The following is a 72,089-nucleotide window of genomic DNA, read 5'->3' as shown; positions in this document are numbered from 1 at the left end:
GCATTTTATGGGAATGTTTTTCAAGTGAATTCAATAGTCTTCTAATGTATTTTTCATCCAAACAACTTGTGCACAGCATGCACTTGCAGCAATGTATTCGACTTCCGCCGTAGATAGTGCAACTGAATTTTGTTTCTTGGAAGTCCAAGAAACAAGTGCATGTCCTAAAAATTGGCATGTTCCGAATGTACTTTTTTTATCTATCCTACATCCGTCAAAATCGGCATCTACATAAGCTATTAAATCGAATTTATTAGATTTTGGATACCACAATCCTAAATTTGGAGTTCCTTTAAGATATCTAAATATTTTTTTAACACTCTTAAGATGAGATAATTTGGGATTAGATTGAAATCTAGCGCAAAGTCCTACACTAAATATGATATCCGATCTAGTCGCGGTGAGGTAGAGTAGACTACCTATCATTCCCCTATATGTTTTTTGATCGAAATTTTTACTATTTTCATCCATATCTAACTTAGTCGAAGTACTTATAGGGGTGTTTATCGCTTTTGAATTATTCATGTTAAATCATTTTAACAATTCTAATGTATATTTATATTGGTTAAGAAATATACCATCACTAAGTTGTTTGATTTGTAATCCTAAAAAGAAGGTTAATTCACCCATTAAACTCATTTCAAATTCATGACTCATACATTTGGCAAATGATTCACATAGTGATTCATCCGAAGAACCAAAAATAATATTGTCAACATAAATTTGCACAATAAGAAAATTATTTTTAAAATGTTTGATAAACAATGTAGTATCAACCTTGCCTTTGGTAAAATTATTTAAAATAAGAAAGGAACTAAGCCTTTCATACCAAGCTCTAGGAGCTTGTTTCAAGCCATAGAGAGCCTTAGTCAATTTGAATACATGATTAGGAAGAAGAGAGTTTTCAAATCCAGGAGGTTATTTGACATATACTTCTTCGGAAATAAAATCATTCAAGAAGGCACTTTTGACCTCCATTTGAAATAGTTTAAAAGTATTACTACTAGCATAGGCAAGGAGCATCCTAATGGCTTCTAATCTTGCCACATGAGCGAAGGTTTCTTTGTAGTCGATACCTTCTTCTTGGTTGAAACTTTTGGCCACTAATCTAGCTTTATTTCTAACCATGTTACCGCATTCGTCTTGCTTGTTTCCAAAGACCCATTTAGTACCAATGACTAAATGGTTACTAGGTCTAGGAATAAGCTTCCATACCTCATTCCTCTCAAATTGGTTCAATTCCTCTTGCATTACAATGACCCAAAAATCATCTTTTAAAGCCACGTCAATGCATTTTGGTTCGATTTGAGAAAGAAAGGCGGCGTTAGCACAAAAATTCTTAAAAGAAGAACGAGTTTGAACCCCTTTTGATGTATCTCCTATAATTAGCTCCTTTGGATGAGCATCCATATACTTCCATTCCTTAGGGTAAGGAAATTTCGGAAGAAGATGCATCCAAGTTGCTATTTTGAGGAGGGGGTTCATTTAAATTCAAATTATCAGAACCAAGATCATCATCAAAATTATTTTTCTTTAAATTAGAAATTTCATTAAAAACTACATGAATAGACTCTTCTATAACTAAGGTTCTCTTGTTAAAAATACGAAAAGCCTTAGAAACAGAAGAGTAACCAAGAAAGATGCCTTCATCGGATTTAGTATCAAATTTTCCTAAGGCATCCTTTTCATTCAAAATAAAGCATTTGCAACCGAAAACTTTAAAATAAGAAATATTTGATTTTTTGTTATTCCGTAATGCATATGGAGTTTTTGATGAAGACGGTCTTATTAGAACCCTATCCATAATGTAGCAAGCTGTATTCACGGCTTCGGCCCAAAAATACTTGGATAGACTATGTTCATTTAACATAGTTCTTGCCATTTCTTGTAGGTTTCTATTTTTTCTTTCAACTACTCCATTTTGTTAAGGATTTCTTGGAGTGGAGAAGTTGTGATTGTATCCATTAACTTCACAAAGATTTTGGAAATCACGGTTTTGAAATTCGCCATCGTGATCACTCCGAATTGATGAAATCATGAAGCCTTTTTTGCTTTGAGTGAGTTTACAAAATTTTGAGAAACACTTGAAACAATCACTTTTGTGAACTAAGAAATAGGTCCAAGTGTACCTAGTATAGTCATCCACAATTACAAAAGCATATTTGCTTTCTCCTAGACTTATTGTATCAATTGGTCCAAATAAGTCCAAATTGATCAATTGTAATGGTCTAGTGGTGCTAATTTGATTTTTTGGTTTGAAACTAGTTTTTATTTGTTTACCTAGTTGACATGCATCGTATACTTTGTCCTTAATAAACTTCATATTTGGAATCCCTCGTACCAATTCTCTAGATGAGATCTTAGATATTAGTTTCATGCTTTCATGGCCTAATCTTCTATACCAAAGCCAAGCATCATCATTTAGAGCAGAGAAGCACATTTCATTACTTAGTTCATCAAGGTTGATGGTGTAGACATTATTTTGTTTTAATGCAATCATAGTCATGTTATTGTTTGGTTTTTCAATAATACACATATTTAATTCAAATCTAACAATATAACATTTATCGTATAATTGACTAATACTCGAGAGATTATGTTTCAATCCATCAACTAGTAATACATCATCAATAGAAAAACTTAATTTGTTACCTATGGTTCCCTTGCCAATGATTTTGCCTTTGTTGTTGTCTCCGAAGGTGACGTACCCTTCTTCTTTGCTAGTGAGCATAAAGAAATGAGATGGATCTCCAGTCATATGTCTTGAGCATCCACTATCGAGATACCATCACTTGCTCCTAGCTTGTGGGTTTGTCTACAAAAGAGGATGATTTTTAGGTACCCATTTGATTTTGGGTGCCTTAAAAATTGATCCACTAATTTTGTTATTCATTATTGAATTTTTTATAGTTCCTTTAGGAACTCATATTAATTTATGTGGACTAATTTTCCTAAACAGACATTTGTAGGCAATATGTCCGGATTTGCAACAAAAGTTGCATTTCATATAAGATGAAACATGCAATGTAGGTCCTTTTATGAAAGTGGTAGGATTTTGATGTGATCCTTTTACAAATCCAATTCCATTTCTATTTGTGACGTGACCCTTGTTTGCAAGGATCATGTCTAATTCTTTGCTACCGACCTTAAACTTGTTTAAGGTCTCTTTAAGTAGCAAAATTTCATTTTTTATTGCTTCTAAATGCTCACACTTAGAGCATGGAGGAGTTTGAAGATTATCAAACTTATTTTGTAGTAAGACATGCTCTGTCTTTAAGATATTTAACTTCTTACTAATAATTCTACATTCATCAAATAATTCATGAAAAGCGATAGAGAGTTCTTTAAAAGATAAATCTTCATTAATTAAATCGCATACCTCTTCTCCTAAAGTCATTAGCGCGAAGTTTGCCTCCTCTTTGTTGCTAGCTTCTTCACTTTCGGAATCACTTGAATCGTCCCAAGTTGCTTTTAGAGCTTTCTTCTTCTTCGATTGCTCCTTCTTGGCTTGGGGGCATTCATTTTTTAAATGCCCCGGCTTCTTGCATTCATAGCATATCACTTGGTCCTTTTTATGTTCAAGTCTGTTTTTGGTGTTATTTTTAAATTTGTTCTTTCTTAAAAAAAATTTAAATTTTTGAGTCAAAAGTGCAATCTCATTTTCACTGTCCTCATCACTTGATGTTCCATTCAAGTGATCTTCTTGTGATGTGAGTGTCAAATCCTTCCTGTTCTTTGGAAGGGGGTTCTCGAGTTCATCATGATCTTGACACATCATTTCGTAGGTCATTAGAGACCCAATAAGTTCTTCAAGAGGGAATGTTTTAAGGTCCTTGGCCTCTTGAATGGCCGTAACTTTTGGATCCCAACTTTTAGGAAGAGGTCTTAAGATTTTATTTACTAGTTCAAAGTTAGAAAAATCTTTACCAAGAGCTTTGAGTCCATTGATGACATCCGTGAAACGGGTGTACATGTCTTCGATTGACTCACTTGGTTTCATTCGGAAAAGTTCATAAGAGTGCACAAGGATGTTGATTTTGGACTCTTTCACTCGGCTAGTGCCTTCATGAGTGACCTCAAGAGTTCTCCAAATATCAAAAGCCGAATCACAAATTGAAACACGATTAAACTCATTTTTGTCTAGTGCACAAAACAAGGCATTCATAGCCTTTGCATTTAAAGCAAAAACCTTCTTCTCCGATTCATTCCATTCGCTCATCGGAAGAGAAGATTTTTGAAATCCGTTTTCGATAATAGTCCAAAGCTCGAAATCCATGGAAATGAGGAAGATCCTCATACGGGTCTTCCAATACATGTAATCCGACCCATTAAACATAGGTGGACGTGTGATAGAATGACCCTCATGCATGCCGGAGTCAGCCATCTCTCTTGGGTATTAAACCAAATATGAGAGTGAGCCTTGCTCTAATACCAATTGTCAGGATCGGAGCGGCACTAGGGGGGGGGGGGGGGGGGTGAATTAGTGCAGCGGATTAAAACTTGTAAGTTCGAAAATGATTCCGTAAAATGCAGAGAGATTTCGCTTTGATTGTAACTTGAGTAAAGTAAAAATGGAAACGATTGCAGAAAAGTAAGTACTCACAGATTAAATGAACACGCCAATTTAAAGTGGTTCGGTCAAATGATCTACATCCACTTGTGAAGCCTTCTTCAACGAGGCTCCCAACTTCCACTAGCAAATCACTTTGAAGGGGAAGGACTAATACCCCTCTTATAACCTTTACAAGTGGTTCACACTCTTACAATTTTTTCAACAAGAAGGAAGGAGGTGAACACTCAAGCAATTTGAAAACTAGACTTGCTAAGAATTTGCTAAGGCTCTTATCTCAAACTATTTCTTTGCAAAAGTTGTATTCTTTGTTGAGAATTGAGGGGTATTTATAGGCTCCAAGAGGATTCAAATTTGGGCTCCAAATTTTGAATCCTCTTGTGTTTCCGAGACTGGCGGTGCCACCGCCTGTCAATGTCTGTCAGACGTTGTACTGGCGGTGCCATCGCCTGTCAGTGGCTATGCCACCGCCTGATCTCGGGTGCTGGGCGGTGCCACCGCCTGGTCTGGTGGTGCCACCGCCTGACACTTCGGGCTCTGGGCGGTGCCACCGCCCAATCCGGCGGTTCCACCACCCATCCTTACTGATCTTTGGTTGGGCTTCAAGTCCATCCCGAACCAGGTCACTTTTGGGCCCAATTGGCCCTTAACAAGGATATAGGATTATCCTTTAATCTTAACCCTAATTACATGTGAACTACGTACCTAAAAACATAATCCTAAGCAAGTTTTTAACCAGCAAACATTGAGTCTTATTCCAGCGAGCTTTCCGACGATTTTCCGGCGGACTTCCGATACGCCCTTGGGTTTCTTCCGGTGGACTCCCAACAGGCTCCCGATCTTGTGACGAATTCAACGAGTAGCAGAGCCTTCTCGATGATCTCTGCGAACCTCTGATGATCTCTTCAGCAGACTTCCGAAAGTTCCGACAAGTCTCCGATCTTTCTTGGTTGGTTCCGACAACATCTCCGACGAATCTTCAAACTCTCAGACATCCATCGAACTTGACTCCGATATCCTTGCTTTATGTTTTTGGGCTATCGTAGTTAATCCTGCACACTTAACTTCAATAATATGGATTAGATCAATTAACCCATCAATTGATTTCATCATCAAAATCTGAGATTCTACATAATGAAGGCAAATAAGGAGCAAGAACAAGTAATACAAAGGAGAATCAATTTGGTGTAGAGATTACCTTAGTAGTTCTCCTTTCTAGTGATCTTTAAAAGAATGTCAGAGATTGATCCTTGATCTAGTGGGAAGTGGGGATTTTTGGGTTGCTAGAGGGAGAGCAATGGGTTTGGAGCTATTTGGAGGAGTGCAAAATGAGTTGGGGTTGGTTCTACCGTTGACCCTAACTTGGGGTTTATAAGGGACAGGTTGCGGGCAGTGGCATCGCTAGCTGGGCGGTGCTACCGCCTACCACCTGTGATAACTGGTGGTGGCACCACCAGCTGGGCGGTGCTACCGTCTGCCACCTGTGATAACTAGCGGTGCCACTGCCTACAGATAGTGAGCACTGCTCACATAGTTGTGTGGGAGAAGGGGGGTGACAAAAACCTTATCATGTAGTAAGCACTGCTTGCATGTAACCACACAACCTTATCATGAAAGATTTTTATTGTTATGAACCACACAACCTTATCATGTAAAAATCGCATCATAAGAAAAAAAAAAAAATCGTATTGAAAACTCTACGTTCATGATTTATCATATAAAATGCACACCATACTCAAACGTTATATTGAACTCATATTGTAAAATGCCTAACCTAAGTTTATGATTCATCATTTGTATGCAAACATCGTAAAAACTCGTATGGAAAAATGCATATAGCTCATTACGCACACTATAAGATCATAATTCAGAAACTTAGAACTTGTTAGATAGAATTCGATCGGAAAAAAATATTTGGGAGAGAATGTATCCTAGAAATTTAGAACTCCGGAAGAAGTTAGAAAGGAAACTCGTGCATAAGAATTTTCAGGTTTGAGAGATCAACATCAAGTGTTTATCACACAAGATTTCAAATAATTATTGCATCATGATCTTATAAGTATCATTTCATAACTAACAGTTTTAATTCTTATGATCCCTTTTTATTATTTTGGCTAGAGAGCTTTATGGGTTAATTTAGATCTTTGGTCATAAGTCTTGAGCATCCAAAAATTAAAGTATCATCTCTTGCTCCTAGCTTATGATCGTACATTTTTCTACAAAAAGAGATGATTTTTAGGTACACATTTGACCTTGGGTGCTTCAAAAATCGATCTACATAGTTTATCATGTTGCATTGAGTCATTTGAGGTTCAAACCCAAATTAATTTATGTGGACTATATTTCTTGAATAGACAATGATAAGCTACATGTCCAAATTTACAACAAAAGTTGTATTTATTTTGGGATGAAACATACAAAGTAGGACCTTTAACAAAATTGGTTGGATTTTGGTGAGAGCTACTCACAAATCCAATTCCGCCTTTTCTATGAACATGACCCTTGTTGGCAAGGATCATGTTCAAGGACTTGCTACCAACATCAAATTTTCTTAAGGTTTCGTTTAGTAGCAAGTTTTCTTTTTGAAGTATTTTTAGTTCATCACATTTCATACATAGAGCTAAACTATCATTGTGCTCAACTTTTAATCTATCAAAATCACTAACAAGAGAAGCATGCTCCTTTTTTAACAATTTATATTTTCTACTAATTAATTTACATTCATCAAATAGTTCATTAAAAGTATTTAATAGTTCATCAAAGGATAAATTTGCGTCAAATAAACTCGTTACCTCATCTCCAATGGCCATTAGTGTATAGTGAGTAACTTGCTTAGTGATGGTAGGATCCTCTTCTTCGGATGCACTTGAGTCGTCCCATATAGCTTTGAGAGCCTTCTTCTTTGGTTGCCTCCTATTTGCTTGGGGACATTCACTCTTGAAGTATCCTAGCTTCTTGTATTCATAACATATCACTTGTTCTTTCTTATGTTCAAATTTATTTTTAGTATTATTTTTAAATTTATTTTTTTTATGAATCTTTTGAACTTCTTTGTTAAGAGTGCCAAGTCATCATCAAAGTCCTCATCACTTGAGTTTTCTTTAAGTGGTCTTCTTATGTTCTCAGTGCTATGTCCTTGTTCTTTGGAAGGGTTTCCTCAAGCTCTTCATGAGCTTTACATGTCATTTCATAGGTCATTAGTAACCCAATTAGTTCTTCAAGAGGAAAATTATTTATATCTTTGGCTTCTTAAATGACTGTTACTTTAGGATCCCAACTCTTTGGAAGGGATCTTAAAACTTTATTAACGAGTTCAAAATCTGAGAAACCTTTACCAAGTCCTTTTAGACCATTAACGACATCAGTAAATCGGGTGTACATGTCTCCAATGGTCTCACTCGGTTTCATCCGAAATAACTAATAAGTTTGCATTAAAAGATTAATTTTTGACTCCTTCACTCTACTAGTGCCTTTATGAGTCATTTCAAGTGTGTGCTAAATATCAAAAGTCATTTCATAAATTGACACTCGATTAAACTCGTTTTTATCTAATGCACAAAACAAAACATTCATAGCCTTGTCATTTAAAGTGAAAGTCTTTTTCTCTGACTCATTCCAATTGTTCATTGGAAGAGAAGACTATTAAAAACTATTTTTGACAATGTTCTAAAGCTCAAAATCCATTGAAATTAGGAAGATCCTCAATCTAGTCTTCCAATATACGTAACCCGTCCCATTGAATATGAGCGGACGTGTAATTGAATGACCCTCTTAGTTGCCAACAAATGCCATCTCTCTTGGGTTTTAAACCAAACGAGAGTGAACCTTGCTCTGATACCAATTGTTAGGATTAAGAGCGACACTAAGAGGGGAGGTGAATTAGTGCAGCGAAAACTTTTATAATTTCAAAAGATTTGTTTCGATTAAAACTAATTCGACGAAAATGGTTTCTATTCAATCCGTTTCGGAGAGAATTTGAATTTGAAAGCTTTCGTAAAATTAAAGCCGATCTCGGAAGGTGTTTACTTGAAAGCGTATGTAGGCATAGTAAAAACACAGTAAGGAGGAGAGATAGTTTGCTATAGAAGTAAATTGCTCAAAGTAAATACAAATCGAGTTTTAGAGTGGTTCGATCAATATGACCTACATCCACTTTCTAACAGTGCAAACGATCAGGAACACCCTCATGGCCACCACCTCCATCCTCCTGTGCTCCGGCCTCGCCGCCGTCATCAGTAGCACGTACAGCGTCAAGAAGCCGCTGAACGACTCGGTGTTCGGTGCGCATGGGGAGTTCATGGTGTCTCTCAAGTACGTCACCCTCCTCATCTTCCTCTTTGCCTTCCTCTGCTACTCCCTCTCCTTTCGGTTCGTCAACCAGGCGAACTTCCTCGTCAACGTCGCCTGCGGCCTCGACGACGAGTGCCTGGTGACCCCCGACTACGTGTGCGATCTGCTGGAGAAGGGCTTCACTCTCAACACGGTGGGGAACCGGCTGTTCTACGCCGCGCTGCCCATTCTGCTGTGGATATTTGGGCCTGTCCTCGTCGTCTTCTCATCGCTCACCATGGTTTGATCTTGTACAACCTTGATGTCGTGTACGAGGAAGAGAAAGGTGGTGTGGGTGTGATGATGGAGAAGATAGGAGGGAAGGACTGCGTGTAAGCGACGTGGTGGGAAGGGTGGCGAATTGGGATGGTCGTTGAATGGTGCCTTTTTTATTCTTGCTGATACTTCTTTGGTGCAGAGGGATCCATTTATCTTTAATCTGTATCCTTCATCTAAAGCGTGCTCTGAAAACTTGCTTCCCTCTGGTCACTGCTACATTCAATGCTTGCTTAGTTCATACCTTGGAAGAAAGAACAGGGAACATCGCACCCCTTTAGGGAAGAAGGCTGATCAAAGCCCAAAAGAGCCCAAGTATATATAGCATGTCAAAGGAGATAACTCTTGAGCTATGAGTTTGGTCACTAAGTAGCTTATTCCTCTCGTTAGTTACTATTTTGGCTTTGCAAATTGCTGTCATCTTCATCACCCTCTCTATACTTCAGCTTTTACTATGTATCATTTACTATAAGTTGATTGTGGTCAGAAAGCTTTGGTTCTCCCTTGCTGTCTTCAACAATGACACAAGTGCCTATAGCATATAAGTCCAAATCAACCCCACTTGAACTTTCATTGTAGCTGAGAGTCTCTTTTGCTGATCTAAACTCATATCAGATTTGAACTTGGCCTCTGTGTAGCCAAATTGTGAGAGGCCTCTGATCTAAACTCAACAATGACACAAGTGTTGTCTCCCACAAGTCACATTTAGGTTGGCTCATGAGTTACCTTGTCATAGGTTACGCTGATACACACCTTTTGTCATGTAACTTTGGTGTTGACTACTACAACAGCTTAGAAAGCCGATATAAAAAGTTAAATTTGTATCACGTGTAATCAATTATAATACTCATAAGATATCCTTTCTCAAATATAAATCTACAACTTTCGATCCACTTTGGTATCACTTTGGTATCGACTACTACAACTTCCGATCCATTTTCGAAGTGAACATGTCAGAAGATTGGACACCGGACCGGAGGATCGGTCGATGTGTCGGCAGAAGGCTCGTGCCATGAATTCGGGCATCGGACCGAAGGATCGGACGTTGTGCCAAGGAGATCGAAAGTTTTGGGTGTCAACATACCGATTGGGCAATACGCCGAAGGAGAGGACCATGCTCCGAAAGATCAAACGAGTGTCGAATGAACCAATGACATGCCGAACAAATGATTTATTCTTTGTAATTATTTGTCTAAGATGGAAGTAGTTTAGGGGGCTAATTGAGTTAGTTTTTGGTGTAATTATGCTAATTCAATTAGGGGCCCATTGGGTCTTAATTGGGACTGATTTGAGTTCATTGGGAATCTCATTCAGTGACCCAAAAGTTGGGTTAGGCGGTGGCACCGCCAGAACAGGCGGTGGAACTACCTGTGTGAGTTGGAAAACTCAAAAAACTCGGTCTTTGAGGCTGTCAAGCGGTGGTACCGCTAGACTTAACAGTGGTACTGCCAGACTTAGCGGTGGTACCACCCAATGATAGTGTGTCAAGTGGTGGTCCCACCAGACTGGGTGGTGGTACTGCCCAATGTCAGGCTACAAGCGGTGGTACCGCCCAGTGTAAGCGGTGTTACCGCCTGTACCCCGAAATCTCGAAGATTTGAATTTTGGGCTCCAAGTTTAAATTTATTTGGGGCCTATAAATATCCCACTCTTTCCTGCTTAGTACAACAAGAAAGTGAGTTAAAAAGGAGGAAAGAATCCTTAAGTAAAAATTGTAATCTCTCTTGAAGAGTAGAGTCCCTTCTTCCTAGTAAAGAAAGTTTTTCTAAAGGGAGAAGAGAGGTCTAGGTCCGAAAGAGAGGTGTAAAGATTCTCTCCAGAGCTTATCAAAAGGAGAATAGAGTTGTAAGAAGGTGGTTGGTCTTCGCCTATTGAAGAAATACCGTTAGTGAATGTCGGTGGCCGCAACGGAAGAGGAATCGGGAGTGGATGTAGGTCATGACGACCGAACCATTATAAAACTTAGTTTGCATTTTTGTTCTTGCTATTTACCTTAATTGCAAACTGTCTTACTTGCTTTACTTCCATTATACTCTTTCGTATGTTTTTAAGTTAAACTCACATTTCTGAAATCAGTTTTTATTGTATGAAGTTTTTCAAAATCGATGTTTTTATCCGCTGCACTAATTCATCGCCCCCCCTCTTAGTGTCGCCTCGATCCTAATAGTCAACATGCTGATTGGGCAATATGCTGAAGGAGAGGATGATGCGCCGAAGGATCGAACGAAGCACCGGAAGAACCAATGATATGTCGAACAACATATGATTTGTGCTTTGTAATAATTTATCTAGATTGAATTAGTTTAGAGTTCTAATTAAGTTGATTTGAATGTAATTAGGTTAACTCAATTAGGAGCACATTAGGCCTTAGATGAGGCTATTTTGGGCCAAGAGAAAGGCCCATTTAGTTACCCAAATATTGGGTTCGGTGGTGGCACCATCGATCCAAGCGGTAGAAAACCACCATCGGCTCAGTCTCCAAGATACAATCTTCGAGATTGTGTCAAGCAGTGGTACCGCCAGATTGATGGGTGGTACCATCCAATGTCAAGAGATGGTACCGCCCAGCACAAACGGTGGTACCGCTAGTACCCCAAAATATCGGGGATTTAAATTTTGGCTCTAACTTTTGAAGTCATTTGGGGTCTATAAATACCCCAATCTTTCCTGCTTAAAAAAGCAAGAAAGTAGAACAAAACCGTGTGATTCTAAAGTTGTAAACCCTTGTAAAGTGTAGAGTCCCATCACCTAAAATTTAGAGACTATTCTAAAGGAGAGTGAGGGAAATTTTATAAAAATGGAGTATAAAGGTTATCTCCTAAGCCTATTAAAAGGAGAAAAGAGTTGTAAAATGGTAGTTAGTCTTCACCCATTGAATGAAGACCGTTCGTGGATGTCGGTGGCCTCAACGGAGGAGGAATTGGGAGTGGACGTAGGTCACAACGACCGAACCACTATAAATCCGGTGTGCTCTTTTCTTTTGCTATTTACCTTTATTACTTATTGATTTTATTAGTTATTATATTCTATAAACATTTTCAAGTTAAGCATATTATCGAATAAGGTTTTTCTAAATCGTTATTTTTATAAAAGCACTAATTCATCCCCTCACCCCCTTCTTAGTACTGATTTCGGTTCTAACAGAGTATTCATACAGGACATCCTTAGTGTCTTAAATCTAAGGACCAAATACACCATTGGGATGATGGAATTGCTATTTGACAATGAGGTATCATCAACTATTTAGCATTCCCTGAGCGGATCAATCAGTGAACTCATTCTCCAATGAGTATTTGTAATGTATCCGTAGTATCCTCACACAAGCAGCTATGAGACTAACTGCCTCCATCATATGGATGGGTATATAGCACAATAGTCTATCTAGTTATCTCGATATCCCTCTCGAGTAACCTACGACTAATATTATTTAGAGTATATGTTTAAAGGTGAATTAGTCTCATTATTGTGATCTCATCATGATCCAATTCCTATTGCACAGATCTATGGACATCACAATATATGCAATTATATAAGATAAAATAATAAAATATTAAATAAATAAGAAGCAAAAAGAGTGTGTACCATATAACACGTGTCATCACTTACGTGATTGACTTGTAAGGCACCTATGACTAGTACTATCTCTTCCCGAGGTTGGTCCAATAATGTAACATCAATCTATCTTTCCATTGGTCCTTGAGATCAAAGTGAAGGTTCCTGATGCTTCAAATGAACCATCTAAGGTGTCATCGGTGAATGAGTTCTTCAATATGTTCTTTTAAGTCATGATAGTCTTCCATTTGTAATCTTAGTGAAAGTGATTATATTTAGATCTATCTCTTTTATTCAATAGAGTCTTCATTGGTTGAGGGTCTTTTAAGTCTCTTCTCTCTTATTTATAAAAAGACTTCGATCCTAGTCATATTCAGTGAGGTTGACTTGGGCCTCGAGCAAGACAATTCATGTCTGTCACTTCTTCATCATTGCGATGACATTAGGATCAGGGAGGATTGTAGTTGATCCGATCTTGACCTTTTACATATCTCTTCATGCTTATCTAAGATCATTGCCTCTACTGCTCAATATTGATTGGCTCATAGAAGTACTTTAGGTACCTTCATTGATGTCCTCTTTACCCGTCCCAATCATAAAGGTCTATATAATTAGTGATATGTGTACATCTTTTACTCTTCAAATCTAGTTGGTAAATCGAGTAACGAAGTCTGAGAGCATCTCCTTCTCCCCCTGCCTAAGTCCAAAAATTATTACTGTTAATGACTTTGGGCATATATTCCCAAGGTAGTGAAGCTCAAATTTCCTAGTGAGCTGAATAAAGGAATTGATAGAGAGTGGCTTCAAATGGGTATATCATTCTCATGTCGAGCCTCTTAACGTAGTTAGGAAGACATAACAGATAAGGGCATCCAAGATACCATATAATGACATCTGGGCACATAATGCAATAACATGCTCCAATGGGTCGATATTACCATTGAAGGCCTCTATTGATGGAAGATAAATGTTGGCTAAGATTGGTTCCTCCTAGATATCATTGGTGAACATCGACTGACGTAGGGTGGGGTTAGTCGACCCTTCTTCTTTGGATTGTTAGAATTTTCATCATATCTCTTTCAAACGTTAGTACATTTGTTGTAACTAGATTCTTAGATAATCATTTGTCGAATTTATTAACTAAGTTTGAGATTCGGGCGGAACAAGATGGTAATATGGTAGTCCATTGAATTCCGTAGTTAGGGAACAAGGTGCTTGCTCGATCGGCAACTTGACGAGCCTCAGGCACTCTTGATATATTGGCATTACATTAGGTGGGGAAACTCCGACAGGCATTGGTATTGATGTCAATGGAGCTGCTAGCTACAATTGATGAGGTGGCGTCACTTGTTGGGTTAGTTGAGGTAAGAGTGGAACGATAGCTTGTATCATACCCATCAGTTGAGGTTTAAGAATGGCTCAGCGGGGACGAGCAGACTCAGGATCACCCTTGGTTCGTTGAATGAACGTAAGGATTGCATTGGTGTCTACATCGAGGTAGATGCACCCACACATAAAAAGGTTGGCTACTGGCCCCCTTGAATGAAAGTACTATGAGTTAAGGGTAGGGCCCCCTTGCTCGGGTATTTGTTAAGAGGGTTGGTAGGTGAATGTTCTTACGATATCGGACCCTCCTTTTAGTACCAAAATATTAGAAAAAATATTATTAATGTCTGAGTCAACCTGACGTAATTCGAACCCAAATGCATAAGAGTATCCGAGGTGTCTCCGAGATAATAACGTCAAACTCCCAAGATACCACTTACATGAAGACGGAGAGATAAGAAGAGGTTTCCTAACATTAATGGTTCAAGTAAGTTTTTATTTTTTATGTTTTATACCTAGTTGTAAAGGATACGAAAGAAGCTTGTGATTGTTTTTCTTATTGTAATTGATAAGAAAAAAAATTATGATTGTCTTTTTTTGTCATAAATGATGAGAAAAAAAATTTATTTTCTTTTTTTCTCGATGATGCAAAAGTTCTACTCAGATAATTTTGGTCACCAACCCCGTCTCTCCTGTTCTACTCTTGGGTTCGGATTGTGAACCAATATTCCCATGGTTTGAGGCAGATAGGCGACAATGAAATAATTTGTTCTTCAGAAGCAAAAATGTTGGGTCCAGCCTACATATATGTGGGCTTCAACAATTTGGGCCATAAGCCCAAATCGAGAGAAAGGGCAAAATTAGAGGGGGCAGCGTATGTGTGCATAGTGGAGTGACGACAGCGTGCGTGTGCGCAGTGCAGCGTGTGGCAGCGTGCAGAGAAAAGAGGAGAGAGAAATAGAGAGAGAAAGATTAGGTTTCTGAGTTTTTTGCTTGACGATTGGTGGCCAAACATTGTCAGTTTTGGCCCAAATTTTATGTGAAGAATCATTGCAGCAAACTCTACAATCCTAATGGTGTTGATCTACAATTTACCCTCTCTAAGGTATTTTCCTGCTAGATCCACTCTGTGAGACCTAGAATTCTCTTTTGAGGAGATACATCCTATATGAGGATATGCTAGAGCCAAGATCTATGTTCTTGATGCTATTGTGATCATCTGATTATTCTAGAGAAGACCTATTGTAAACCTGTTATCATTACTATTGATATTGGAAGTTTGAGGTGGACTACGGTCCCGTGATTTTTCCCACATTGGGTTTTCCACGTTAAAAGATTTGGTCTCACTATGTGATTGATTTTTTGCTCTATTGTTTATGCTGTGCTGGTTGATATTTTCATTTGGATATCAAGTTGGTATTTTGATGAGGAACCCATTTTGATACATAAAGAGGGAAAAGAATATTCTGCTTTAACAGGTTTTTCCCAACAAGTGGTATTAGAGCAACAGGTTATTTGGTGCTAGTTTTTCTTATGTTATTAAAATGGAGCAGTCAGATGATATGATTAAATTAAACTCGTCAAATTATTCCACTTTGAGGCGTCTGATAGAAGATTTGCTATATTGCAAAGATTTGTATAAGCCTATCAAAGTTAAAGATAAACCTTCTACTATGGACGATGAAAAATGGGAAGTTCAACATAGAAAAGTCATTGCCTATATTAGAAGATGGATGGATATAAACTTGCATGAGCATATTTCTGATGAAACCAAAGCTGATGTTGTTTGGCAAAGGTTAGAGAACCTCTTTGCGAAAAATATAGTGGGAAATAGAATTTTTCTCCTCAGAAGGCTTGTAAATTTGAAGTATAAAGATGGTGGTAACATTGTTGAGCACATAAGCTTATTTCAGAGTCTTGCAAACAAGCTGGTTACTATAAAAATGAATATAGATGATGAGATGAAAGGATTATTACTTCTCAACTCTTTACCAGAAAGTTGGGAAACGTATGTGGTGACTATTTGCAACTTTATGCCAGAGGGAACTCTAACTATAGATATAGTTAAAGACAGTTTGCTAAATGAAGATGCCAGAAGGAAAAAACAGGGTGAATCTTCTTCTGGTGCATTTGTTACTGAAAAACAAGAAAGACGTGGAAGAAGTTATAGCAGAAATCCACATGGTTATAGAGGAAGATCCAAGTCTAGAAGAGATATCAAATGCTTTCATTGTAAGAGGCCAGGTCACATAAAGAAAGAGTGTAGGTTTTGGAAGCGAGAATAGAATGAAATGAAGAAAAATGAGAAAGAGACCAATATAGTTGCTGCTGAAGGTAATATCACTATTGTTTGTGATGAAGGTTGTGTTAGTCTTGTAGCTCAGGACAGTAATTGGGTAATTGACTCTGGTGCTTCATTTCATGTCACTTCTCATGGTGATTTCTTTAGATCTTACACTACTGGTGATTTTGGTAATGTCAGAATGAGAAACAGTGGTACATCTAAGATTGTGGGTATTGGAGATATTTGCTTGGAGACCAGTTTTGGGAGCAAATTGATACTCAAAGATATAAGGCATGTTTCAGATATTCGTCTTAACTTGATATATATAGGTAGACTTGATGATGAGGGCTTTGCACACTATTTTGGTGAAAGCAAATGGAAACTCACTAAAGGTTCTCTAATTGTGGCAAGAGGAAAAAACTTAACTCTTTTTATGTCATGGAAGCTAAGCTACATAAAGGAGAGATTAATGCAATTAAAAAATATGAAAGTATAGATCTTTGGCATAAGAGGCTTGGACATATCAGCGAGAAGGGACTTCAAACTCTTGCTAGAAAGCAGTTCTTACCAGAGTTGCAAGGTACATCTATTAAATCTTGTGATCATTGCTTAGTTGGAAAAACATATAGAGTTGCATTTTAGACATATCCATCATCTAGAAGATCAGATGTTATTGATTTAGTTCATACTGATGTTTGTACTATGTAAACTAGAAATCTGGGAGGTGCTCTTTATTTTGTTACTTTTATTGATGACCATTCTAGAAAAGTGTGGGCTTTTGCTTTGAAACCTAAAGACCAGGTACTTGATGTGTTCAAGGAGTTTCATGTCAGTGTTGAAAGAGAAACTGATAGAAAGCTAAAATGTGTTCGATCAGATAATGGTGGCGAGTATAGGGGTCCTTTTGAGAATTATTGAAAGTTTTATGGTATCAGGCTTGGGAAAACAGTTCCTAAAACTCCTCAATAAAACGGTGTGGCAGAAAGGATAAACAGAACCTTTGAAAAAATGATTAGATGTATGCTTTCCCACGCCAAGTTACCAAAGTCATTTTGGGGGGAGGCTATGAGAACTATAGTTGATCTGATAAATATTTCTCCATCAGTTTTTCTGAAAGATGATGTTCCAAAGAGAGTATGGAGAGGAAAAGATATATCTTATAATCACTTAAGAGTCTTTGGGTGTAAAGCATTTGTTCATATTCCCAAAGATGATAGGTCTAAGCTTGATAGTAAAGCAAAAGCATGTATCTTCTTGGGATATGGTCATGAAAAGTTTGGGTACAGATTATGGGATCCAGTGAACAAGAAGATTATTAGAAGCAGAGATATTGTGTTTCTGGAAGACCAATTGTTTGATGATGGTGATAATGTTGAGAAGCCAGAAACCTATGTTTATATTCTTGGAGTTTGGGTCCAGTTCCTTCACCTGTAGTTCATGATGATCATGGGGGAGATGAACAAGAAGATTGTGGTGAGAATGTAAGTGATGATACTCCTACAGTTGATGATGTTGAACCAACTGAACAAGCACCTCCATCACCAATTGAGATTCCATTGAGAAGATCCACTAGAGAGCGACAACCATCTATCAGATATCCTCCACATGAGTATTTTATGCTTCTTGATGGGGGAGAGCTAGAAACTTACCAAGAAGCTATTCTTCATGAGCATAAGAATGAGTGGGTTAAAGCCATGCAAGAAGAGATGAGATCTTTGCATGAGAACCACACCTATGACTTGGTAAAATTGCCTAAAGAGAAGAAAGCTCTTAAGAATAAGTGGGCTTATAAATTGAAGACTGAAAATAATATCTCACAACAAAGATACAAGGCACGACTAGTTGTGAAAGGATTCAGTCAGAAGAAAGGTATTGAATTTGAAGAAATATTTTCTCCAGTTGTGAAAATGTCCTCTATCCGAGTTGTTCTTGGTTTAGCTGCTTGCTTGAATTTAGAAGTTGAGCAACTTGATGTAAAAACAGTATTTCTTCGTGATGACTTAGAAGAAGAAATTTACATGGAGCAACCAAAAGGTTTCAAAGTCAAGGGAAAAAGAAAATATGGTGTGTAAGCTTATGAAAAGTTTATACGGACTCAAATAGACACCTAGACAATAGTACAAAAAGTTTGATTCCTTTATGATAAGCCAAGGGTATGATAGAACCACATCTGATCATTGTGTGTTTATAAAGAAATTTTCAGATGATGATTTTATTATTTTACTGCTATATGTTGATGATATGTTGATTGTTGGCCATAATGGGCTTCAACAATTTGGGCCATAAGCCCAAATCGAGAGAAAGGGCAAAATTAGAGGGGGCAGCGTATGTGTGCATAGTGGAGTGATGACAGCGTGCGTGTGCACAGTGCAGCGTGTGGCAGCGTGCAGAGAAAAGAGGAGAGAGAAATAGTGAGAAAGATTAGGTTTATGAGTTTTTTGCTTGACGATCGGTTGCCAAACATTGTCAGTTTTAGCCCAAATTTTATGTGAAGAATCCTTGCATCAAACTCTACAATCCTAATGGTGTTGATCTACAATTTACCCTCTCTAAGGTATTTTCCTACTAGATCCAATCTGTGAGACCTAGAATTCTCTATTGAGGAGATACATCCTATATGATAATATGCTAGAGCCAAGATCTATGTTCTTGATGTTATTGTGATCATCTAATTATTCTAGAGAAGACCTATTGTAAACCTGTTATCATTACTATTGATATTGGAAGTTTGAGGTGGACTACGGTCCCGTGGTTTTTCCAACATTGGGTTTTCCACGTTAAAAGATTTGGTCTCACTGTGTGATTGATTTTTTGCTCTATTATTTATACTGTGCTGGTTGATATTTTCATTTGGATATCAAGTTGGTATTTTGATGAGGAACCCATTTTGATACATAAAGAGGGAAAAGAATATTCCGCTTTAATAGGTTTTTCCCAATAAGTGGTATTAGAGCAACAGGTTATTTGGTGCTAGTTTTTCTTGTGTTATTGAAATGGAGCAGTCATCTGATATGATTAAATTAAACTCGTTAAATTATTCCACTTGGAGGCGTCTGATGGAAGATTTGCTATATTGCAAAGATTTGTATAAGCCTATCAAAGTTAAAGATAAACCTTCTACTATGGACGATGAAGAATGGGAAGTTCAACATAGAAAAGTCATTGCCTATATTAGAAGATTGATGGATATAAACTTGCATGAGCATATTTCTGATGAAACCAAAGCTGATGTTGTTTGGCAAAAGTTAGAGAACCTCTTTGCGAAAAATATAGTGGGAAATAGAATTTTTCTCCTCAGAAGGCTTGTAAATTTGAAGTATAAAGATGGTGGTAACATTGTTGAGCACATAAGCTTATTTCAGAGTCTTGCAAACAAGCTGGTTACTATAAAAATGAATATAGATGATGAGATGCAAGGATTATTACTTCTCAACTCTTTACCAGAAAGTTGGGAAACGTATGTGGTGACTATTTGCAACTTCATGCCAGAGGGAACTCTAACTATAGATATAGTTAAAGACAGTTTGCTAAATGAAGATGCCAGAAGGAAAAAACAGGGTGAATCTTCTTCTGGTGCATTTGTTACTGAAAAACAAGAAAGACGTGGAAGAAGTTATAGCAGAAATCCACATGGTTATAGAGGAAGATCCAAGTCTAGAAGAGATATCAAATTCTTTTATTGTAAGAGGCCAGGTCACATAAAGAAAGAGTGTAGGTTTTGGAAGCGAGAATAGAATGAAATGAAGAAAAATGATAAAGAGACCAATACAGTTGCTGCTGAAGGTAATATCACTATTGTTTGTGATGAAGGTTGTGTTAGTCTTGTAGCTCAGGACAGTAATTGGGTAATTGACTCTGGTGCTTCATTTCATGTCACTTCTCATGGTGATTTCTTTAGATCTTACACTGCTGGTGATTTTGGTAATGTCAGAATGAGAAATAGTGGTACATCTAAGATTGTGGGTATTGGAGATATTTGCTTGGAGACTAGTATTGAGAGCAAATTGATACTCAAAGATATAAGGCATGTTTCAGATATTCGTCTTAACTTGATATCTATAGGTAGACTTGATGATGAGGGCTTTGCACACTATTTTGGTGAAATCAAATGGAAACTCACTAAAGGTTCTCTGATTGTGGCAAGAGGAAAAAACCTTAACTCTTTTTTATATCATGGAAGCTAAGCTACATAAAGGAGAGATTAATGTAATTAAAAAATGTGAAAGTATAGATCTTTGGCATAAGAGGCTTGGACATATCAGCGAGAATGGACTTCAAACTCTTGCTAGAAAGCAGTTCTTACCAGAGTTGCAAGGTACATCTCTTAAATCTTGTGATCATTGCTTAGTTGGAAAAATATATAGAGTTGCATTTCAGACATATCCATCATCTAGAAGATCAGATGTTATTGATTTAGTTCATACTGATGTTTGTACTATGTAAACTAGAAATCTTGGAGGTGCTCTTTATTTTGTTACTTTTATTGATGACCATTCTAGAAAAGTGTGGGCTTTTGCTTTGAAACCTAAAGACCAAGTACTTGATGTGTTCAAGGAGTTTCATGTCAGTGTTGAAAGAGAAACTGATAGAAAGCTAAAATGTGTTCGATCAGATAATGGTGGCGAGTACAGGGGTCCTTTTGAGAATTATTGCAGGTTCCATGGTTTCAGGCTTGAGAAAACAGTTCCTAAAACTCCTCAATAAAACGGTGTGGCAGAAAGGATAAATAGAACCATTGAAAAAAGGATTAGGTGTATGCTTTCCCATGCCAAGTTACCAAAGTCATTTTGGGGGGAGGCTATGAGAACTATAGTTGATCTGATAAATATTTCTCCATCAGTTTCTCTGAAAGATGATGTTCCAAAGAGAGTATGGAGAGGAAAAGATATATCTTATAATCACTTAAGAGTCTTTGGGTGTAAAGCATTTGTTCATATTCCCAAAGATGATAGGTCCAAGCTTGATAGTAAAGCAAAAGCATGTATCTTCTTGGGATATGGTCATGAAAAGTTTGGGTACAGATTATGGGATCCAGTGAACAAGAAGATTATTAGAAGCAGAGATATTGTGTTTCTAGAAGACCAATTGTTTGATGATGGTGATAATGTTGAGAAGCCAAAAACCTATGTTTATATTCCTTGGAGTTTGGGTCCAGTTCCTTCACCTGTAGTTCATGATGATCATGGGGGAGATGAACAAGAAGATTGTGGTGAGAATGTAAGTGATGATACTCCTACAGTTGATGATGTTGAACCAACTGAACAAGCACCTCCATCACCAATTGAGATTCCATTGAGAAGATCCACTAGAGAGCGACAACCATCTACCAGATATCCTCCACATGAGTATGTTATGCTTATTGATGGGGGAGAGCCAGAAACTTACCAAGAAGCTATTCTTCATGAGCATAAGAATGAGTGGGTTAAAGCCATGCAAGAAGAGATGAGATCTTTGCATGAGAACCACACCTATGACTTGGTAAAATTACCTAAAGAGAAGAAAGCTCTTAAGAATAAGTGGGTTTATAAATTGAAGACTGAAAATAATATCTCACAACAAAGATACAAGGCCCGACTAGTTGTGAAAGGATTTAGTCAGAAGAAAGGTATTGACTTTGAAGAAATATTTTCTCCAGTTGTGAAAATGTCCTCTATCCGAGTTGTTCTTGGTTTAGTTGCTTGCTTGAATTTAGAAGTTGAGCAACTTGATGTTAAAACAGTATTTCTTCATGATGACTTAGAACAAGAAATTTACATGGAGCAACCAAAAGGTTTTAAAGTCAAGGGAAAAGAAAATATGGTGTGTAAGCTTAGGAAAAGCTTATATGGACTCAAATAGACACCTAGACAATAGTACAAGAAGTTTGATTCCTTTATGATAAGCCAAGGGTATGATAGAACCACATCTGATCATTATGTGTTTATAAAGAAATTTTCAGATGATGATTTTATTATTTTACTGCTATATGTTGATGATATGTTGATTGTTGGCCATGTTGTTGAAAAAATTGGAAAGCTTAAAAGAGAGCTAAGTAAGTCTTTTGCCATGAAAGTCTTGGGATCGATGAAACAAATACTTGGCATGAAGATTCTTCGTGATAGGAAGAAAAAGAAGATTTGGCTATCTTAAGAGACTTACATTGAAAAGGTTCTTGAAAGATTTAACATGAGTAAAGCTAAAGCAGTTTGTTCTCCACTTGCAGGTCATTTCAAGCTTAGTTCGAAACAATATACTACAAGTAAGAAAGAAAAAGAAGAAATGTTCAGAGTGCCTTACTCATCTGCAGTAGGCAGTTTGATGTATGCTATGGTTTGTACTAGGCCAGATATAGCTCATGCAGTTGGAGTTGTCAGTCGATTTCTCTCTAATCCTGGAAAGGAACATTGGGCAGTAATGAAATGGATATTAAGATATCTAAGAGGTGCTTCCAGGTTATGTTTATATTTTGGCAGTGATGAACCTGTGTTAGAAGGGTACACATATGCAGATATGACAGGTGATACTGATTCCAAGAAGTCCACTTCGGGATTTTTGATGACATTTGTAGGAGGAGCAGTCTCTTGGTAGTATAAGTTACAAAAGTGTGTTGCTCTATCAACCACAGAAGCATAATACATAGCAATTACTGAAGCCTGCAAGGAAGCTTTATGCATGAAAAAGTTTCTACAGGAATTGGGCTTGAAACAGGAAGGATATACTATTTACTGTGACAATCAGAGCGTCATTCACCTCTCCAAGAATTCAACATACCATTCTAGATCCAAGCATATTGATGTGAGATATCACTGGATTCGTGATGTGCTTGAGTTAAAAGAATTACAATTGAAAAAGGTGCATACCAATGAGAATGGTTCAAATATGTTGACAAAGTCTTTGCCTAAAGAGAAGCTTGAAGCTTGTAGGCGAAGAGCGGGCGTGGTACAGCCCACCATATGAGCTGGAGGGGGAGAATTGTTGGGTCAAACCCATACGTAGGCTTGGACAATTTGGGTCATAAGCCCAAATCGAGAGAAAAGGCAAAATTAGAGAGGGCAGCGTACGTGTGCGCAGTGGAGTGACGGCAACGTGCGTGTGCGCAATGCAGCATGCGGCGATGTGTAGAGAAAAAGGAGAGAGAGAAAGATTATGTTTCTGAATTTTCTGCTTGACGATCGGTGGCTAAACATTGTCAATTTTGGCCCAAATTTTATGTGAAGAATCTTTGCAGCAAACTCTACAATCCTAACGGTGTTGATCTACAGTTTACCCTCTCTAAGTTACTTTCCTGCTATATCCACTCTGTGAGACCTAGAATTTTCTTTTGAGGAGATACATCCTATATGATGATATGCTAGAGCCAAGATCTATGTTCTTGATGTTATTGTGATCCTCTGATTATTCTAGAGAAGATCTATTGTAAACCTGTTATCATTACTATTGATAGTGGAAGTTTGAGGTGGACTACGGTCCCGTGATTTTTCCCACGTTAGGTTTTTCACGTTAAAAAATTTGGTCTAATTGATTTTTTGTTCTATTGTTTATGTTGTACTGATTGATATTTTTATTTGGATATCAAATTGATATTTTAATGAAAAACTAAAGAGAAAAAAGAATATTACGCTTTAACATGTTTTCCCAACGAGAAACGATAATAACAGACGGTGTGGTGTCTACTTTCTCAACCATGCTACGAAGCATGGTCTCTTCATGCGATGTAGGCCCAATTATTAGGACTCGACCACCGGGATTATAAAGTCGTGCTTGGTGTAATCACGTCGGATTCCATGTATGGAGCAAAGCCAACAGCCAATCGACTACGTCATCGCTTTATGACTTGCCCCTGCCACAAACGATGAACGGAATCGTTTGTCGTCGGAGGTCAGCACCACCCACCATCACGCCGTGCCCTAATATGCTTCCCGCTTTGTCCCAGGCGGAATCACCGCAATCAGTGTAACTAATCTCAGCGTGCGAAGTGTGCCGATGAAGCTATCACAACAAGAGATATGATACACTTTGCCGAGGCGAGACACTTGTCAATATCGTCTACCATATTGCAAGGATTTCTCAGAAAAAAAGGAAAAAGGAAAAAATCTGATTTTTAGCACAAAGTTCATATTTTTCTGATCAAATGCAACTTAGCAATAGCTTGAACATTTGATTTAACAATTGGAATAATTTCATTTCTGTTGAATCTGGACTTTGATGAAAGTAGTAAACCTAAGTAATTATTGTGCTGCTAACGAGTACAGCCTGGATTTTTTATTTGGGTCTATCTGGCACCAAGCTATAGAACGAGATGATCAAATTAATTCACGTGATTATGCAACATTCAAACTGAGGTAGGAGGATATTCTATGCCAGTCAATCCAGTGAAAGATATCGACACCTCCTCCTCTTTATAGACGATCATAGAACGAAAAATGAGATTTAGTCTTAAGGCACCAATATAGTGAGTGCTACGGAGGAATTAAAGCTCTGTGCCAAAAAAGCTTTCTGGAGATATCATCCATTGCACAACCTAAATCTGTGACAGAAACTCCTACTGCAGGAATTAAAGGTAGCAGACAATGTGCTGTCCGTGGCATGAGAAAGAAACTTGCAAGCTGACCATCACACTAGGTATTGTTTCTAGTCAAAATAATAAAAAAAAAAAAAGAAAATTATTCTAACCCATGTTTTCTTGTAATATCAACACTGCTGAAGACTCTCAATAAGAAAACTACATACATTTTCAGTAGATGGGAGTGAGAGATGTCATACACATCAGACCTATGAAATAATCGACAAGATCAAGAGAAACAATACATATCAGGAAAAATATTCACCAAATAGAACCTTTTTTTCTCTCTTTTTTCCATGACACCCCAGCAATATCATGTCCACAGAATATGGAGAACAGTGATATAATTATCAAGCAAGGTAGCACAAACCACGAAATTTTTTGTATGCAGAAAACACAAATATCACTTGTATGGCCTCAACTCAACTAATTAAAACATGAATCAAAAGCAGCTGTTGTCCAGATGATAAACATTCTAAATCATTATGTTAAAGAAGAAGAAGATACAAGTTTGTTCCATACCTTTGATGGCACAAAGAAAGTGATCATTTAGCACCATTTCATGACTACAAGTTCAAATATGTATCCAAGTTGAAATCATTTAGAAAGCTACGGCTGTCCTACATCTTATGAGTAATCTTCTTCATCATCATAAGCCAATGGGCACAGAATTTTACAGTCAGGTGAAAAAAGTCTATTAAATATTATAACGAATTATAATTCTATTTTTTATCATTATATGTCATTAAAAATATGTCACTTCCAATGACTAATGATTTAAAACTAAAATATAACTTATCAAATGTAACTCACAAGCCCTATAATGTCTACCAAGAATGGGACAAAACTAGAGCTTCATACAAAAGTCACTTCAACAAAGTTCATGGCAAGCTATTTATGAACATTCTTATGACAGTCAAGCATGGGTTAAGCTCTTGACCTGAGCCCAACCAAGCACACAGTGGAAACCTTAATCCAAAGAAAACTAAAATTCAGGTCAACTAATCTATAGCAGAAACACAAGCCAAGAATAGGTTTAATGCAGAGAAGCTACAATCACCAGCCCCTCACTTAATTTGATATTATGAATTTGTTCCTGTTGTTTCTACTTTAAATATGCTCTCCTTAGATAACTTATAAAGATAGGAAACTAAATATTAACAGATCCAAACATGAGAGTACTTTTATGCAGGGTTGTTAAGGGGCATCCAAGTGCTCAACAAGGTGCCCAGGTGAGGCAAGGTAATACCCTGTCACGAACGATCATCACAAACAGTCTTCACGCACCCGCAACACTTTCGTCTACGAACCGTTCGTTGCTTTTGTTTGCTTGTACATATGTTTCGCAATGCGTTTTGCCTTGTTTTCTACAAGCAGCGATGCAGTGCGAAATATCAACCATCTCAGCACCTTAGTACCACCCAGGTGGCATAGGGCTGGATGAGGGTTTAGGGCAGTATTGGGTATTGATTGGATTCACAAGGTCACACATAAAGCCTATGAGAACTTGCCAACGTGCCCGATACCTAGTGAGCAGTTGTTTATAGGCTTGCGACTATTCGTTTGCCTTCTAAAGTCCTTGTTTTCTCCTTTCTTTTTTTTCTCTTACACACCAAGTGTTTGCTGAATTGCTTGTAAAGCTACCCTCTTTGCGAAACATCAAGACTTGTTCATCGCTCGTTTTTTAAACTAATCAATTTGCTTTTTTTATAAGTCGTTTGAGACTTGAGCGAGGTTGCAACTAGGCTGACCCTTTGCGGATGAACAATGCAATGGTGCCTCACAACTTAGGCAATTCCAACTAAGTCCATGACATTGTGATATTAGAGCGGGCAAGCAGTTCGAGCAAACAACAAAAGTTCGCAATCTCACCATGACGAAGCACCATGGTGAATCAAGCAAGACAAGGCAAGCCGGAATATTGCTCCAAGCAACTGCAGGTGGGCTGCACGTGCAAACTCGCTCTGAAGCTATTGGAGACACTCAAGAGGAGAGCGAAAGTGAAAATGGCGAGCGAGAGGTTGGCTGTTCTTCGTGGGCAAAAGAAGCGCAATCCAGAGCGTCAACCGGAAAGAGAAGCCATAAAGAGAGATTTACAACTGCGGAAACCTACCTTGATGTTCTCAAAGCAAGTCTAAAGGAACTCTACCAAGGCCAACGATCTTAGCGTAGAGAACTTGCAAGAGGAGGCGGAATCTCATATCGACAAGGTCAAGTCCCGAGTAGATCGATTGACAAAGGACACCAAAGACTCCGTGCAACACCTACAAGAAGTTTTGGCAGGTCTCACGTCCAAGATTATGTTGCTCACGAGAGCTCTTAATGTGGGAGGGAGCAACACCCACGTTGCTCCACCACAAAACTTCAGAGCACCCAAGCCACATTGCTACAAGGTGCTAGGGATGCAAAGGAGCTTGGGAATTTTCGGTTCAACATTGAACAGTACTTCCGAGCTACGAGGCCCGATTCTAAAGAAACCAATGTTTCGATAGCAACTATATATCTAAATAAGGACACAAACCTTTGGTGACAAACACATTGGAAAAAGATCCAACAAAGTTGGTGTTGAGTGGACATATAGGAGGACTCAAAGCGGGAGTTATGAACTTAGTTCCTACCCAAGAACATTGAATTCATCACAAGAAGCTGAGACAACTCCGCCAAAGCACTTTCATTCAAAACTACGTAACGTAGTTTTGAGCACTGATGTTAGACATACAAGACATGTCCAAGAAGAACAAGTTGTTCAGCTTCCTAGATGGCTTGAGCTATGGGCACAACAAGAAATGTATCGAAGGAATGTCATCAATTTGGTCGGGGCAATCGTAGCTGCAGAAAGGCTCACCGATTTTGTTTCCTCAGGACTCGAGGAAGAAGAAACAATCTTCGGGAAATCGCCCATCTACGTATTCCTAAGGGAAGGAGTTTGCAATCGAGCAAAAGAAAGAGATCCCACAAAGGGTCAAGTTCAAAAGGCAAAGCCCCAAAACTTACAAATGCTTTTTATGCGAAGGATCGCACATGGTGAGGGAGTGCCCACAAAAGCAAGCACTCAATGCGTTGATAGCATCAATCCATCCCCCCAGATTAGATAAAGGCAAGGCCATTACTCTTAGTTCGAGTAGTTCAGAATCCAACAACGACAATGAGGAGTCGTGAGGACCCCGAATGAGAGCAATGTGTTTGTTGAACACATTGCAAAGTCAAATGGGGGAGAATGTGAAGACAAAGCAATGGAAAGCAAGGAGCAACGAGCTGATGTATATGGATATTAAGATGATGTATATGGATATAAAGCTAAATTGCCGAGCAACCCGTGCGATAAACATGAGGGCTCCCACAATTTCATTACCGACTAAGAAGCAATGCGACTTGGGCTAAACCTAGAGAAGAGCCTAAGTTGGATGAAGGTTGTGAACTCGAAGGCTAAGTAGATCTCCGAGCTGGCAAAGGAGGTCCCTATCAAAATCGGGACGTGAAACGAAAGCACAAACATGATGGCGATGCCATTAGATGACTTCCAAGAGATCCTGAGAATGAAGTTCATGCATGCAACGAAGTTGGTACCAATGTCTTTCCTAAACTCTCTATGCCTAATAGAATGCGATGACCCCTGCATGGTTTTAGTTTCTTGATAAGGAAACAAGGACCCACAACAAATATCAATTTTACAACGAAAGATTGAGGTGCGAAAAGGCAAACAAGGGACTAGCGCATAACTATGAAGGGCCCTTCTCAATTATCAACAGGGTAGGCAATATCTCATACAAGTTACAACTGCTGACGTGATTCAAAATTCACAATGTCTTTCATGCGAGCAACTTAAAAGTCTACCACTCAGATCCACAAGATGCTTCCCGAAGTGTCCTAACTCAGCTGTTCCCCTCCAAAGCCTCGTACAAAAACCTAGTTGAAGCCATTTTAATGGATTGCAAGACAAAACTACCTAATGAAGCGAAGCAGATCGAGTACTTGGTGAAGTGGCGAAAACTTCTAGGGACAGAAGCCAGTTGGGAGTTGGAAGATGCCCTGTGACATGAAGAAGCTATCATCAAAGCCTACTAGCAAGCGCTAGGGAGTCAATAGTTTAAGTGGGTGAGACTATCACGGACAGTCATCACGCATCGACAACACCTTCGTTTACGAACCGTTCATTGTTTTTGTTTGCTTTTACATAAGTTTGGCAATGTATTTTGACTTTTTTTTGTGTGTTTTTGCTTGAAAACTGTGAGCAGGAACAGTTTGTAGAGCTATAGAGCAACCGCTCACCAGAATAGATAAAATTATCCTAGAATGGCCTAATGTTTGCATGCCATGGCCTGTTTTCTGAAGGCAGTAGTGGGGTGTGAAATGTCAGTCATTTTAACACGAATGGCATGGAGCTAGATGGGAGTTTGGGGTAGTGTTGAGCACTGATTGGATTCACAAGTTCGCAAGTAAAGCCTACGAGAACTTGCCAACACGCCCGACACTCGGTGAGCAATTGTTTATGAATTTGTGACTGTTCATTTGCTTTCTAAAGTCCTTATTTTCTCCTTCATTTCTTTTTTCTCTTACACACTAAGTGTTTACTAAGTTGATTGTAAGCTGCCATCTTTGTGAGACGTTAGGACTTGTCTACTGCTCGTTTTTGGAACTAATCAATTTACTCTTTTACAGATCTTTCGAGACCTAAACGAGGTTGCAACTATGATGACTTTGTGGGCGGATAACGCAAGGGTGCCTCATGATTTAGGTAATTCCAGTGAAGTGCGTGATAGCCCAAATGCCTCAAAATGGGTTGAGCCAACGAATTTAAGCGAGAGCAGCTTTGGCACACACCTGAGTTAAATGAGGCTTGGTTTGTAGTCAGGCTCAACAATTTTAGCTTTAGTTGGTTTAATCGAACCAGTGATTTAAAAAGCGCTAGGCGCCAAAAGGCGCCAAGGTCCAAAAACGCCCGAGGCGCTAGGCGCTCGCCCGAGCGAAGCGAGGCGCTAAAATATAAAAATATATAATATAATTAATAAATATAATTATTTAAAATTTTAAATAAAAATATGCTATTAAATTAAAAAAATCTAAGATACAAAATCATAATGTCACATTAACAAAAAGTTTCAAAATTCAAAACATTAAAATTTTACATCAAAGTCATTCATCATAATCAATATTATCGTCATTTTCACACAAATCATCTTCATTGATTTCGTCTTCTTCCTCTTGTTCTTCGATTCCTTCCTCTTCGTCAAGATATGTTTCATTCTCTGTGTCTTCAACAATAGCAGGAGCCGAGCTTGATGCTTTTGCACTCATTTTTCTCTTTGACATCTGTCTTGTATATGTTTGTAATTCTCCAACACCTGAAGCTCTTGCCACATCTCCCCACGTCAATCTATCATCTTCAAATACAAGCTCGTCTTCAGCATCTTGCAAGTTAGCACCCATTTCTCCTACTAACCACTCATTTGAATCATCAATATCTTGCAATGAGATTGAATCAAATCTATTTTTCAAATCATGACGAGTCTTCAAAGCTTGATTATACTTTATGTAAACAAAATCGTGCAATCGTTGATGTTCTAACCGATTTCTTCTCTTCGAGTGAATCTGTCATGTCATATAATTTAAAAATATATTAATACATATATCTAAATAAATAAATTAATTAAAATAAAAATATTTAGTAATATTTACATGCTCAAAGACACTCCAGTTTCGCTCACAACACGAAGCACTACATGTCAAACTAAGTACTTTGATAGCAAATTTCTGTAAGTTCGGGGTGGAATTTCCAAATAGACTCCACCATTCAGCTGCAAAATTTATGTTATTATTAGCAATAACATAGTAACATAATATATATGAAATTAATTATATCAAATTATTAATACCTGGAGAGGTAGTTGTCCTGGATCGAACGGCAATTGGAATTCCAAAAAGACCTTCAGCATTTTTATATAAAGATAATTCATGAATAATCTTATCTTGAACCTCAATGCTGGGAACTAATCTTGCAACACACTGATATAACCCACCCAAAACTTCTGCATCAAATCCAACAGATTTAATCTTATAAAAGGATTCAGGGTTCAAATAATATCCTGCTGCATGTAAGGGACGATGAAGTTGACAATTCCATCTTTCGTCAATGATTGTAAAAATTTTCTCATATTTTTCTTCATTTTCATTAAAAGATCTTTTAATCGTCTCCTTTGCTCTATCCATAGCCTCATAAATATATCCCATTGCAGGCTTATTTTCATTATCCACCAATCGAAGGACTCGAACAAGAGGGCTCATTACCTTTAATATATAAACTACATGATTCCAAAAGGATGGCATTAAGATGATATCAACAGCCCTCTTGCATTTTGCTTCTTTTGCCCATTTACTTGTCACCCATTTCTCAGAGGTAAACATATTTCTCAGAGTATGTTTTTGACGATGCACGCTCTGTAATGTCAAGAATGAAGTAGCAAATCGGGTAACACCATGTCTCACTAATTCTTTATTCCCTGTAAATTCTCTCATCATATTCAAAGCCCCAATGTGATTATAAAGAAATCCAACAACAAAAATTACCCTTTCTAAGGTTTTCTTGATTTCTAAGATCTTTCCAATATCTTCCAACATTAAATCAATACAATGTGCTGCACATGGAGTCCAATACAAGTGTTGTCTTTTTTATTCAAGCAATTTACCTGAGACAAAGGATAACAAAAATGATAAGACTTAAGAGTTTAACACACTTAATTGAAGATAAAATAATTAACAAAATCAAAAGATGAATATTACCAGCTAAAACATAGTTGCTTCCATTGTCGGTTATGATTTGAACGATATTTTGTTCTCCAATTTCTTCCACGAAGTTGTCAAGTAAATCATATATCTTGTCTCCAGATTTTACAAAAGATGAAGCATCTATTGACTTTACAAACATAGTCCCTAAAGAACAATTAACCATAAAATTAATTATACTCCTGCGCCTCCTGTCAGTCCAAACATCTGACATAATAGAGCAACCATGTGTTGCCCATGATTCTTTATGACCCTTTAGTAAGTCATTTGTATAATTCAACTCTTTTTGCAGCAATGGAACTCGCATCTCATAATAACTTGGAGGTTTTAATCCTGCACCATATCTTCCAATAGCTTCAATCATATCCTTAAAACTGTCTAAACGAGTTGTACTAAGGGGAAGACCAGCTTGATAGAAGAAGCGAGCAATGTGCTGAATTGTTCTTCCTCTTATTTCTTTATCGCAAGCATCACTTATATTTGTTTGTCTCAATTTTGAGCCTCCTGCTTGCCCTTGTTGTTTCTGGGATCCTTGAAGCATATATAGATCCATCGGTCCTTTTCTACCTTTCTTAGTACTCATAACTTCTTTTCCCTTTTTGTCGTATACTCTTTTTTCACTTGGGTTAATACTCGCAGAATAATCTTCTTCTTCTTCCCTGAGATGTTCAACATTGTCTTCTGGTAAATTCCCATAAGATTCATTCTTTTGTGTCTTCTTTTCATTCATATAATTCAGCAACTCTTCTTTTACCTCGGGTGGACATTTTTTGCAAGCTGCTGCATTCTTGAAATTTCCTACTATATGTTGTTTTGCACGAAAAATACCACCTCTGGTAGTCTTATCGCAGAATATGCAAGTCACTGCATTAGGATCTTTCGGATCCTTCAAATAATTATACTTCCATGCAGGATCTTTTTTTGATACCATTGGAGACTCTATTGAGTTGCTCTCTACACTTGCCATTTTGTTGGAACCTAACAATAATTTCAAATAAATAAAAATTAATAACATTAAAATCAAAATAATATATTATTAATCTATTAACAGAAAATTAATCATTTCAAAATTCAATATTAAGAGTATACTGAGTTGGAGAAACGAGGAAGCAGCTCGAGCGGCAGCGGCAGCGGCAGCAGCGGCGAGCGGCGGCAGCGGCGAGCGGCGGCAGCGGCGAGCGGCGAGCGACGGCAGCGGCGAGCGGCGGCAGCGGCGAGCGGCGGCGAGCGGCGGCAGCAGCAGCGGCGGCGGCAGCGGGAAAGAGAAAGGGAGCGGAAGGCGCGAGCAGCGGGAGGCCTCGAGGGAGGCGCGAGCAGCGGGAAGGCTCGCAGGAGGCGAGAGGGCTCGCGAGAGGCGCGAGCAGCGGGAGGGCTCGCGGGAGGCGCGAGCAGCGGGAAGGCTCGCGGGAGGCGCGAGCAGCGACAGCGGCAGCGGCGAGCAGCGGCAGCGAGCGACGAGATCGCGATCGGGATCGGGATCGGGATCAGGATCGAGAGCGGCAGCGGCAGCGGCAGCGGCAGCAGGTTAGTGTTGGGTTAGGGTTAGGGTTAGGGTTGGGGTTATATCGGTTTAGTTGGTTCGATTGAACCAACTAACAACCGAACTAGGACCGAACCAGACCTAAAATTCTGGTTCGGTCGCCTTGGTTTACCCAGGCGCTCGCCCGAAGCGCCCAGGCGGCGCCTGTTTGAAGCGCACCGCCTGGGACATTAGCGAGGCGCTCGGGCCTCGCCTCGCCTCGCCCGAGCGCCTAGGCGAGCGCCCAAGCGCCTTTTGCAATCACTGAATCGAACCAACTAAACCCTTTCCTACACTAACCCACCCGATCCCTTTCTGTGAGGAAAAGCCTATGTCACCATCATACGCCGCCAACCGCAACCCTCCTCAGTTAACTACAGAGCGGACCAGCCACCGCCACATGAATGTGTTGCCCACGAGAGAAGAAAATTGTATGATACCCACTGACTAATTCTTCTCGCCCAATGGCCCTGCTTCCTCCACCAACTACTAACCGGACCTTCGCCACTAAAGCGCCTTCTGCCACCCACTAAAGTTGCCTCTGCCACCCACCGAAACATTTGCTCTCAGTACACTCTCCTTCACCTTTCGTTTCACTCGCTTGTCCAAACTATAAGTTTTCTGACGCCATCTTCTTCATCTCCTCCGCTTTCTCCCTTTCTTGTTTGTTGTTGTTTTGATTTTTCCTTTCATGCTTTTTCTTTGCTGTATGCTGTATGCTTTCTTGTTTAAACTTTTGGAACCACACACATTGAGATAATTTTTTGTTGAAATAGAACTTAGATATAAACATTTCCTGCAAGTAACCTCAGCTGCTTTTTTGATCTAAAACATCACCTGTTCGATTGGCGAGCTCCTAACATCACCTTTCTATTTTGATATAAAACATCACCCTATGAAATAATTATTTTTTATAATTCTTATATTGGTGAGAACCTCGCGCCTCGGGTGTTTGGGTACTTTTGCTCTTTTATGCCTACCATCTAGTGCCTTAGATAACACTGCTTTTATGGAAGACATCTTGTGGTGGACTTACAGTTGGTCTCATACCCCTAACCAATTACCAATATAACATTACAAGCTCTAGTTCCATGAAAAAAAAAGACCAATTTATGTTGAATCCAGTCTGCAACAAAGATTGAAGATTCTGATATTAACTAATTTTATAATTCAACAACAACATAATGCTGCATAGTTGTTTTTCAAACTAATCCAAGTACTTATATTGATCTTCCAAGAGAACAATGTTTGATCCATCCCACTTTGTCAGCAACTGACAGTTTTAGAACTTCATGTTCTTATCATGAGATAATTGCTTCCCATGATTTTATTTACTAAAATTACACCATGATATAGCCTAAAAAATTAAAATAAATGGCTGAATCATGTCATAATTAAATATGAATCAGACATATACCGCCAATGATGTCAAGTAACGACCACATTCTCTATAGTTGCCACTAAAAGCAGCAATGGTACAAACATATGACATACTACCTCAATTCACATATAAGGTCATACCAATCAAGGAATGAAATTTCATAAATATTTGTTCGCATCGACCAGTATCTATCTACCAGTCCAACCTCGAACCGATGCAAAACTGATACCACGCAATACCCATTCTTACTGGACTCTTAAGCCAATAAAACTGGTCCAACCAAGATACATATAGATGTAAATTAGTTCCATGCAAATCCGATATAGATTGCATAAATTTAGGTTAAAATTCAGGTGTATTTAGACTAGATCAAAGTAGATTCAGCCTAAATCAGCATATCAATCATGAGGTAAAACATCTTAGCATTCAACCACAACCACCTTATGAGGTACCAAATCATTCACTTTTGGAATAAACAGGAACCTCTACTAATAAGGTGACATAATGGCATATAATTACATTTATGTTGTTAATATACATATGTTCATAGACAAATTTTGTGTTTTAGAAGAATTACTTATGTACATTTTGATGGTGAATCATCCAATAACTCATCTTGAAAAAATATACAATAACAAAGGTGAAAGAAAAGCAGTTAGACAAGCAATCTGACAATCAGTTCCATATCAATCCGAGATTAAAAACCTAATTACCAATTAGGAATACTCAAAAAATAAACAAACAGAAGTGAATAGGCATGCAAGAATCACAATTCTGAACAACAGGACCATTAAAAGAGAGCCAAAAGTCAAAGCTAGAAACATGATGACCAAACAACACAAACTAGTATCCCTTACCAACCAACTCGATCAATTTCACAATATTTCCATCCCCAAGTGAAGCATCATTATATCATACAATTTGTAGCCCAAGAGTCTAGCTAATGACAGGCAACGCACTTCAGTCAGTTGCCAGCAACGGAACCCTAAACTCCTGCAGCAATGTAATCTTATAGAAAAGTCACACCTTTTCAAGCTACTACTTATCTTTGGAGGTGGAGATGCCGTACTTCTCCTGCAACCGGGTGATCTCGTCCTCCTTCTTCTTCTGATCGACCTTCTTGGCCATCTTGGCTTGCTGGTAATAGAGAACGATGAGGTAGCGGTTGGCGACGTTGAACCCGGAAAGGTGGTCGACGGCGGTCTTGGCGTCGTAGATGTCCTCGTAGACGACGAAGGCGGTGCCGCGGGTATCCTTGTTGGTGCCAATGCGGATCTGGCGAATGGCGCCGTACTTGCCGAAGATGTCGTACATCTCCTCGCTCGAGATGTTGAATGGGAGGTTGCGCACGTAGAGCACCCGATTCACCTCTGGTGGAAGGCGGGTGTTGGCCTTACGAAGGCTAATCGTCGCCATGGTCGATCGATTCGTAGGGTTAGGGTTAGCGATTCCAAGGCGAGAACGAAAGAAAGCACACCAACCACACGACTCCGACAATATATCATTGGAGGTTATTCACGCCCCTTATTTAATTAACTGATAACTCTTTTAAAAACAATAAAATATGATTTTATTATTTTATTATTTATAATCCTTCTAATACCGATTTATTTATTTTTCTTTCTCACAAAACCTCTGCTTTCGCACCCCCTCCTTGTCGACAATGCTCACCGTCCGACGTCGTTGCCTACCGATACCCCTCGTTGCCACCACCACTTCCACCTTCGCGGAGAAAGAAGAATCAGAGGATCTTTATGTTTATTTGTATAGAAATAATTTAATTTTTTTTTTAAATTTTAAAATAAAATTATAAATAATAAAGAGGAGTTATAAATAATAATCTCCTATATGTTTGGGGAATCACTTACTATTTAAAATTCTTTTTTTATGACAACGCCTTTTATTGTTAATCCTTTATTTATATATATATATATATATATATATATATATATATATATATATATATATATATATATATATATAGTTTTATCATTTACAACCTAGTATTATCAATATTATCTTTTTTTTTTCTCCATAATCCTTTATTTCATTGTCGCTACCGATGTTGCTCCCAGTCGATACAATCGTTGTTGACCTCGCTCGTTGTTGACCTTGCTCGTCATCGACCTTGCTCATCATCCATCCGACACCTCTTCGCTTGCTATCAATGCCTGCACATGACCCCTCGACGTCGTGTAGTTGGAGGTTGATAACAGAGAGATTTCCTCAACTGCATGAGGAAATCTCGTTGCTCAGTTAAGAAAAATCATCTCTTTCACTATGTATAAATAGACATTATATGACACTAATTGAGATATGCTTTCTCTTTACCTTTATAATTTCACTCTTCGTTCTATCACTTTATCATAGTATCAGAGCAGTAAGAAGAGAGGTGCGACCCTCTGCCTCCGACCAACGACCACCGCCGTTGCAGCCACATTCCCAAGCGAGACTCCGCAGCTAATCCTCATCTTCCTCATCGCGACAATCTTCGATGATCTGCCACAACAGTCTGCAAACTCGAGGAGATCGAAGGGGACGCTTGTGCCCTCAATAGTCTGCACGTTGGGCTGTTCGGTGCTCTCCTCTGCTTCTACGTACAGTTGCACCACGCACAGCACCACGTGGATCGCTGTTGTGTGCACGAACTTAAGCCACCGTAGTCACACACCTCTCACCTCCCACCTTCCACCTCTACCAGCGCCCCATCATTGAATCGCTGCTCCAGACCTAATCTGCTTCTACGCATTGAACCATCGGGTAGCCCTCCTTGTGGACTTGGTTGCTAGAACCCTCTCACTAGGCACCATCAACCAGCTCATGGCTCTCTCACTTCGACATCATCATCCTCACAGCTTCCGATGTGGGCCCTGCCAATGCCTCCGCCACCGTTGTCCTCACCTCAGGCAACATCGTCCTCACTACTTTCGGCGGCATCCTGTGGCAGCATTTTGATCTTCCTACGGATACACTCCTACCGGGTCACATCTTGGTCCTGGAGAGGACCTTGTGTTGGTGTAGGCCTACCATTACTTTATGTTGTTACCGAACAATCTTTGCAGTTCTCTCCCATTGCCTCTTATCGGTGATCGGGGCAGCCACTACGTCCTACTCCACCTTCGCCTCGACAAGCAGCATTTGGAACCTTTCCACACCACTTGCTGCATCACTACATCGCTGCCCAGATTCCTAACTATCGATCTGCTGCACAAAGATCCGCAACCGTCTTACATAAAATATCATCGAGTGTAAATGGGTCTTTCGAATTAAGCGAAACTTAGATGGGTCCGTTGCTAGATACAAAGCCCGTTTAGTTACCAAAGGATTTCATGAACGACCTGGAGTTGACTTCACAGAGACTTTCAGCCCCGTAGTTAAACCTATAATAATTTGGCTTATTCTAAGTTTGGCCATCTCCAGGGGCTAGCACTTATGCTAATTGGACGTTAATAATACTTTTTTACAGGGGACTCTAACTGAAGGTGTCTTTATGCAACAATCCCTTGGCTTCGTTCATCACTAGTATCCGAGACATGTTTGCAAACTACAAAAAATCATTTATAGACTTCGTTAGGCTCCAAGAGCTTAATATGCTGAACTTGAATCGTTTTTTATATCAATTGGCTTCATCAACTCCAAGTCTGATACCTCTTTATTCTTATGACAACAAAATGGAATACAATATATCTTCTAATGTATGTAGATGATATTATTGTCATAGGCAATGATACCTTGGAGATTCAAATATTTATGACCCCTAAGTTACTTTTTGAGAATGGAAGCAAAAGACTTATTATCAAAGATAAATATGCAGATGCAAAAGAGGTTGCAACTCCTCTCTCTACTAGTGCATCACTCAAAATATGTGATGGCAACACTCCTACAGACTCAACTCAATACTGTCAAGTACTTGGCTCCTTACAATACTTGGCTCTCACTTGTCCAGATATCTCATTTGCAGTCAATAAACTATCTCAATACATGCAACAGCCTTCTGCTATGCATTGGTCTGCGGTTAAACGAATTTTGCAGTATCTTAAAGGGACCCTCAATCATGGTTTCTTTCTCCACAAACACACTCCACTTCATCTCCATACATTTCCTGATGCTGATTGAGCGGGAAACTTTAATGATCGTACCTCCACCTTAGGGTATGTCGTCTTTCTTAGGTCTAATCCAATCAGTTGGAGTTCTAAGAAGCAAAAGACAGTCATCCGGTCTACAACTAAAGCTGAATGTCGTGCAATCGCTACCGCTGCTGCTAAACTCAATTGGGTTACAAATCTCCTCAAGGAACTCAATGTCAGCTCTACCCTTACTCCTATAATATATTGTGACAATGTTGGAACTACTTACCTATGCATTAATCCAGTATTCCACTCACGCATGAAACACATTGCCATCGACTTTCACTTCATGTGAGATCAAGTTGTCAGACATCAACTTCGTGTCTCTCATGTTCATACAGCAAATTAACTAGTAAACTCACTCACGAAGCCTCTAGCCCGTAAACTATATTTTTTGCATCGGTCCATGCATAGCAGATGAGAGATTTTCTCAACTGCACGAGGAAATCTTACTACTCAGTTGAGAAAAATCCTCTCTTTCACTATGTATAAATAGACATTATATGATACTAATTGAGATATGCTTTCTTTTTACCTTTACAATTTCACTCTTCATTCTATCACTTTATCATAGGTGACATTTTTCGTCGCCTCTTCGCTCACTACCGTTGCCGATCGTTGTCACCGTTAAAGCCACTTGCAGCTAATGTTACTTGCTACCACCCCACCATAGATCCTCCTGTGCACAACAAGAACCATCATGATGACTTTGTTCCTCAACCATAGTAGCTCTTATTCTTCTTTCTCAGAGGTTGACTCAGCAGCTTCGATAACCTCTATGGTCTTTGTATTGTAGGTTGAGATGGATCCTTGTCGGCGGAGGAAGAGCTTCGCTCCTGAGTTCTAGGGATGGCTCCATCTTAGTTGTGGATCTAATTAGCTCCATCTGCCTCGATAGTGAAGTTTCTGGTCAGTGCTTCCATAGCAAGATAAAAGTCGTTGAGGAGGAAGAAGATTAGGAGGATATTTACATTAATTTATAAAGAATAGTTTAAAAATATTAAAAATATTAAAATAAGATTATAAATAGTAAAAAAAGATTATAAATAGTAATATCACTTTATAATATTATTTTACAATTTTTTAATATTCCTAAGATACCTTCTATAAATAGACATAAATACAATCAACTTATTAAGTAATTCTAATAAACTTTTAGAATTCCTTTCATAGTAATAAAGGAAAATATGTATATGATTGATAATTAAGGAATTATATTTAGTAAAATTATATTTTTATTATTCTTTTACGTGATTGTTAATAGCAAGGGTTGCCAATATTAAAAAGGGATTGCCGATGACAAGGGAATTGCTATTAGCAACCTCTTACTATGTACAACCATCTAAAAAAAATATAAAAATATAATTTTACTTAAAAACAACCTTAGTTACCATTAATTCATATATCTCATTTCATCCATCAATCAATTATTCACATGAACATCAATCAATGTTGGAACCTTACCTATCCTTCGATCATCTCTGGTGATTATGTTGTGACCTACATCTACTTCCGATTCTTCCTCCATCGAGATCACTGGCATCCACTAATGGTCTTCCTTCAATAGGCAAAGACCAATCACCTTTTTACAATGCTTTCTCCTTTTACAACACTTTTAACACCTTAAGAATTCAAGATATTATTCACACTTTCATGCACTTTCATGCAAAAAAGGGTGGGGTATTTATAGGCCTCAATAGCTTCAGAATTAGAGCCAAAAAGTGCAACATCCATAGATTTCAGGGTATTGACGATACCACCATCATTACTGGGTGGATACCACCTACAAACTGACACTAGGCAGTACCACCACCCAGTCTGGGCGATACTACCACTTGATAGAACTCGAAGACCGAGCTCTAGTGGTACCACCACATGATAGGGGTGATACCACCACTTGGTAAGCCGAAGGTACCATCGCCTAGTCTAGGCAGTACTACTTGGGAGATTGAGTCACCAGGCGATGTCATTGTCAACCGTGATTTCAGGTGTTGAATGGGCTGTTCAACCGACCTAGTTCAGCCCTATTGAGGACTTAGTTGGCCCCTAACTAAATTAGTGGGATTACCTCTCAATCCTAACTCAACTTAATGTCTAACTACGATAATTTAAGACATTAACTAAGTAATCTTGATTTGGTATGTCAATTATTCTTCCAGCGAGCTTCCGACGTTCTTCTGGCAAACTTCCGACAATCTCTCGGCAATGTTCCAATGGACTCCTAGCAAGCTCCTAGACTTTACGATGATATTCTTGGCAAGTTCCGACAAGCTTCTTTGGCAAGCCCCCGGACTTCTCAGTTAATTTCAGCAGAACTTCCAATGAACGTCCAGACTTCTGACGAATTCTCGATCTTGACTCCAGCCCAACATCTGCTTTATACCTTACTACTATCGTAGTTAATTTTGTACACTTTTCTTAATATATGAATTACATCAAATAATTTACCAATTGATTTTATTATCAAAATCCGAATTGTGTAACGTCGAAAATACTCTCAACAAAAGCTTTATTTTATCCGTAAATAGTCTATTACTGTACAAGTTTTTATTAATCTGTTTAACAGTAATTTGCTTGGTTTATTATGGTAAGCTAAAGATAAAAACTTCTAATATGTGGAATCAAGCAGGTTTGAACTTATATTTCATAAATAATTAATATCACATATCTAGAAGACAGATCGTAATCTTTAACGTGATCTTATCGTCACATGAATCTTCATTATAATTATTATTAAATTGATATATTTAATATATTTTGTAATTACAATTTACAAAATTACTCAATATTGTTCAAGCATATTGATCATTTTAATTGCCTAATATTATCATATTGGTTAGAGAATAATTATTAAAGATATGTGTACTAGTATTACAACTATTGGGAGTGTTTCTAGTGAGTTTTCTATTAGTATAGGATTTATATTAATGATTCATATTAAGTCACAATATCTCAATTTAAATAGGACTAAAACTAAATATATAAAATATAATTTTAATGATTCTAAAAATAGATAAGAGAATATAGTTAAGTTGAATGAACAAGAAATCCTTTTAAGTAAAAACTTTAGGTATCTTGGGTTAATTATTCAAAAAGATGAAGATATCGATGAAAATATTTATAGAGTAAAAACAAAAGAGTGGCAAGGGGTGTCAAGAGTTTTGTGTGATTATCGGATACCTTCGAGATAAAATAAAATAATTATGAGATTAATAATGTTTTATGGATTCAAGTATTACATGGTTAAGAAACAACATATACAAAAAATTTATATTGTTAAAATGGGAATATTGAGATTGATGTTTAAAGTTATTAAAAAAAATAAAAAAATATCTTTATTCGTAAACAACTAATAATCATCTTGATTAAGGATAAGATGAAAAAAAATTATTTAAGATAATTTGAGCATGTACTTAGAAAGATCTCTAGATATAGTAACTAGAAGAGATGAAATAATTAATATTAATTATATGAAGAGAGGTAGAGAAAGAACTAAAAATACCTTAATAGAAATTATAAATAAAAATTTATGTATTCTAAACACGATGTCTTATAAATCTCAATAACGATAAAAGATCCATACCGTGGATTCCAAATAGTTAAAACTTATGATTTTATTGTTATTATTATTATTTAGAAAATAATTATATCTACTGGAAACTATAATAGCTAGAGATTATGTATCAATGCTTTTCAAGAGACTAACTAATCACTGAAAAGAAATTTTAAATGGCTGATTAGTAATAACTAAAGTAACCTAATAATAAGACATTATGATTTGTTAATTGATATTGTAGAAATAGTAATAACCCAAAAGTATCTTACTATTTCTTTAATCATGAGATGAAACCTCTTAAACCTAAAGATAAACATATATATAGTCTTTATTAATGGGAAAATGAATTAGATTGGAGTCCCTTATCAAGTGAATAAATAGAATATCACAATCTCAACTCACAGGTAGGATGTGATGATTGACTTGAGGTATGTAGACATAGATGAGACTAAGAAGCCTACAAATCTATTTGAGAAGTAAAGGAAGTGCAACAAAGTCCTTGATTGCTAAAAATATAAATTAAGATCATGTCTCATCTGCCAGTCTAATTTAGATGAAATGGTATTTGATAAAAAAAAAATGTAAGATGATATTAGAGTGAAAAGATTCCGAGGTCAAATCTTTTCCATGTCATACTTAAAAAAAAATCATCAATTAATTTCCACATACTGCATTTGAACTATATGTCATCACATTTCAGGGGAGTATTAAAAATATAAATTAAGACCATATCTCATTACATGCTCAAGTTTTTAGATAAATGACATTATCAAAAAATTAATACTAATCTGCATAAATCTCTCTACTCCATTGACCTAATTACTTAGTCATCCCCGTACTAAAGGGAACACCAGAAGGAATCTTCAAACAATCTCCACAACTCATCTCCTGTACAACCGACAATGATTGAAGTGTAGTTTGTCTCCACAACTTATCTCACATCTGAAAACACTAATCTTTTCAGGGCCAACACAATGAAAATATTGTTTTGAACATATTTCCCAACCATCATGCAGATGTTCTTTGTCCAATCATAAAACAAATGTTGTGTTTCACACTAGAGTTATTTGGACATGGCATGAGTTAAATAGGTAGCAGCTAACATCTCACCCAGCTGAACTTGAGCCGAAGTGGTGAGGTGCAGATGGTCAGCCTCAAGTTGCAATCCTTTGGCATCAACACATGCAACACTGGGAAGACATATATCCTTCTGAGCCTTCCTCACTATCTCTGTGAAGTTTCCTTCACCTGATGCGATAGCAACCTATAAAGGCATGTAATGTTAAGCTTCCATAAAAAAGCCAGAGGTTTACTAATGATCAGTGTAGCATCTCCTGCTAATACATATTCAATGCAAACAATGTTTTTGTGACTTTTCATTGTTTGCATTTCCATAAAAAAATAAAATAAAATAAGGCTCATTTGCTTTGTCCAAACACTGTCCTTCAATTCAGAAAATACCTGGAGGCTAATCAAAATCTAACCTTCAACATTTGCTTTGCTCAAAATCTAACCTTTAATTCATAGAGTTGTCACTCTGTGCCAAACTCCAACACCAAGACATCGATAGAAGAACTTACCATAGATCAGAGAAACACAAATTTCGTTTTGATACAAATCAAAGGTCACAATCGAATTTCATACAAACACTTGGAGAAGTTGGTAGATGTTCATTATAACACACATCTGAGACTGCACTACCTAGGAGTTAGACAAAGAAGGTTGAGCCTTATATATTTGATTTAGAGTTCAATCACGATGACTAAAACCCGAAACTAGATTGATACACATAATAGAAATTCAGGGTGATCACTTTCTGGATGAGCCAAAAGATCCATCGCATATATCTTGATTCATTTCAAAGGAAACAAAGGAAGAAGATAAACAGGATGCTGACTGTTTGAGATCTGTACAGAGTTGGACTGCATAGAGTCAATTTTTATTAGGCCATGGCATAACTCGGTAGTCTCGCTCATATGTCCACTAAGACAAGAGAAAGGTGGCTCATCATTATGTTAACACATTGGCTGCCATCGATGAGCAACAAGTTGGTTTTTGATGATGAGACATCTTCTCCATCATATTTTGCTTTTCGTTAGGCCTATCTGAGATGATAGTGAGATAGATAATATTGCATCTACCAATGATGTAGGCAAGGGCCAAACCTTACATTCTCGTCGTGCCAACACAAAGTTCAAATGTAAACAAAGAAATAATATTTTACATATACACAATTGTGTTAACAATCAGAAGGACAAGGGGAAGACAATAGATGCTTTCGAGCAGAGGAGAGGGTGGTCATATGATGCCGAGTCAAATAGGAGCTCCTCTTGTCGAAGCCTTATGAACAACATGGATCTAACGGTCGGCAACATTATGGCAACAGTTGATCCTTCTTGAAATCTAATATTTCGTATGACTCACAACACCAGTATGGTTATGACAATAATATTTTTATTACACTACAACAGATGCAACTGTACTTGCCATGTAGCCTTCTACCACATGGGTAATTAATGACTATATGACAATGACTACTACTACTTCCTCTCATCTTCATAAATCACAGGAGAAGTTTTATGCATGTTATTTTCAAAATTGTAATCTTGATCTAAGATCAAGTCACATTGAGAACCTGAAACCACCTCTATGATCACTTTTAAGCTAGTAGACTCCTTATTAGCTATGACATTTAATTTTCACTTGCTCGTCATACATATCTCATGTGTCATGTTTAGAAATTCTACATAATTTTATACATGTTCTCTTCACATATGTGATGCAATACAAGTTAAAAATATGCTTTGGTTCATTATTTAATGTAAATTTACCCAAATTTATATTCCTCATTAATTATTTAAACAAATTCTAGGTTTAGGTTATAATTGGTTCAACACATACTATGTACGTTTAACAACTAGTAATATTGTGAGTTTAGGGATGAGAAAGACCCTAAATAACCGGTTATTGTGGTTTGTTATTTATTTGATTTGGCATCTCAATAATTGATTTTATGTAACATACTCCAAATATTTAGAATAGCATAATTCTATAAAACTTAGACCAACTAGTCAACTTATTCAGTGAAAACAAAAAAGGTAGATATTATTAATTTTCGTTATATTCTCAACCAAAAAAATATTAAGTAATTTGTCCTATAAGGATAATTACTCATTCCATCGTATGATGCGAATGACCGCATTGACTGGTTGTTTTCTAAGTGTAAGATGCTAGCCTGAAATGTCAATCGTTGAGATGAAACTGAACGGCGAGATGGCCATGGAACGCACCTGAATCAAGAGAAGCCCCGGCATCTCGAGATCCGACCGGAGATGCAGTATCAGCCTCTCCATCCGTGCCCTGTACGCCTCCGCGTCCTCGCGGGACACCGTATCGCTCTCCCCCTGGTACCACAGCACCGCTCCCAGCTTCCCCGCCGCCGCCCTCGCCCGCCGCACCAAGCCATCGTACAGCGCCGTGCCCTTCGCCCACTCCTCTATCCTGGTCCCGCCGACCGCGCACGGCACCAGACCGATCACCGGCGGCGGCCTCGCTGCCCAGAACACGGAGGAGAGGATCGCGTGGGCGAAGGCCATGCCGGGGCCCACGCCGCAGGTCTTGTTGACGTCGACGTCGGCGTGGAGGGGCTCTCGCGCCACCTCCCAGCGGAGGCGCGCGCTTAGGCGCAGGATGGAGGGGCTCGGGCGACACTGCGGCGGCACGGCCCCGTCCCATAGGTCGCGTGAGACGCCGCCCCGCCCGGCCATGTTGCTCTGCCCCGCGAGCACGAAGACGAGCTTCTTGGGCGTCAGACCGGGGCAGGAGGTCGCGTGATGGAGGTCGCATTGGGCCGATGGGGCGGCGAGCACGAGGCGGAGCAGCGCCAGCAGCAGTGAGACAGCGAGTGAAGGCATGTTTGTCTTTCTTTTCTTTTCTGGTCGGCAATTTAGTCTCCCTATGCATATATGCATAAGGAAATGGGAACACTGAAGACAGGAAAACGCGAATCTTGTAACTTGTCAAATGTCATGCTAAAATTAAGTTTGATATTTTAATTTGGACGATCTGAGGGAAAAGAAAGTTAAAAGTTTAAAAAAAATTTAAAAAATATTTTGTTTTATGAAACGATCATTCTACATATGATCGCTATCCTTTACTCTACTCTTAGGTCACGCTTTTATCTCGTCGATCACTCCCCTTTGTCATGCTTGATGTCCTTTTCATCATACTCGCTCAATGATAAAGATGATCGATCACGAGACGAAGGAGGGTAATCAGATTTGTGGGTGATAATAGCATTCCCTCACGTGAGGGCTACAGGCGACGGTGAGTCTGATAAAGACATGATAGAACTAAAAATAATAATATTTTTTTAAAATTTATTAGAGGTAAAATTATTTTTTTATGTGAATAGGATATCCTCTAAAAATTTTTCAAACTTGATGTATTCTCAAACTTAAAAGAGTTTTTTTTTTCAAATTCACCCAAAATTTTTTGATTATAAGTATCAATTAAAAAATTACTATATATTATAATTGATATATAAGTCTTCCTATTTCATTACATTTTTTTCTTAAACCAATAAAAATACTGATTAAAAATTTTATTTACATGTATGAGTTAATTTTTATTAAGATTTGTGTTTATTTATCCCAGTTATAATGTTTTTCAATAGTCTTATAATGTTTTTGTGAATGTAAGACAACATATTAAAAAATACTGCACCTAATATTAAACTTTATTTATTTGGTTATTATTGTTCCCAAGGCAGTAAAGATACCAATTTGAAACCCTAGATGAGCTTGAATCTATTAATTTTAAGTTTATTTGTCTAATTATAGTATTTTGGTTGAGCTACTAAAAATATTATAAGATTATTCAAAATATCATAAATAAAAATCTTATGTGGAAGAGAATAATAGACCAATCCGTCCTAAGAATCGATCTATACGATAGTTTGTCTTGTCAAAAGTTATTTTGGAGGTGCCTTGGGACAATATGAAAAAGGAATCTCTAGGAAAAATTAAAAGAAAATCTAAAAAAATTTACTCTTTTAATTATCGTTATTAATTTATAAACATGAGATAGATTTGTCACTATTATTTGAGTTTAAACATTTTTAAATCGTGAATCTAAACTTAATAGATCGATTATCTCACCAAAATGAGTCACGGTGGGTCCCATTCAACTACGGTGGCTCATATTTGTATGCTACATCTTGGATCTCGATGTTGCTATCGGTAAAGTTGCTTGTGGGATTAAATCAATATATTAATATTTAAGGTAAATATTTTAGTTTAAACGTCAAGATTTAGTAAGGAGTCAAACTAAACTTGAACAATTCAAAGACATTTAAGTGGTTTACCAGTTCAAAAATAATCAAATATTGATATCATCATTATTTTCGACTAATTTAAGAGTCAAACATAGGCTTGGTTGGATCGATAATTTTATGTTAAATAAATTATTCGATTATTTAAAATATATTTCTTGAACAATTGAATAATTATTAAAATAATATGCAAAATGTATAATCTGTACAGACAAAGCATTAATAAAGCCTCACCAAGCACAAAGAACAACGAGTATAAAAAAGTTTTTTACCAACTACTTTTTATCTTATAATCCCCTCTTAATTGATTTTAATTTAAGGGTATATCACTCCTCTATTAGTCACCCTTGCATAAGTTATACGGTATTACATTCGCCCTACCATGAGGTGATACCGATTGTCTTTCTTTTTTTCTCTCTCTTTTCCCTTTCTTTTTCGTATCTCCTTGCCACTCGACCATCCTTGTCGTCTCTTTCCTTCCTCCTCTTCTCTCTATCGACCACCAGCTTATTTAGTGTAGTTATCTAATTAATAGTCCTAAAATTTTGATGTGATTTATGAAAGTTTTATTAGTGAGAAAAAAAAAATACATGTGGCACTAATAAATAAATGAGAGTGCCATCTCATGCTTGTTATACGATGACACCTAATACAATTTTGATGCATACTTGCTATCTTGCATCGATGAAGCTTATCTAAACATTTGTAATCAGAGAAAAAAAATTGGTTAATCCCTACTCACAATCCACTTTACATTAGAGAAGAGAAAAATGGAATAAGAAGTATAAGAGAAGAAAAGAATTGAAGAAGAAAAGTGTTTTTGCTTTGGCTTTTAAGAATTTGAATTAATTCAACATCTTATAAATTAGCCTTAAGGAAAGCATTCTATCTGATCCTACAGTACGTTTTATTTTTAAATTTTTTAATAGTTTTTTATTTATAAGTAATTAGTAGAGCTTGGCCTCCTTTTAATATTTTCAACCTTGACTGAGTTGTCAACTTATAATTTTAGAATTATGAGAATCCTAAACTATTTATCTTATCTTAACTTTAAACAAAATCTTTTTTTTGAAAATTAGACTCTTATATCTATTCTTTAATACATTATTTGAATAATTATATATATATATATATATCCAACATTTATTTCAATTAATTTATTGAATTCTACTAAATAGAGATAAGATGATCTGAACTATATATATTAGATTATTTATTACTTTTTATACAAAACTCTGAATTATACAAAACTTATTCTATTGAAAAGTAGGCTCATGTATCAAACTTACACAATATTTTCTTCTATCTCTTAAGAGTTTGATTTTAGCTAAAATATTCTCTCAAATGAGTCACATATTACTGCTTTAAACTCTTTTATTTCCTAGTCACTCATTTTTGTTATAATTAAATGAGTTATAAATATGTTCATTCTAGTTTCCTTCTGCTTCACCCTTTCTCACACGATCTCTTTTTTTTTTTTTTTTTTTTTTTTTTTCTTTTTTTTCTTTTTTTTAGATGATGATAACTGTAGTGAGAATAGTGAAATGCCGAGGATCACTACTCTGATACCAAACGATAAGACCCTAAGGTCTTATCGTAGAAGAAAGAGGAGAAAAGAGAATGATAATGATCACTTCGAGGGGATTGGCCCTCCTTGATCACTTTGAGGGGATCGGCCCTCTTTGATCACTTCGAGGGGATCGACCTCTTAGGGTTTGTCCACAGAGTAGAATAACATTTCATTGATTGATTGATTGATTTAAAGAAAAGGTTACATCACTATTTATAGAGTTCCACCTAGAGTCCACTTGGACTTGTACTTTTAATAATAAATAAATATTAAATAAACCTTTATTCGACTCTAGTTGAACTAAACAGACTCAATAAACATTATTCAAAAGCTCAGAAAAAGGGTCCTAACATGATCTTCGCCTATTGAAAAAAAAATCAATAGTAAAACTTATGGCCTCGAGAGTTGATGTAAGTTGGAACGACCGAACTACTATAAATCAGTTTGTATCATTTTCTTGCTTTTCTTTGTCATTAGTTACTGATTTACTTATTTATTATCCTTACTATAAATCAGTTTGTATTTTTAATTAAACATATTTTCGATATAAGTTTTATCAATAGAAATTTTCAAATCAAAACTTTATTTTGAAAGTACTAATTCACCCTCCCCCTTCCCTCTTAGTGCCTTTACAATTCTAATAGAGATAATCTTGCTAACCTCAATGAATATCAGGTGCCTAAAGCTCCTAAACGTGAGAGACTAATATTAATATTTATCTAGAAATAGATGGATAATGTTATATTTTGATTTCTCTTCGAAAGACAGGCATATGTATTACTATATACTCCTTTAATAGGGATGAATTAATTAAGATGTCAAATATGACTCTTGAGATCTTAGACTTAGCCTCATGCCTCATATTTTGATCACGATTTACTAATATGTTTCTATGCTCTTTTAATATAAATAAATTGAATAAAATATAAAATATGACTTGAGCTTATGTCTTGTATTTTAATTTTGATTTGCTCGTAAGATATTTTATTATTAATAAATCGAATTGGATTACAAATATAACTCTTGATATTTTTTTATATTGATTTACTTATATGTTACTATTTGGCCTTTTGTTAATCATAAATCATATAAGATGCTAAATGATTATTGAATCTATGCTTTGCATCTTTTAAGTCTTATAATATGGATATAATAGTTGCTTGTTGAGCTTTATAGATCGCTTTATTACTATATAAAACTTTTAGATCAATTTATCACTTAAGACTCATGTTAGGTTTGGGCTAGAACAATAAAATACTAGAAGAGTATGATATTTTTCATGGTTTTACAAGATGTTTTTGTCAAAAAAATATTTTAATTGTAATGTTGTCCATAATCTAAATTGGTTCTTATTTTTATAAATGTAAAAAATAAATCAAAGTTAAAAGATGTTAGTAAATGATTGACTTATGATTGATCTTGTCAGCTATAAGTGATCGTTAAAATTAATTGAGTTGGCTTGAAATTTATGATAAATATTTATAAATTACATAGGTTTTATAATATGTGAACTAAATTTGAATTTCTTGCGTTTTCAATATTATGAATCTTGAAATTTAAATTTGATGATTGAAAAATATTCTATTTAATATAGAACCATGAATGTTATATTGGGAGTGCAACACGTCAATCGTGATAGGATCTTACGGTGAGAGCAAAGAGCGAAGACGATAGAGGTAGGGGTGATCGTGGAGATCGAAATGATGATAATAACGATGGAAGTCATGAGAGAGTGAGAGGTCATGGAGGGGATGATGATGATGTATCGATGATCAAAAGTCGGATGACAATGATTCATCATTTAAAAGCTAATTAGAAAGTAACATCTTGTCGTGTTTTTAGACAAAATGCCACCATGACAATGAGTCTTCTCTGCAGTCAGATACTAATTATAGAAAGTGAACGATCGTAATTATTATGCTCCTCACAGACGAGTGATACAATACATACAGCTCATAAACTGGTTAATGCGATCAAGTTGAGCAGATCTCAAACAAATTTAATTATGATCAATGATTAAATCATACCCTTATTTCTGACGCAGAACCATCCAATCTCTACAAAATATCATAAAAAGCTATGACGAATCAAAGGAACGAAAACTCACAAGCGAAATCAAGCGCCTGTGATTCCAATATCTAGGATTCGGTAGGTGTCAGATTCTCCTCCCCAGGGTTCTTTAAACATCTTAAGATATTAATTAGATTAGTTGACAAACAATTTAATTATTATTTTGGATCAGTAAAGGCTCAACACGTATGTCTATATCAATGTCCGAAAATAATAAAGAAAATATTCTCTCCAATTAAACTCGATCGATGTAAATATGAATGCTCTCGAAATAGACAGTGAGGTAAGTGGTAAATGAAATAAAAATAAACGTGGGGGTGGATCGGAGGAGGTGATGGTAGGGTCTGGCGGTAGGTCACCTTGATTGCCATCTTAAATCAACTTACTTAAAATGCTTATGCTACAAAATGAAGCTATGAACCTATATATATATATATATATATATATATAATAATAATAATAATAATAATAATAATAATAATAATAATAATAATAATAATAATAATAATAATAATAATATAGTATAATATAATACATACAGATTTATAACATCTAATTTAATACGACTAATTATTTCTGCTTCTTTAAATCTTGTCACTTGCCTCGTGCCATCGCAGGCTACCCAGAAGAGGTGGATTGCATCCGAACCACGCTCCGGCTGCTGCACCATGGATCCCTACAAGCTGCTCAGGGTCTCCCTCAATCCCGACGGCTCCCTCACTCGATCCGATCTCATCCCTCTCTTGCCCCCCTCCGATCCCGCAGTCCTCTGTAAGGACCTCCCTCTCAATCCCGCCCGCGGCACCACCTTCCGCCTCTTCCTCCCCCGCCAACCACCTCCTGCTCCCAAGCTCCCCCTCATCCTTTACTTCCACGGCGGCGGATTCATCCTCTTCCGTGCCGCCTCCGGACCCATCCACGCTGCCTGCGCTCGCCTGGCTGCCTCCCTCCCTGCCATTGTACTTTCCGTCGACTACCGCTTGGCCCCCGAGCACCGCCTCCCTGCCTCCTACGACGATGCCCTCGACGCCTTCCTCTGGCTCCGCTACCAAGCCGCGGATGGCCGGGGCGACCTCCCCTTCCGCTATTGCGCTGACTTCTCCCGTTGCTTCCTCATGGGCACCAGCGCCGGTGGCAACATCGCCTTCTACGCCGCCGTCCGTGCGGCGGCATTGACGGACAGCTTGCATCCGGTAAAGATAGCGGGGTTGGTGTTGGACCAGCCCTACTTCGGGGGAGTGGAGCGGACGGAGTCGGAGGAGAGGGCGAAGGAGGACAAGATCATACCTTTGGTGGCGAACGACCTGATGTGGGAGCTGGCACTGCCGGAGGGCGCGAACAGGGACCACGAGTACTGCAACCCGATGGCGAACGAGGCGAAGCTTCTGGCGGCGGTCGGGAACTTGCCGCGGTGCCTGGTGAGGGGCCACATTGGAGATCCGCTGTATGATAGACAGAGGGAATTCGCGGGGATGTTGGAGAGGAGAGGGGTGAGTGTGGTGGCGAGGATGGAGTCGGAAGGGCTTCACGGGATGGAGATGTTTGATGCCAGCAAGGAAGAGGAGTTGGTGGCAGATGTTAGAAGATTCCTCTACTTTGAAGATGGTGGAGGATCTGCTGGTGTTGGCTTGCAGAGGCTCTGAGCATCATTTGGCTTTTGAGGTACTGTTATTCCCTTTACTTGTGGTCTACAGTTAAGATTGATAGCAAAATGATAGCATATCGTAGAAAAGAATCTATACCAATATGCCATTGGTTGTCTTCATGATGTGTGATTGAAATTTATGGTAATGCTTGTGAAAACACTCTGAAAATGTTGTACTTTTGCCTAGTGTTATCCATGCTTGAAAGAGTATTATTCAGTTCCTCTTTCTTGTTTTACAACACTGGATGATTTTTTTCTTGTTCTTGAAATTTATGAAGCTCCCTCTTCATTTTCTGTTCAGATTGCCTCTTCACCAGACTGGAATATGGTTGTTGTATCCAGATTTCGATTGAAGTTTTTCATGCAATTCAACTTTTGGTGAATTATTCGGGACTCCAAGTTATCTCGGCACTGCTCCCCATCAGATTAGGTACATTGTCTAAAGTGGATTGATGCTGTTGATATGTGCTTAAACCAAGAGTGCATCGGAGAACATTTTGTATGCTGTACTCTGCAAGTAGGAGTATAATATTGTGTTGTGAAACTTTTAGCAATGTTGTTATGTGCGATGCCATGCAAGTTATTGGGCTAGTAGTTTCAATTTGGTCATAACAAGGGTGAATTTACTCAGAAAGTAGAGTGCGTTTAGTTTCGGTAAAGAAACCAAATCCATTCTTCTAATGGTAAAGAAAATTGATTATGCATGAACCGGATTGCAAATTGTGTTATATATGCAACCACTGATCCATTTTGCCTTTTTTATCTTTTTTGTTTTCTGAGTGGACTTTAGATGCCCAAGCTTATCTTCCTTTTCTTCTGGCTTGTGGACTTGGCCATGTTAACATTGCTACTTGATGCTAACTAGCCTCTACTTGTAAAATAATTCAGAGACAGTTCAAAACAAACTCAGCTTGTGAAAAAAAATGGTCATTGTCGTAGTTCATCTTCAGCTAGTTTGGAAAATTATTCTTGAGGATTTGGATTACTACCATCAGTTATCTTTTTAGCCTGTGGATGATAAGACATCCTTAAAGACTTCTAGGATTTATGGGAATCTATGGAGGGAGATCTAGAGACTTAGTAATATCAGGGGGGGCAAAACCATTAACCAACAAAATTTTGAGACAAATTCCAATGATATAAATCAATCAATTTACACATAGGAACTTCTACTGAAAGTAAAACTATAGATAGATTCCTCACAAAATTCATAAAGTAAGTTATTCTATTCGTATTCTATTAATATGTTTGATATGTGATCCAATTGTTGATGGGATTCAGGTGAGGCTTCTTAGCTGATAAATTCCATTATATGTGTACTACAACTCATTGTTTGTTGTTTAAACCAATTGTATATATTTGTGATGGTTTTCTGGTTGTGCTATTATATCATTGATGTTGCAAGAACAATTATAATGGATTTGAGATAGGAGTGAGACTATAACATTATCATGGTACCTATTCACTTATTTTCGGTGCTTATGTGTAAATGATAGCTTATGATAAGGTTATGTCCGACCAAACTCATTTAAGTGATCATATAATGTTAGCATTTACGTCATGACTGAGCATCTGCATGTGCTCTTATTCTGATTGATGTGTGTTTCACATTAACACTTGCTAAATCTGGAATTATGAGGTAATGTAACAAATAATAAGACTATGCAAGGGCTCTATAATAAAATGTTTTAGATGTCTGTCTAATCTTGTATCTGCCAGTTTGCAACCGATCTAGTCACCTAACACAAATGTTTTACAGAGTTGTGTTTGCACAACATTCTTATGAATAGGAAAGTAATTTGTAATCGTTAACACTTGAATTTTCTCATGTAATTACTCGAGTCAAGGAAGATGTTTGCATTTACAATTTGTTTTCGCTTCACTTGATATGATTTTAGACACCATCATAGTGCTATGAAAATTAGTACTGTTATGATATGTGCAATCGTTGTTTCATACTAATTACAGCAAGATTATTGACAGGTTGAAGCCTCATGAGGACCTATTCATATCTAACGCATAACATGAACTGAGTGACACGTAGCTATGTGCTTGTACTGATATTGCCCAAAGTTAAATGAATACATGTGGTTGTGCAACGTCTAAAAGCTTGTAAAAAACGTTTGTGGTGTGACAACACTATGATAAGAGCGTGTTTGTTGGCCTTCTTGGTTGTGATGCTAAGAGGATAAATGAGGTCTACCTCAAATTGGATTTCAACTTTTTAGTCGTCGAAGGATTTCATGGAATAGAATTCTAGATTATGAAACATTAAGAATACGTACGTGCCATATTTCATGAATTATCCGCTTTTTTCATCTACCATCTTATATGGGAGATGATACATGATAATTAAAACATACAAGGTTTTTCTTCATGTGGTTAACCTGAATCTTTCGATGGATTAATGCAGAATCTCATAAAACATGAAGCTATATAGAACACAGCAGTTGTCCCACAATAAAGCCACACAGTGAGTTCAAACAAGAGCATTCATGCAAAACGTGGCTGATCTCTTAATTGCAGAATTCCAACCTACACATTTACAGTAAGAACAGGATTTGCAGAACACAAGTTGCCAATTCGTTTTCTATTAATCAGATAGATGAGCACCGGTTGGCTGTTATATGGCAGCAATGTCTTTAACTAAGAGCAGCAAGAAGAAGTATTCACTATTCTCTGGTCTGGTTTATCAGCCAAAGCCATTCCTTGAGGGTTCTGTACTGGCTGCACTCTGGTTAGTCTTTTGGCTGAAACAAAAACCATACATGCATTAGTTAATGTTTTTAAACCCTTACAGCAGATAGAAGACTTGTCAATAATGTAATCAAAGTCATCAAAAGGTAAAGGATAATTCCTGGTGATGTAACATCCAACCATCCACAAAATATTTCTAGAAACTGTTCATTATTAAGCACATTACTCTAAAGAAAATGGAGTTCGAATGTGACAGCAAAGCATAATTAGATCATCTTCCAGTAGTCCAGTCATGTGCTTTTGAGAAAATAAGAGAATTTAGATGAAAACATCAACTTCACAAGCCAAAAAATGCATTCGGTAAAACACTAAATCCAAGTGCAGTAAATCACAAAAGATAGGTACAATAACAAGAAACCAATGTCAATAAAGTAATATTGTAAATATTTTAGAGATCATTATGCTGTTTCAATAAATTATCCAAGTTTGAAAGTGATTTACCAATTTCATAGAAGATGTCATTAACATTAATTGCAGTTTTAGCAGAAGTTTCCATGAAGAAAAGACCATTCTCCTGAGCGTAGGTTTGGGCTTCCTGCATCATAAAAAATGTACTCTTAAAGCAGAATTGCAAGGTAAATACATGGGGTAGAAGTGCAATTTTAATTCAAAGTAGTCAGACTAGTCTGTCTACTTAACAAAACCGAGTGTACATTCGTGAAAATGGTATTTAACAGGTGATAAGAAACATGTACTGCCTATGGTGACATGAAGTCCCACATCCAAATGATCTTTCTTCAAATATGAAAACAACAAATTGAGCTCTAAGAGGCAAAGGATCTTTATAGTCGGGCTTGATGAACAGATCATAATTTTTATGCTCAAATTACATGTGGAACTGCTAAAATATTCAGTCAAATGGATATTAATGGACAATTCAACTAAAGAGGAATGAAATGGCAGAAACATATATAAATGGTTTATTCAGCTAAATATTGACATGTAAACCATGAGAACAGCTAATTGACCACTTCACAGAATGAGGTTTAGGAAAGAAAATCTATAAGTGCATATATACATTTAAGGAAATACTTGGTGCCTAATATCCCATCCTTCTGTTTGTGACATCTTTTTCTCCTTTCATGTTTTATCTAAGGCAACATGAAGCCCTCTTTGCCATACATATACAAGGAAAATTTTCCTCCATGGATATAACCAAAATTTTAATTGAATATTAATTATTACAGTCAGATCTGATAACCTACTCAAGCCTGGTAAAGAAACATCGTTTGTTCAAGCTGCCGTATTTTGCCTTCGTACATCATACAAAGAGAAGGTCAAAAAATTAATATGCATCAAGAGTTGAGTGCACAACAATCATCATCATTTGAGCTTAAGAAAAGAGGTTTGGCTTACAGATTAGTTTGAACATTCTGTACAAGTATTAATTAGCATGACATTTTCGATTAGCAATTGGAAAATTTTTAACTTCATAGTATTGGAGCCAAGTTTTGCATGTGTTTAAGCAATTAATATATTTAAGTGATCCAAGAAAATCCAAATTACAATTCCAGTGAAGACGAGAGCAAGTACCAAAAACATCTAGAGACGACAAAGCTGAGCATGGAAATATAATAAGTCCAATTTTACTGCATCTTGGCCAACCCTAATATTCCAAAATGAGAGCTTGTGAATCCACTGAAACTATCCATCAGATGTGAGAAAAAAAACTAGTAAACTAGGTGTTAACATGAAACCTGTCAGATTAGCTCATCTAACTACATCATTTCATTCTAAAAATTAGCATATTTCCTTAAGTGCCACAAGGTCCACTTTAGAGTTGAGATAAAGTAGTAGTGGATGTGATAAATCCGATAATGATAAAAATCAGAAAACATGATATGAGTATACTTGCCTCAACAGAAACCTGTCGAGCCTCTACCAGGTCAGCTTTGTTCCCAGCAAGAGCCATTATAGTGTTTGGACTACCTGAGCATTCCAGAAAAACAGCATAAATTAACAACTATAGATGAAAGTAACAAATAACTGGACCCTTTGTATTTCACATTTACTGCACTAAGAAAGATCACAAGTATAGGGCCTGTAAACTATGAAAGTTCCAGCAACTAGTCATGAGATGCCTTATATTTCAGGGAGGTCAAATATCCAGAATCTAAGTCCTCAAAGTGAATGAGAGAACTTGCAAGAAAGCTAAATTTTTTAATGGGAGATTAAGTTGATAGCCACTAAGCTGGATACCCACCTATTCACATGGTCATACAAATAAATGTGCAAGATAATGCACATATGCAGGCTTATTCATATTCTGAAGCAGATGATTTTTGGAATACAAGTATGATATTTATCATAAAAAAGGGAAGATAGCACTGAGAATAAAAAAGTTCAACACCTTTAGGGTAAGATGCTAAGAAAAAGAAAATCAGACCTGAGAACATGGACGATATTGAATGAGAAACTTAAAAAAAATATATCTCAACCAGGACTTCTAGGTCCTACCTTGGGCTTGTAGTTCTTGAACCCATTTCTTTGCACGAGTGAATGAGGCCTGGAGGATAAATAATGGTACCCTTAGATGAGAATTCATGGAAAGTCAGAATAAACCCAACATAAGCATTCAAGGAATTTAAAGAATAGCCATGTAGCGAGGCTAGAAATGTTTTACAAATGCAAATTACAACCTTTCCATTATCAAAAAATATTTCTTTTCTTATGGTCTCATAAATGAACTGTTTCTTCCTAAATTAACCAAATCACGAAACATCAATGATGTGTTACGCATGATAAATTCACATGTGAAGACTTCTACAATTGGATACGAACTAGCATCAATACCAACCACTTCATAATTTCAAACTTCAAATAGACTCCACTGCTCCATGACCAATAGGTTACCCTAGTTTCTTGAACTCAAAGGGAATGGATGATGAGAAAGATTTTTTACAACAAAATTTTATTTGACTTGCTATGTCAGAGAAAGTTATTAAAAAGAGCACTAATAAAGAAGAAAAAATTTGAGAGGAAAATCACCCACCAAGCAAAGAAAATGAGGATGACATTCATTGAAGTCACTCTTGCATTTTCTGGTGATTCAATTATGAAAGCATGCTTCCATTTCCTCAACAAAATTTCCAAACAGAGTGTTATATTAGATGACATTGTACTGAGAAAATTTGACTTAATCTTGAATCCAACACAAGCCTAGACCACAGAAGCCAATATCTGGTCAAGTCCAGCCAGAAATTGGCCTTTTTCATCCTTAACTTTGGTTTATACAATATACAGAAGTTCAACTCTATTACAGGTCAAATCTGTCCAATGTGGAGGAGCCCAATTATTAAAATAATTCTGTTTTGTGTATGACTCAATGACTAAAACCACATATCTAAAAATTGGAGTTGACTCTGAAGGCAGAAGAAGGGAACAATAACTAACTTTGTAAAAGGACTTATGGAAATTGGAACAAGACTACACTAGCCCAATTTCAGTTTGGAGCTGCAACATCACCTAGATCAGATTAAAGAAAAAAAAAAGGATTGTTGTACCGCCCGCAATATCACCCTCTTCTCGCATTCAATGCCACTGCCGCTGCCACTACCGATTGGCCGCTGCCGCTGCTTCTCCTCCTCTTCTTCCTTCCTCCTTCCTCTTCTTCTATCTTGCTACCTCCTTCTTCCTCCTCTGTTCCTCAACCGTCCCTTTCTCTTCTTCCTCTTTTTCTTTCTCTCCAAATCACTGATACATACCGGTGCACCAACACATGGTACACTGGTACCGACTAGCATATACCAGTCCGACGGATCATTGAAACGGGTCTGGTACCCGAAATGGTGATCCTTGGAAAAAACTACAGAAAGTTAAAATACTTCAGCCCATAAAAGGCCAAAGTTGCAATGATAGACCAACAATCTATCAGTTAGTTGAATTCTACCAAAAACAGTCAGCCCCTATGATTTTGACAAAATTAGAGCCTGACTCATTTTAGATCAACCATTTTAGTTCTAATGAGTGCTATAAATTGAAGGCAGCAAAAGGTAACTTCTTGTGCAGGTCTTACCCTATGGAAGACATAAAGATAGTTTAATAAGAGCACAAACAATGCACAAATTATAAAGGGCTAAACATGGACATCCTCAACATGTGAAGAGGAAAAGGAGGCTGACAAAGCTCTTCTCAATGATATATCTGAAAATGCACTCTTGGTCCTCCACTTGGGACAAGCTGGTTTGAGATACAAGGAATTTGGCTTGATCTTGATCTCAACTCAAACTAACACCAAACTGAGATCTATCTTGTTCAACCTCAATTTGGATTTTTACAGCAGTTCAACCCAGATATATACAATCTGAACTGACCCAATTTGAAGTCTCAGATAATGAAGTAGCACTTGGTAATGCATGCTTACAGCTTGTGCATGACCCAGACTACCCGTACAACAACAATGATGGAGTTGGAAAGATTGGCATTCGACTACAATAATAAGTCTAAAGGGCAGTTTACCATATAGGAAGAGAATTCAAATGGCAATCGGGGGAAGATTACATCAATGCTACTTCTACTGGAAAAGAAGATGCATTGGGCTGCATCATATAAACAAATTCTTTCATCCAAACAGGAGTGGACGGGACAGAACTGTAGTTGTTCTGTAGCATGGAATTTAAGTGCTACTTTTCTGTATTTCTTATATAATAACTATAGTTGTCTAAACTAGTTTAAAATCCTATCTAGATTGGAAATGGGGGCACTAGTATCTATATAAATACACACCCTTTACAGTTCATGCTTGAACTATTTCTTTCTTACTTTTTGCATTTATAAAAGAGATTACTTAGTCGTGATCCTATTTGATAATCCTCTTGAAAAGCTTTTAACGCTTCTCATAATGAGGGAGCAATTGTTAGAGGCATCAAAATGACGTCAGTACAAAATTACTAAATATTCCTAAATTTCCAGATCCACTGAAAATGCAATAAGTGACATGATCAGCGATATTATTCCTGACTGCATTCACAAATTCACAAGCAGAGTTTACTAACCGCATTCGTCATGTCATAGACAATCACAGCAGCTGCTGCCCCTCTATAGTACATGGGAGCCAAGCTATGATATCTCTCCTGCCCTGCAGTGTCCCAAATCTCAAACTTGATTGTCTCATCATTTACAGCTACCGTCTGCGAGAAGAATGCTGCGCCTATGGTTGATTCCTACAGAATTAGAACACTAAAGTAAGACACCATACAAGAGTATTATAATCATCTTCTAACTCAGAATTCCACTACACACCAACCTGGAATTCCACAAACTGGCCTTTCACGAAACGCAAGACCAGACTCGATTTTCCAGTTCCAACATCTCCAAGAAGAACCTTTTTTAACAAAACAAATCCATAGTTAGAGATCTCATTGATTTCTAATAGTTAAAAATTAAAGTTGTGAAGCACAAGGAATTCAAAATGATGAAAGGAAGAGGAAAGAAATGAACAAATTGATAATCTTAAGCAAGGGATGTTCATGAACAGAAATTAGCAAAAATCTGAATTTCCACCCGTAATATGAGGCAGAAATTAAATAACCCCTAGAAAATCCTATAACGATCAGATACAGAAGAACAATATTTTAAGACCTGCATAATCATTGATCCTAACCAAAAAAAAAAATCAATTTCCAAATTCAAGAATTAGCATGCCAGAGGAGAAAGTTCAACCTCTCTAACCTTCGAATATGCGCATAGGATTCTAACCCTAAATCGCAAATTTTAAATTTTCAGAAGAAAATAAAAATCTCCTAAGAAAACAAGGAAAAGAGCCTCATCCCATCAAGAAAAGAGTAGCACCATAACACAAGCGATCGTAGGATTGTTGACTCCGGGAACATAAAATCCGAAAAAAAAAGAAGGATGTACAAAAGATTCCGCTGAACACAAAAACAATAACAAAGAATACCAATTTAGCGTTCCTGATCTTATTGCCTCCAGGAGCGGCCATGCGTTTCGGAGTGAAGAAGGATGGAGAAAAGATCGGCCAAATGTGGTGGGCTGGGGAACGAATCGATCACGAGAAGGCACAAACCTAAATCCCGATCGGCAAATTCAAGAGCCGGTGGATTATATGTTGATCCACGTTCCCGTGGTCCCGCAGAGCTCACTATGCTAAAAGTGTCGAATAAAGATTGATGGTAATCGGTTGATTCTAACCGTTGGTTTGGAAAAAGGATTTCTTGATGAGCATCTAAATCGGGGAAGAGGGCAACTAAAAAATCCGTACGGGGACACCGGAAGCGCGTCGAGGAGGTCAACGGAAGCTAATAAAGGGCTGACGCGGGTGCGACCGGCGCCACCATCTTTTGACTGGTCCTCTTAACACGGCCGTGCGAGGGAGCAGGTCAACTCTGGCGAGCATTGTTATTAGAATTGGAGTTTACTAGCCAAGTCTCTGCATCTTTGATTGAAACAATATATCAAATTTAATACAATTTTTAAGAATATAATATATATATATATATATATATATATATGTTATATCAAGAAGTATTAAATATATAAACAGTATTATAAGATAAATATTATAATATAATAAAAAATGATTGAAAAAACTAGTTGAAGTGACGAAAGAATAACAGATATGATATAGTTATAAGGAATTTGACAGGTGATTGTCGGTTGAGATAAGTCTTTTTTGTTCTTCTATATCATTCTCATTATATGTTTTCTTCTTAATTATAATAATAAGAAAGATAATTACAAGCTTTTTCTTATCAGAAAAAAAATAATCATAAATATTATTCTCATCCATTACAAGGAACACAATAGCAAACTCCTTTCTCTCTAAGATATAAAACGACATCTTAAACTCAATACAAGGGACTTCTTTTAAACTACTTGAATTCATATTTGGGAACTCCATATTAGTAACTTGAATGTCGAAAGGATTAAGTCAAAAAATCTCTTTTGACTTTGGAAGTACGGTGTTCCATCCTGAGAGCTTAATACTTCCACATCAGGAGCATAATACTTCCACCTCAAGAGCGCAATACTTCTACCTCGAAAACACCTCAAACATCCCTGCATACACGGGTATAGACCATGTCAGGCTGATAATGATGTCAATGACATTTTCTTCTAACATTTAAGCACTGGTGGAAGGGTTTGATATCATATGAACGTCCACCTGCCAATCCCTCTAACAAATGCTCCAACGATGATGCCCTACCTCCAACCCATAGTACTTTTACTTAAGGGGGACAGCTTTCGTCCTTCCCTCATATAAACGCATCCACTCGGTGTAAACATCAATGCGATACTGATGTTTGTTCAATGACCCAAGCCTGTGGGGATGACCTCAAACCACCTACTTGTTCCCATCAAGGTATTTCTAAATCTCACCCAATAGGTGCAAACACTAACAAATGATTCAGGCTATCACCCTACTCCTACCTCAGTTTGTCTAACAAGTAGCATCACCATTTCAGTTGTGATCAGTACCCAAAATCACCATTGGCTTTAGCACCCATCGAGATTCCCCCACCCAATGCGAAGTCGGCATCTCAAGATCGCCCAAGACTTAGGGAACCATTGGTCGAGGGAGCACCTCACTCCTCGACCATGGAATTTAGCACACCACCACTTTCGCTTCGCCCAAATCCGAGGCCTAATCAATGGATTTGATGTATGACTCCTTGAGCCTCCAACTATGACAAATAAACTAATGTCTAGAAGAGATGCAGTGAAAGTTTCATCAATCATGAGGGGAAAAGCCAAACGACTCCACCTCGGGTTGGTCTCCATTCACTTAGAACATCAAGGAAGAGCCAATCCCACTAAACTTTTGGCTCTCGTTATTGGAGGCCTTTGATGACAATATCAACCCGATAGAGCACACTATTATCTTCCATGCCCAGATGTCATTATATGATACCTCAGACGCCTTGATGTATCATGTCTTTCTAATAATATTAAGAGACCTGGCATGAGAATAGTATACTTGCTTGAAGCCCCTCGGTCGGCTCCTTCGCCTAGCTCGCAAAGGAGTTCAATCTCTACTTCCTTGGGAATGTGCACCCGAGGCCATAAGTGGCGATGTTTCTTGGACTCAGTAAGGGGAGGAAGAAATACTCTCCGACTTTGTTGCTCGATTTGCTAATGAGATCCGAGAGTTGTAAGGAGCTTATCCGTCACTTGTAATATAGGCCTTCATAATGAGGCTCAAGCCCTCTCACTTTTTCTGGTTATTGGTGGAGAAGCCACCGGCGACAATGCCCAAGGTGCTCTAAAGGGCTAACCAATATATTATCATGGAGGTAATGATCTCTAGTAAGTATAAGTAGATGCACAAAAGGTCAAGACAAGAGTGACTACTATCAATCCTGACCCTAAGGTTACCACAAAAAAAAAAAAAAAGACCAACCCAGCGAAGAACATGAGGTGAAGAAGAAATGATTGACTTGAGTTATCTCGCCCGAGATCTGAGTCGACTCCCTTGAACATGACTAGAACTAAAGTCTTTTTACAAATAAAAGAAAAATGACTTTTTAAAAGACCCTCAACTGATGAAGGCACTACTAGAGAGGAGGAACAAATTTAAGTACTATCGCTTCTATCATAATTATGACCATGATACAAAGGATTGTCATGATTTGAATGAGCAAAATGAAAAAACTCATTCATCAAATACACCTTGGGAGATTCGTCCGAAGGCACCAGGAACCTTCGCCCTGACCTTAGGGGCTAGTAGAGAGATGAGGAGATAAATCAACGTCATCATTGGTGGACCAGCCTCAAGAGGAGATAGCTCCTTGAGTCGCAAAGCCTACACTCAGACTACCATCAAAAAGCACCTGAGGTCCAAGGATGACTCAGAAATAAGTTTTAAGGAAGAAGAGATAGAGTACCTTGACCTAAACCACAATGATACCTTAGTGGTCTTTGTGAGGATGATTAACGCTTGAGTGAAGATGATCATGATTGACACAGCTTACATGTCACGTTTGGAGGTGAGCTCTGCTCTAAAACGATGATGACCAAATTTATGGTGATAAAATTCCCAATGAGGGTCAATATCAAAAAGCTGAGAAGCAACCCAAGAGAGTCGCGCTAATGCTATTTGATGACGGTCTCCCTGCCAAAGAAACTCGACCTAAGGCACTGTTGATCAATCCTTGGAATTTTGCCAAGTCCCTCCTACATTCAAAGTTGATGGAGTCGTTGATTGAGACACCCCTAAACAAAGCCTGCCATGGTGGGAGGACCCAAAATCTATCACGATAGAGGGAAGACCCGAAATCTGCATGGCGAAAGGAGAATTTAAAGCCCGTTATGGTGGGAAGATCCAAAATCTACCATGGTAGAGAGGGGACTTGAAATCTGCTATGTCGGAGGGAGAATTTGAAGCTTGCCATGACGGGAAGATCCAAAATCCATCACAGTGTAGAGGGAACTTGAAATTTGTTAAAGCAGAAGGAGAATTTGAAGTCCATCATGACAGAAAGCTCTGAATTTGCCATGACGGAGCAAGAGTTTGAAGCCTGAAACAACGAAAAGATCTAAAATCCGTCACGACGGAGAGGGGACTTGAAATCCACCATAGCTAAGGGAGAATTTGAAGCCTGCCATGGTAGGAAGATTTGAAATTTACCAAGGTAGAGAGGGGATTAGAAACATACTACGGTGGAGGCACAAGACCAATGTGCCCAAGATGCATGAGTTGGGAAAACCTGACCTACATAAAATGAAATTCACCATAGTAGAGGCACAAAGCCAACGTATATGAGATGCATGGGTTGGGACAACTCGATCGACATAAAGGAATCTACCACTACAAAGACACAAGGCTAATATGCCCAAGACACGAGTCAAGAAAACTCAACCTATGTAAAAAGAAATCCACCACAACGGAGACACGAGGCCAACATGTCCGAGATGCGTAAGTCGGGAAAACCTAACCCGCACCAAGATAAATAATTTATAACAAAGGCACAAGGCCAAAGTTACCAGGCATGAAGCTGTCAGACTCATACGGTTTCTACTCAAGTTTCGCTCTAATTAGATTCTCTCGGAGAACTATATCTCTCTCAATCTGAATGACTTTGGCTAGGGATTTGTCCGAGCAAAAACACATGAGATATTCCTCTCATGACACTGAGAGTGGATGATCCTCTATCAACACTCAATAGTCATCATAAGATTGGCTACCACTCTCGATGACCAACTGTGCTAGATTTGGAACCTCTAGACCTATACGTTCGGTATCAAAGAGTGGAGTACTCATACATGACATCCTTAGTATCTCAAGTCTAAGGACCATATATACCATTGGGATTATGGAATCACTGTCTAACAATAAGGCATCATCAACCATTTAGCATTTCGTAAGCGGATCAATCAATTAACTCATTCTCCAATGAGCACTTGCACAGTATCCCTAGTGTCCCCACATGAGCAGCTATGAGACTAGCTGCATCCATCATATGGACAAGTATATAACACACCAGTCTATCCGGTTATCTCGATTTCCTTGTTGAGTAGCCTATGATCGAGATTATTTAGGATATGTGTTTAAAGGCGAATCAGTCTCATTATCATGATTTCATCACGATCTGGAAATCACGATCTGATTCCTATTGCACTGATCTAAGGACATCACAATATATATATATATATATATATATATATATATATATATATATTGTGTGTGTGTGTGTGTATGAAACAATTAATATAAAGTGATAAAATGCCAAAAATATAATAAGCAAAAAGATTATGTATCAAGTCACATGTGCCATCACTCACGTGATTGACTTGCAGGACACCTATGACTAGCAATTTGATCTTATCCACAAGATCCAATAATTTAGGGACTTACTAAATATCCAATAAGATAGGGGCTCTAGCGGATATCTCATATCTAAACCTCTACTCATCGCAACTGTTAGGAAAAGAGTCGACATTAAGAGGGAGGGGGTGAATTAGTGCGGCAGTAAAAACATCAACTTTATAAAATCTTTCGTTTAATAAAACTGATTTCAGAAAGATAACTTGAAATATGTTTGTAAGGATGTGCAGTTAGAGTAAAGAGGAAGTATGACAGTTTGCAATAAATGTAAATAGCAAAGCAGATATGCAAACCAGATTTTATAGTGGTTCGGTCGTCGTGACCTACATCCACTCTCGATTCCTCTTCCGTCGAGGCTATCAGCATCCACTGACGGTCTTCTTTCAATGGGCGAAGACTAACTACCCTTTTACACCCCTCTTTTTCTTTTCACAGGTTTAGGAGATAACCTTTTACAGCTCTCTTTTACAAGGTATCCCTCTTACACCTCCCTTAGAACTCTCTTTATGCTTTGGGAGGAGGAAACTCAACTTTCTAAGGTTTACAAATTTAGAATTATATAGTTTTACTCAATATTTATTGCTTATCTATTCAAGAATAGCTGGGGTATTTATAGGCCCCAAATGGATTCAAATTTGGAGCCCAAAATTCAAACCCCTGAAATTTTAGGGTAGGGGCGATACCACCACCTGCAGCCTGACACTGGGTGGTACCACCGCCCAGACAATCTTGGAGACTGAGTCTGGGTGGTATCACTGCCCAAACTAGTGATACCACCGCATAACACAGTCTTGGAGACTGTGCCATGACGGTTTCACTTGTTTGGTCACTATTTGGGCTTTTCTCTTGGCCTAACACAGCCCAAACTTGACCCAATTGTCCCCTAATTAGGTTGGCCCAATTCTAATCTCAATTATGTGCTAACTATAAATTTTAAGATATTTACTAAACTAAACAAAGTCCTTAAGTCTAGGTTTTTTCAAGCGAGCTTTTGGCGATCTTCCAGCAAACTTCCGACGATCTCTCGATAATATTCCAGCGGACTCCCAGCAAGCTCCTAAACTTCACGATGATCTTCTTAGCAAGTTCCGACAAGCTTCTTTGGCAAGCTCTTGGACTTCTTAGTCAATTCCTGCAGAACTTCCGATGAACGTCCGGACTTCCGATGAACTCTCGAACTCCCAACGAAATCGCGTTCTTGACTCCGGGACTTCATTTTGCTTTATGCCTTGATATTGTAATTAATCCTGCACATATAAAACACACTTCGATCTAGATAATTATTACTAAGCATGAATCATGTTGTCCAGCATGTCATTGGTCCATCGACGCTTCGTCCGATTTTTCGGTGTATCGTCTTCTCTTACGGCCTATTGCCCAATCGGCCAATTGACCTCCGCAACTCTGATTTTCTTGGAGCAATGTCTGCTCTTCTTGGTCCGATGCCCGAATCCATGGCCCGAAGCCTTCTATCGATACGTCGACTGATCCTTTGGCTCGACATCCAATCTTCTGACATGTTTTTCACCGACCCAACATGATTCTTCCTGCTTTAATTATCTCATCCTAATCGAAGCTTCTTCTAGTCATAGGTGCCCAGCAAGCCAATCACGTGAGTGATGGCACGTGTGACTTGATACAGAATCTTTTTGCTTATTATATTTTGGCGTATATCACTTTATAACTATTGCATAAATGCATATATATATATATTGTAATGTCCTTGGATTTGTGCAATGGGAATCGGATCGTGATGAGATCACGATAATGAGATCGATTCACCTTTAAACACATATCCTAAATAATCCCGGTCATAGGTTACTCGAGAGGGACATCGTGATAACCGGACAGACTGATGTGCTGTATACCCGTCCATATGATGGATGTAGCTGGTCTTATAGCTGCTCGTGTAGGGACACTAGGGATACAGTACAGGTGCTTATTGGAGAATGAGTTCATTGATTGATCCGCTTACGGAATGCTAGATGGTTGATGATGCCTTATTGTCAGATAGCGATTCCGTAGTCCTAGTGGTATATCTGGTCCTTAGACTTGAGACACCAAGGATGTCCTGTATGAGTGCTCCACTCTTTGATACCAGACTTATAGGTTTGGCTGTCCCAGATCTAGTACAATTGGTCATTGGGAGTGGTAGTCGACCTTATGAGGGCTATTGAGTGTCGATAGAGGATCATCCACTCTCGGCGTCATGAGAGAAATATCCCATGTGTTCTTGCTCAGACAAATCCCTGGCCAGGGTCATTCGGGTTGAGAGAGAAAGAGTTCTCCGGGAGAATCCGATTAGAGCGAGACTCGAGTAGAAACCGTATGGGTCTGACAGCACCATGCTCGATATACGGTCTCTGGGATATTAGATGGATGAGGGACTATAGGTACATGGTAACTAAGGACAGACAGGTCCAATGGATTGGATTCCCCTGTATCGTTTGGGGACTACGGCGTAGTGGCCTAGTACGTCCGTAGTCAATGAGTCGAGTGAATTATTACAGAGATAATAATTCACCGAGTTAGAAGGAGTTCTGACAGGTATGACTCACGGCCAGCTCGATATTGAGCCTAGAGGGTCACACACATATGGTAGGCATTACGATGAGTAGAGGTTCGGATATGAGATATTCGACGGAGCCCTTGTCTTATTGGATTCAGATCCAATACCCACTAGGGGAGGACCCATTAGGGTTTGACAGGGGACCTCTATAAATAGGAGGGATTCAGAGCCTCATAGGCTAGAGCCTTTGCTTGTCTTTCCTATTCTCCTCTCCCTCTCCACCTTAGAGTAGGCCTGGAGTTTTGAGGAGCGTTGTCGCAACCCTGCTGTGTGGATCACCGCTAGAGAGGAGGACGCTTGACCTCCTTCACCCTCTCCTAAGGATCTACTAGGAAACAGGGATATATGATCTCCCTAGGTAACACAATCTACTCAATATGCAGTTTTAAGTTTCGCGGATTTTACGTACCAATCTTTGCACGACGACGAACATCTCTTTGGGAATCGAGGATTTTGTTTTCTTGTTCTTCCGCTGTGCATATGATGTCGCCCCCAAGATTTCCCAACAGCTTCCTACATCACTCAAAATGTAGATTAAATCATAAACACTTATCAATTGGTTTCATCATCAAAATTCGAGATTCAACAATCTCTCCCTTTTTTATGATGACAACCAATTGATGATGGAGTTTATCTTAACTCCCGGAGTTTAAATAAACTCCTATCAATATACCATATTTGAGAGAACTCTTGAATTCAAATTGAATTCAAGTTAAGACAAATTTAATCATAGATATTTGTAACATATCATCATAAAATCATGCATAATCAAATCATTCAATACATCATTCTATGCATGATTGTCATTATAACTTCTCCCCCTTTGTCATCAACAAAATGGAGAAGTACAACTAGCAAATATTTAGACATAATTTCAAATCATTGCATAATAAACATAGTCTTAAGTTTTATCAACATGCAAGCTAGTAATTTTTTTTCTTTTCTTTTGCGATGTGTAATTTTTGCTTCCTTGGCAAAGTGTAAGCTAGTAAAATTTTACATCATTTTACATACAAGCTAGCAATAATTTTAAGTTTTGTAAGTTTGTAAATTTTGCTTTTCTTGAGATAACAACTTTTTGCTTCTCTTTATATTACAAGCTAGCAATTCTAGCAAGTTTTACATCATGCAAGCTAGCAATTTTGCTTAATTGCAAGTTTTTCTCCTTGCAATTTGTAAGCTAGCAAATTTAGCAACTGTTACATCATGCAAACTAGCAAGTTTTTTTTTTTTTTAATATGAAAGTTGGCAAAATTTTTGCGTCTTTTGAGATGAATAAGCTATCAAGTTTTTTTTTCTTTTGCAATGTGCAAGTTTCCAAAATTTGCATCTTGAGCTCCCTCTTTGTCATTGTAAAAAAGAAGGGAATAAAAATACAATGATGCAAATCATTTCCCTTTACATCAATTTTTAAATTATGACAAAGATATAGTGTTATTATTATTTCAATATATTTGTACGTCATTATAGTTTCAAATTAAAACATTTTAAAACTTTACATATCATCCTTACTCTATGCATATACTAAAAATAAATCAATCATCATATCATACATGATACTCATAAGCTAGCAAATTTATATCATTTTAAAGCATCAAAACAATATCATGAGTATTTCATGCATTCATATCATCAATATTTCAATCATTATTTTGATCATAAAAAATAAAAGATCAAGTCTAAAATTTAAGAAATCAAGAGAAACCATGATTCATTTTAACAAATCTCCTCTTAAATAATTAACGAAAAGAATTCTTAGGAGATCATGATATAGATAAAATTTATTTAATCTTGTAAGAGAACAATATCTCAATTCATGCATATAAAATCTCTCAATTCATTATGAATCATAAAAATTATAATTAAAAAAAAATCATGATTCACATCATATGCAATATATCACATACATCATCATAATAAAAAGCATAAGTATTGCATGCATAATTCCAAATCATAAATATTTCACATCATGATAGTATCAATTTATCAAGTTACATCATACTATGCATGATCATAACTTCTTCCCTTTTTATCATTGTAAACAAAAAAGAAAAAGGGAAGAACATATAGTGTAAAATATTTCAATCATTTTAAGGCATATAAGCCATAAAATACCAATACAAAGAAATCATGTCATGAAAGATAAGACCACTTGAATACCAAAAGACATGATTCATATAGTAAATCTCTTTTTAAAATAAAATACTAAGAAAAAATCATAGGAGTACAAAGAAGAGATCTTGATTCAAATTCAAATTATCAAAATCACTTTTATAGTTTAAGAGATTCAAAATAATATAAATAGATTTATCAATCTCTTCTTTTTGAAAATCGATGAAGTAGAGAAAAAGAAATTTTTTAAGGAGAAAGCTCTCTTCATTTTAGTGATTCAATTCATAAGATTGATTTCACATAAGCATGCCTTTTTTATTTATGCCAAATAAAAAAACATGCATCAATGTTTAGGATTGAAAAATAAGTTTCATCATAAAAACCATCCATCTTGTTTATAACCGAAAAAGCAATTTTCATTACGACAAAGATCAATAGGCCATGGATCACAAAAATCATCATGCATAATTTTACATTAAGAATGATTTCAAACCTCTTAATATTTTCATTAAGACATCAAACATGGTTTCAATCAAAATTAGAAATCATCAAGATACACATTATTTCTTCTTGAAAAATATACATAGGATTATCATTAGATTTAAATCTAACATTTTATTCCTTTAACAAAAAACATGTAATTTTCATTATCATTTTCAAAATTACTAGCATGATCCCAATTTTTGTATTTTTATTACATTAATAACTCATGAAAAGCATCATATAATTTCGAAATAAATTAAAGGAGTTTCGTTTGAGTTGTTTACCTTGTTGACAAAAGCTATTAAGGCGTAATTTGTCACTTCGTCTTCATCGGTTTGCTCCTCGTCTTCGGATGCACTTATTTCATCCCAATTTGTGTTCTTTTTAGGTTTGTTTTTATTTTTTGATTATTGTTTCATAAACTTTTTAAATTTCATGAGGAGTTTAAGTTCACCATTACTTGAGCTTATAATCGAGTGGTCTTTAATTGTTCTAAGTCCCAAATCTTTCTTGTTTTTTGGAAGGT

The 72,089-nt window shown here is 37.5% G+C and overlaps 5 protein-coding genes and 1 pseudogene across 8 annotated transcripts; 2 read left to right on the top strand and 4 right to left on the bottom strand.

The window, feature by feature from the left end:
* Positions 1 to 8,708: 8,708 nt before the first annotated feature.
* On the top strand, positions 8,709 to 9,578 carry LOC103991995 (uncharacterized; annotated as a pseudogene).
* Positions 9,579 to 29,945: 20,367 nt separating this feature from the next.
* Positions 29,946 to 32,783, bottom strand: LOC135642096 (uncharacterized). Its single transcript, XM_065157941.1, has 3 exons — positions 30,753 to 32,783; positions 30,556 to 30,674; positions 29,946 to 30,468 (listed from the first exon to the last, which is right to left on the bottom strand). The coding sequence occupies exons 1-3, from the start codon at positions 31,492 to 31,494 to the stop codon at positions 30,013 to 30,015; spliced, it is 1,317 nt and encodes a 438-aa protein (XP_065014013.1). The 5' UTR covers positions 31,495 to 32,783; the 3' UTR covers positions 29,946 to 30,012.
* Positions 32,784 to 35,293: 2,510 nt separating this feature from the next.
* LOC103991979 (splicing factor 3B subunit 6-like protein) lies at positions 35,294 to 36,061 on the bottom strand. The gene has a single exon (XM_009411529.3). The coding sequence runs from the start codon at positions 35,973 to 35,975 to the stop codon at positions 35,598 to 35,600; it is 378 nt and encodes a 125-aa protein (XP_009409804.1). The 5' UTR covers positions 35,976 to 36,061; the 3' UTR covers positions 35,294 to 35,597.
* A 6,912-nt stretch (positions 36,062 to 42,973) lies between these two features.
* On the bottom strand, positions 42,974 to 46,243 carry LOC103991978 (probable carbohydrate esterase At4g34215). 2 transcript variants are annotated; one of them, XM_009411528.3, is made up of 2 exons: positions 45,533 to 46,243; positions 42,974 to 43,506 (listed from the first exon to the last, which is right to left on the bottom strand). In XM_009411528.3, exons 1-2 carry the CDS (start codon positions 46,211 to 46,213, stop codon positions 43,306 to 43,308), a joined length of 882 nt encoding a protein of 293 aa, XP_009409803.3. In that variant the 5' UTR covers positions 46,214 to 46,243; the 3' UTR covers positions 42,974 to 43,305. The 2 variants fall into 2 exon arrangements, with proteins under 2 accessions (XP_009409803.3, XP_065014186.1); XM_065158114.1 differs by having other exon boundaries at positions 43,324 to 43,490; positions 45,533 to 46,242.
* A 5,569-nt stretch (positions 46,244 to 51,812) lies between these two features.
* Positions 51,813 to 54,983, top strand: LOC135643841 (probable carboxylesterase 8). Of its 3 annotated transcripts, XR_010498359.1 has the most exons (3): positions 51,814 to 52,876; positions 53,161 to 53,289; positions 54,843 to 54,983. XR_010498359.1 is itself a non-coding variant. In XM_065161208.1 (2 exons), exon 1 carries the CDS (start codon positions 51,883 to 51,885, stop codon positions 52,855 to 52,857), a length of 975 nt encoding a protein of 324 aa, XP_065017280.1. In that variant the 5' UTR covers positions 51,813 to 51,882; the 3' UTR covers positions 52,858 to 52,876; positions 54,843 to 54,970. The 3 variants fall into 3 exon arrangements, 2 of the variants coding, with proteins under 2 accessions (XP_065017280.1, XP_065017279.1); XM_065161208.1 differs by lacking the exon at positions 53,161 to 53,289 and having other exon boundaries at positions 51,813 to 52,876; positions 54,843 to 54,970; XM_065161207.1 differs by lacking the exon at positions 54,843 to 54,983 and having other exon boundaries at positions 53,161 to 53,460.
* Positions 54,984 to 55,351: 368 nt separating this feature from the next.
* Positions 55,352 to 61,671, bottom strand: LOC103991976 (ras-related protein Rab5A). Its single transcript, XM_065158121.1, has 7 exons — positions 61,516 to 61,671; positions 60,862 to 60,939; positions 60,611 to 60,778; positions 58,074 to 58,122; positions 57,468 to 57,545; positions 56,058 to 56,147; positions 55,352 to 55,609 (listed from the first exon to the last, which is right to left on the bottom strand). The coding sequence occupies exons 1-7, from the start codon at positions 61,555 to 61,557 to the stop codon at positions 55,506 to 55,508; spliced, it is 609 nt and encodes a 202-aa protein (XP_065014193.1). The 5' UTR covers positions 61,558 to 61,671; the 3' UTR covers positions 55,352 to 55,505.
* Between the last annotated feature and the right edge of the window lie 10,418 nt (positions 61,672 to 72,089).

This window comes from Musa acuminata, chromosome BXJ3-7, assembly GCF_036884655.1.
Source record: "Musa acuminata AAA Group cultivar baxijiao chromosome BXJ3-7, Cavendish_Baxijiao_AAA, whole genome shotgun sequence".
NCBI classification, from domain to species: domain Eukaryota; kingdom Viridiplantae; phylum Streptophyta; class Magnoliopsida; order Zingiberales; family Musaceae; genus Musa; species Musa acuminata.
The sequence above is the reverse complement of the archived record's forward strand: the minus strand, read 5'-3'. Positions and strand labels throughout refer to the sequence as shown.

Bases quoted from the DNA above. Each gene is read 5' to 3' on its own strand.
- LOC135642096 (XM_065157941.1), bottom strand. From the start codon at position 31,494: ATGTTGGAAGATATTGGAAAGATCTTAGAAATCAAGAAAACCTTAGAA. The intron at 30,675-30,752 runs GTATTAATAATT...TAAATTTTGCAG, and splicing joins CAGGACAACTACCTCTCCAG to CTGAATGGTGGAGTCTATTT. The intron at 30,469-30,555 runs GTAAATATTACT...ATGACATGACAG, and splicing joins ACTGGAGTGTCTTTGAGCAT to ATTCACTCGAAGAGAAGAAA.
- LOC103991979 (XM_009411529.3), bottom strand. From the start codon at position 35,975: ATGGCGACGATTAGCCTTCGTAAGGCCAACACCCGCCTTCCACCAGAG.
- LOC103991978 (XM_009411528.3), bottom strand. From the start codon at position 46,213: ATGCATATATGCATAGGGAGACTAAATTGCCGACCAGAAAAGAAAAGA. The intron at 43,507-45,532 runs GTGCGTTCCATG...ATGCCTTTATAG, and splicing joins CGGGGCTTCTCTTGATTCAG to GTTGCTATCGCATCAGGTGA.
- LOC135643841 (XM_065161208.1), top strand. From the start codon at position 51,883: ATGGATCCCTACAAGCTGCTCAGGGTCTCCCTCAATCCCGACGGCTCC.
- LOC103991976 (XM_065158121.1), bottom strand. From the start codon at position 61,557: ATGGCCGCTCCTGGAGGCAATAAGATCAGGAACGCTAAATTG. The intron at 60,779-60,861 runs GTTGGTGTGTAG...CTAATTCTGTAG, and splicing joins GCCAGTTTGTGGAATTCCAG to GAATCAACCATAGGCGCAGC. The intron at 56,148-57,467 runs GTATACTCATAT...TGATGCAGGAAG, and splicing joins ACAGGTTTCTGTTGAGGCAA to CCCAAACCTACGCTCAGGAG.